Source organism: Apium graveolens, chromosome 10, assembly GCF_009905375.1.
Source record: "Apium graveolens cultivar Ventura chromosome 10, ASM990537v1, whole genome shotgun sequence".
NCBI lineage: Eukaryota > Viridiplantae > Streptophyta > Magnoliopsida > Apiales > Apiaceae > Apium > Apium graveolens.
In genome coordinates this window covers 28,196,749-28,268,837 of record NC_133656.1, presented here as the reverse complement: position 1 = coordinate 28,268,837, position 72,089 = coordinate 28,196,749, and the positions used below count along the sequence as shown (strand labels likewise).

Genomic DNA, 72,089 nt, shown 5'->3' with positions numbered 1-72,089 from the left:
ATTAAGTAATCCATCAGCGGAAGAGTGCATGAGAACAGTTCAGCATCCCTCATGAGCATTGTGCAGGGAGCAAAGGAATCCTTGAGAGACTACCTGAACCGTTTGACCAAGGAAGTTTTGAAGGACCCAGACCTTGATGACAAGGTAGCTAAGATAGCACTGCAGCAGGGATCTAGGGATGAATTCTTCAAGATGTCATTAGCCAAACGCCCCCCTGAAAGCATGTTACAGCTCCAAGATAGGGCCGGAAAGTATATCATAGTGGAGGAAAGTATGAGGAAGACGGTGGTAAATTACGTGCCCGCTGGTGGCAAGAAGCGAAAGACTGATCTAGAATATAATGCCAAGGACAAGTATCTTAGGACTGAGAAAAACGCTAATTTAAAGCCGAAGAAGAGAGGACCTCGACAAAAGTTCACCGAATATGCTAAACTGAATGCTCCTAGAAGTCAGATCTTAATGCAAATCGAAAGAGACATGGATGTTCGTTAGCCTAAGCCCTTGAAGGATGATCATACTAAGATAGGTAAGAGCAAATATTATAGATTTCACAAGGATGCTGGTCATGACACCGATGAGTGTAGACAATTGAAGGATGAAATTGAATTTCTCATTCGAAAAGGAAAGCTGAACAAGTATACTGGAGATGCAGGAGACATGAATAATAGTGGAAGAAGGAACTTCGATGATCGCAAAAGGGACCAAGATGATCAGGGGCGAAATCTCCAACCCAGGGGACTGGTGATAAATGCAATCTTTGGAGGACCACGACCCCGAGGGACAGTGATAAATACGATCTTTGGAGGATCGACTGCTGCTGGTTCATCTAAAAATTCAATGAAAGCATATACTAGAGAAGTTATGCATATTTTTGGAGAATCCCCGAAGAGGGCTATGACAGGATTAACAATGACATTCGATGATTTTGATCTAGAGGGTGTCAAGTTTCTTCATGACGATCCTCCGGTCATAACACCAATAATAGGGAACAGCCCGGTAAAGAGAGTTCTTGTAGATAATGGACCCTCGGTGGACATCTTACTTCATTTAGCTTTATAAGGACGCGTTACAATGATTCTCAGTTAACCCGAACTGATATGCCAATATATGGTTTCACCGGAGTCGAGTGCCCCGTGAAAGGGATAATTTAGTTACCTCTGACAATAGGTCAGGAACCGAAATAAGCAACGCAGATGTTGGACTTTGTAGTGGTAAAGGCTGGATCAACTTACAATGAAATCATGGGAATAATAGGAATACATGCTTTCAAGGAAGTCCCCACTTCTTACCATTCAGTGATAAAGTTTCCCACCCGGAACAGGATTAGAGAAGGGAGAGGAGATCAAAAGATGGCAAGGAGTTGTTATATAGCCTCACTTGGGGCTGATGGAGTTGGGGGAGGGTTTTTCCTATTGAAGATTTGGATATTCGCGAGAATGACGAGAAAAGAGGGAAGCCAGCAGAAGACTTGATTTCGATCCCTTTAACCCCCGAGGATCCTAAGAAAGTAACCTTCATAGGAGCATCACTAGAGGAACCCCTTAGAGGGAAGTTGGTGAGGTTTTTACAAGAAAATAGTGATATATTTGCATGATCAGCAGCTGATATTCCTGGCATAGACCCGAAACTGATCACTCACAAATTAAACATAGATTCAAATCGAAAGACTATGAAGAAAAAGAAAAGGAGTTTTTCCCCTGAGAGGCAGGAGGCAATCAAGCAAGAAGTAGAGGATCTCTTAGAGGCTGGTTTTGTTAAAGAGATAGAATTTCCAGAATGGTTAGCAAACCCTGTGATGGCAAAAAGGCTAATGGAAAATGAAGAATGTGCGTGGATTTCACTAATCTGAATGATGCATGCCCAAAGGATTGTTTCCCGCTTCCAAGGATAGATACATTGATAGATGTGACCGCTGGTCATGAGATGCTAAGTTTTATGGATGGATTCAGTGGATACAATCAGATCAAGATGCATAAGGATGACATCCCAAAGGTATCATTCATCACTGACTTTGGTGTTTTTTGTTATCTTGTTATGGCGTTTGGTCTCAAGAATGCAGGAGCTACCTATCAAAGGTTGGTGAACAAAACTTTTAATGATCTTATTGGGAAGATAATGGAATTATATGTAGATGACATGTTAGTCAAGAGTCTTGTGAAGAATGGCCATATAACCCATTTGAGGGAAGCCTTTGAAGTCTTGAGATACCACAAAATGAAGGTAAATCCTGCAAAATGTGCTTTCGGGGTGGGATCAAGAAAGTTCTTGGGATTGATGGTCTCCAAGAGAGGAATCGAGTCAAATCCTGATAAGATAAAGGGCATTTTGGACATGGAACCTCCAAAGACTATCAAAGATGTTCAAAAGCTCACCAGAAGAGTTGTTTCCTTAGGACGATTTATCTCCAAATCTGGAGACAAGTGCCTGCCTTTCTTCAAATCCCTGAGGGCTGAGGAAAGCCAAGAAACGTTCGAAGGGTTGAAGAAATACATGGTCCAAGCCCCATTGTTGGCCAAACCAGAACTGAACGAGACTTTGTACTTATATTTGGCCATTTCAGAAAATGCATTGAGCGCCGTGTTGGTTAAGGAGGAACTTAGAGTCTAGAAACCCATATACTATGTTAGTAAGATTTTGCATGGAGCTGATTTGAATTATTCAATTATTGAAAAGTTTCTTTAAGCCATGGTGATGGCCTCAAGAAAGTTGTGTCCTTACTTCCAAGCTCATAAGATTGAGGTGCTAACGAATCAGCCTTTGAGAAACATTATCCACAGCCCTAAAGCTAGTGAGAAATTAATAAATGGGTCATTGAGCTGGGAGAATTCGACATAAAGTATAATCCACGAACAACGATAAAAGACCAGGCCTTGGCTGACTTCGTGGTTGAATGTAGCATCCCTAATTAAGAAGTCGGGGGGCAGGGAGAATGGAGAAGGACAGAACAAGGACAAAAAATCATGGGTTCTCTATTTTGATGGGGCATCAAAAACAAATTTGACTGGTGTAGGGTTAGTTTTTCAAAGCCCCGATGGATTCATGATTGAATATGCTATGAAGTTAGATTTTCCAACCACCAATAATGAAGCTGCGTATGAATCTATGATAGCCGGTCTTGGCCTAGCAGGGACGTTGAGAGTCAAAAACTTGAAAGTTTGTAGGGACTCAAAGCTGGTGGTATCCCATAGGACTTGAAGGGTCATAAATAGATCATATTAAGGCTCATGTGCAAACCGGATGGATTCCTAGTGATGTAGTGGAGGCAAAAAAGTTGTCTGTACGAGCTCTAACATACTCTTAAATTGATGGGATTCTTTATAAGAGATCTTTTATAGTTCCTTATTTAAGATGTCTCAGGCCAGATGAGGCTCAACTTGCTTTGGAAGAAGTACATGAGGGTATATCTGGCCAACACTTGGGGGGTAGGCATTAGCTCATAAGATTACCCGCTTAGGCTTTTATTGGCTAGAAATGATGGATGATGCCAAGGGATATGTGAAGAGATGTGACCGTTGTCAGAAACACGCCCCTGTGGTAAGGAAACCACCTGAATTGCTCACTTCCATAAACTCCCCAATCCCAATTGCTATGCGGGGAATGGATATTCTCGGATCTTTCCCCATGGCCACCGCTCAAAAGAAGTTCTTGATCGTAGCAAATGATTATTTTACCAAGTGGGTTGAAGCCAAGCCCCTGGAAATGATTACGACTAAGAAAGTAGCTCAGTTCCTTTGGGAGAATATTATGTGCAGGTACGGGATTCCCCGAATCTTGGTGACTGACAATGGAACACAATTCAATAATGAAGAGTTCGGGAAGTATTGTAAAGAGAACGAAATTGACTTGAGATTTAATTATGTTGCTCACCCTCAAGCTAATGAGCAAGCAGAGGTTGCAAATCAGATCATTCTGGATGTATTAAAGAAGAGGATTGAAAAGTCCAGAAATAATTGGGTGGATGAAATACTACCAATACTTTGGGCTTACAGAACTACATTTAGATTCACAAAGGGAGCAACGCCCTTCATGTTAGCATATGAAGCAGAAGCAGTTGTACCAGTGGAAATATCACATTCATCCCCAAGGATCCAAGTTTTCAACACTGAGGAAAATGAGGAGGGGAAAAGGTTAGCCCTGCATTTAATAGATGAAGTACGAGATGCGGCACACACAAAGATTCTGGAATATCAGAAAAAGCCTTTTTTATTATAACCTGAGGGTGAAAGAAAGATTCTTTAAGCAAGGAGATTTGGTCCCAAGGAAGTTGGAAGCTCTGGAGTAGGGCAGAAAGAATGCTCGCCCCAAATTGGGAAGGGCCGTACAAGGTTAAGAGCGTTCAAGAAAGTGGGTCTTACAAATTGGAGACCATGAAAAGAGAAGAAGTACCTCGGACTTGGCATGCTCAAAACCTGAAGATTTACTACATATAGTTTCGTACTTATTAAGGTGGTAACAAGGTTCAAAAGCACCATGAAGCTTTGCTTGCTTAGGGTTGTATATCTTAGTTTTAATAAGATTTACATTCTAGTTTGTGACTATTAAGGGTTGAACCCATTTTATATAAAGGTTTTGGAAAACCAAACTATATAGTTTTAAGTTGAAATTATTTCAAACTTTGAAGAGCCAAGTTATGCTAATGCTTTGTTTACTTAGAAAAATTCGTGCTTTGATGAACAGAGTAATAAATAACAAAAGAAAGAGAAACTCAGGAATTCTTCTCTGATAGGAATGCCATGAGTAGCATTTGCAAGTCTATCATATCCTTCTATTTTCAGTCTTGTTTTTATTATTCAATGCATGACTCTTAGAACTATGTGGTTCAGATCATTTTTAATCTTATTCAATGCATGACTTTTAGAACTGCGTGGTTCAGATATCTAATCAATCAAAAAGCATATGAAGCAAAGGAAATAACATAAATAAAACCCCGAAGGGTAACAAAGTCAGAGTTCGATAATTTAATACAAAGAAGGCCATGATGAGCTAATAAGAAAAGGAAACTAGTCTAAATCCTTAAACAAATTATCATCATTTCCCCCATCAGTAGTAGTAAGGGGAGGGACAACGGGCTCATCTTCTGTAGGAGTGACATCCTGGGAAGGACAAGTTGTGGCATCAACAGAGGTAGTAAGAATGGGAGAAGGAGGAAGATCCTCAAAAGGAGACCCTTGCCCAGGAATAGGAGGCACATGGTACGCCTCAAGAGTCACCCCTGGCACGTTCTTCCCAATCTCTCCAACAATCTGCTCCCAGCAAGTGGCAAATGTCACATGGAAGTTAGCATCATACTCAGCATTTAGGACCTTCTGAAAGTCCTCTGATGCTTTGTAATCATCTATCACCTCAGCTCGACCCCTCTAAGCCTCTAACTCTAGCCTGCGAACCTTCTCCTTCTCATCAACCAACTCCTTCTCCACCTCCCTGAAACGAGTAAAGTTGGCCTCTGAAGCCTTGAAATACATGTCCCTATCCCTCTCGGCGATAGTCAGGTTAGCCCTCACTTCCTTCAGGTTATGAAGAGCAGCCTGAAGGTAAGTGTTCATCTGCAAATGCATATTGTAGCACAATAAGCTGAATATATAATGCAAGGGGAAGGAAAGAAACACTAAAAGAAGGAAGTAGAAATATACTGTAGCCACTTCTTAGGAACCAAGGCGCTCAATCTGGAGATCATCAGAAAACTCCACTATCTCAGCCCGGTCTCGTGGTTTCACCATGCTCTCAGACCATATAGCGGTCGCCTCAGAGCTCCCCACGATTGTATCCCTCCTTTACAGGCCCTAGGTCACGATGAAGGGAATTGTATCCTCATCAAGGATAAGAGGCCCCTCAGATATGAAAATAGGGACAGTATCCTTGACCGTGACCGAAGGACCGTCACCAATCCTTACCCGCTTATCATGGTGAGTCTCAACTGCAAAACCCCGAGAAGCATGGGAGTCCCTTTTTTTAAAGATCACGTCCAAAGCTACCTTAGCTACAAAAATACAAAATCTTAAGGAAAATGATAAAGCATGGAAATAAACAATGAAGAAAAATAGTGGAAAGAAATACCCTTCGGGACCCAGGTCGCTTAAACCTAAATTTTGCAAATTGCCCTCTGAAAAGATGAGAGCATAGTGATGCAGGTTATCAGCTGTAATGGCCATGTTGGCCGCATCTTCGTCTATCCCCAATTTTAAATCTCTTAAAGTACCGTATACACTTTTAGAGAAATTGAACCTGAAAAAATGGTCACAACCCTCCTCGGCATCCAAATACACATAAAACTACTCGCCCTTCCAAGTTGGATACGAGTCGGGGTTCGTGCGAGAAACAAAGAATGAACGGGCTAGGGATCTATGGACTATTATGACCCATCCTTGGTCCTCAAGAGCATATACAAATTTTAAAAACATACAGAATATACAGACATTGGGCTCAAAATAGTGTTTACGAGATTGGGCCATATAATAGTGAATAAAATGCCAGGAGTTGGGCGTGAGTTGGGTTGGACAGACACGGGCCTCTGCTAAAAAGTAAAAAACAAAGGGATGAGGAGAAAGCCAGAAATTAACATAAAAAGTTTCTTTATACTAACGAATAGCCCCGGGTTTTGGGTAACAAGCCCTATCATTTGGGTCGGGGGCTTCGGCTCTATAAGAAGCAGAAATACAAAATAAACGAGCTACAGTACCTACTTTTTCAGAATCATATTTTGAAGGGTAGTTATATGCATCTAAATGAAGCATGGACTAAAGATTTTTTACCTCGGCTGGCCCTAGAAGGACGGGGAGCAGCCTGAGTAACCTGAGAGTAGGAGGAGTCGGAATCCGCCATTGAAGTTCTTGCGAAGAGTGCTTGAAAACCCAGAAATCCCTTGAAGGTAGGGAGAGAGATGAAGATTCAAACGGAATCTTCAAAGAAAACCCAGAAGACGGTGAAGACTAAAGAGGCAAAAGAAGCCAGAAATTGTAACGCCCTCCAAACCCGGGTCAGAAGTTTGGGGCTCACAACACACACACCATATATAAACCTGTATCTAAAATATTATATGCATTGACCCTTCTTTACACAACCACGGATCACAACAGGTTAAAGCATGAAAACAAGCTAACAGTTTTACTTTTCAATCACTTTCCTTCTTTGTCTATGCCTTGCTTCCATTCATCAATTACTTTCCTTCTCTTTCTACGCTTCAATTCTATTTACGGATCACTGACTTTCTTTTTCTATGCCTCACTTACTCTGCTAGGCATCATAAGTATCTATCAATACTTAATCTCATATCATTCTAATCGACACATAGATGTCATAAGCTTTTATCTACCCTTCGTTTCACCCAAATCCAATTTATGGATTGAAAGTTATGACTAAAACAGTCAAACCATAACCACATAGGCATATAACACATCAATCAGATAGCACGCAACACATAGCACGCATGATATTCGATCAAAATAATTTTTCAAAGAAGATTCGGGGTCAAAATATTTTTTCAAGTATTTATTACGAATTTTTGTTTTTATTTCAAAATTAAAATGGGCCTCTGAATCATTTTATATTAAATAACAGTGTTCGAATACTCGAATTTGACTTTAAAATAATTCTATAATAATTATCGAGCCTTGAAAATAATTTAAAATAGTATATAAAGCTCGAAACTATTTTTCGGAATTTTTCAAATCAAAAATAAATATTTAAATCTAATTATTAAATCTATGAAAATCGATTAATATTTAATTAAATTAATTAATCAATTAATATTAAATTAATCGATTAATTAAATACTTAAAAACTAATTAAAAATAATTAATAAAATAAATTAGATTTATTTTTGAATTATAAATGAATTTCAAAATTAAAATAATGATTTTTGGAATTTTTGGAAATTAAAAACAATTTCTGAAATTAATTTTATAACAGAAATCCAATTTTCGAAAACTTCTGAAACAGAGGTCTGAAGTTTACAAATTTTAGAAACTTTCAGGGGCTAAATTGTAAGAACAACATTTCAGAAAGGTTTTTAAAGCAAAATGAATCAAAACCAAGTCAAACCCCGGGTCAAAATTGACCCGAACGGGTCACCCAAACACTGAAGAACACGCCGGCTGAATTGCAGAATCCGGTGACCGGAAAATTAATCCGACGAGGCTTAATTTTGACAAAAACGGGGTTGTTGAACTTGCTTCGTATGGGGTTTCCATTCCAAAATCAACCAGAAATATCGTTGAATCGTTTAAACCAGTAAATCATACCCTGAACTCTGATTCCGGTGAAAATCGAACCAGGCTCGGCGAATATCCGGCGAGCTCCGTTCACAACCTTCCCGGAATCGTTTGTAATTTTTATATATATGTTTCGATTGCAAATTGAGCGAGGAATATAACCCAATTAACGGAATCAACTAATAACCCCTAATTAAGAAATACTCAAAAATCAATCAAGAACATTCATATGAATATAACCCTAATTTTATAATCCGAGAATCAAACCCAATTTTCTATATGTTATTGAACTCTATTTTTGACATATAATATACCAAATTGACCAGGAAGAAAAGATCTACAGGATTATGCCATCGAATCACATTAACAACATCAAGAACAAATTTTCATAATTTAATCCATAAATATTTCGAATTAAAATAAATAAATAAGAAATTAACCTTGATTTGTGCAGCAAAAGTGATGGTTGATTCAGAAAGGTCTTTTCGAGAGCTTCGAATGATATATTTCACGCCCGAATTGGAGTTCGATAACGCCTTCGTTCGTGCATTTGATTCTCAAGAACGTAACATTTTTAGGGGTTTTCCTCTGTAAATTCGATATTTTTACTGATCGATTATGATTATACAAATAAAATAAAATAATATAAGGGCTATATATTTTTATAGAATATTGGTTCGTTTGGATCGTTTTAGATCGATAAATTAGTTACTTAGCCGCTAAGTAACTGCAAAAACGATCTGATTTGATACTCGTTTTGGATAATTATCCAAACTGGGTTTCTAATAAAATACTTTATATGAAAATAATGTAAAGTATCCTATCTTTCGAGAATACGAGTTTTGTTGATTCACCGAAATGATTATTATATCAAAATCTTGCGCCAGGCTGCCCACAGGTCAAACCATAATCCGGATTGAAAAAGTCAAAACACAGAAAATGTCCGGAATTACCAAATTACGTTAGGAAGGAGTTTTCGAAAGAGTTTTGGGTTGTAAAAATGTAAAAATGGTTGAAGATGGACGATTCCCGGCTTTATAAAATAATTTCGCAATTATTCAGAAAATAATTAATCAATTAATATAAAATCATATAACACTCTAAAAATTACCTGAAAAATATCACACTTATCTATATTTTATTCAGGACATAATAAAATTAACATACTTATACTTTACCACATATAAGCATCCACATATCCACACCAATCATCAAATAATTCACCAAAATTCATATAATAATCATTTATCGATAAAATAATTACACGCGATATCCCGGATATTACATCCTTCCCCCCTTAAAAGGATTCTGTCCTCATAATCTCTTTTGTAAACAGATGAGGGTACTTTTCTCGCATATCACCTTTTAATTCAGGTTCACTCTTCAACCTTTGGGTTTTTCCACCATATTCTTACCAAATTTACAACTTTAATTCTCAATACCTTTTCTCTCTTTTCTAGATTCTCTATTGGATTCTCTACATATGGTAAATCTGCCTGAAGTTTTATCGGCTCATATTCAATTACATGCCTAGAATCTGGATTATATCTCATAAACATCGATACGTGAAAAACATTATAATTGTGCTCCAAGTGGGGGGTAACGCCAATTCGTATGCTACCTTGCCGACATCTTATTATATTAGTTGCTCATATAACTCAATTCAAGCCTCCATTTTATATACAATAAAACTATATTAGTCTTCATGAGTCTACACAGATAAACACCTATGAACCTGTTATATGCATGGCGGTGAAGCCAACTCACTTACACTTATCCTGTCGACTTTAATGTTCCAAAAAGGCCAGCATAACGTATATTAATTTTCAGTTCTTTTTAATTCTAGTAATTCGTGCTCATGAACATTTCCAATAGTTACTGATTATTGAATCTCATTCCCACATGTTTCTCTGTTCAATTAACCTAGTTCGTAATCGCTTCTAATCGCATTCGAGGATCTTTAATCGTCCTTTTAATCTTCTCGTCCATCCGCGAATGATATATTGAAACCAGGGCATATTCAATTTCTAACGATCTTAAAATTAATTAAGAGTTAACGAGAAAATCTTGACTGGATATGATTGACGCACAAACTCATCACCATATCTTATTTCCCTTGAATCATAATCGAGTAAATTTGTTGAGCGAAAATCTCTTACTACTTTGAAGAAAATGCACTAGCCTAAAGGCATCACCGGCATATTCTAACCCATATTATCATTTATTTTGGTTCTAGGAAGTTCTCATACAAAAATGACTGCAATGATTTCCTTGACGTGTAGTCACATAAAACTTTTATTCTTTCTTTGTGCCCCATCGAAACATCTTCTTTGACATCTATGTCTCATATCATATTCTCGAAGTAGCTTGAATCCCTTGAGTTATCGTATTCAAATTCCTATCTTTTAGTTCCGCCTTACATAATAGCCTGTTCATCTAGGAGTGGTATATACTATTCTGGTTCGACATAATTCATCGGATTCTGAATACTCCTGTCAAATCTCACATCAAACAATATTGATCACTTATCATTAATTCCTGGATCTGATGCGAAACCACCATTTCTTCAAGTAGCAACTAACCCACTTATTGGACAAACTGTTTATTAATAAAAGAAAATGATGAGGTTTGGACATCCTATCAATAATGATGTAATTAACACTTTCCTCACCTTTAGTTCTCAGATAATTTCACTACGACGTCTCCTGGCGAAATGTATCCATCTAGCCTTTAATGTCCCGCCTTAATTATTGGGTAGGTATAACATTTATTTACATGTTTTCCCCAGTGTTTCTTCATGTCTGGTCACTAGATATTTTTTTAGCCCTTGGTACTTGATCATACTCCTGGGATACATTCCCTATCTCATATACAAATGTATCCTAAATTTTTTTACCTTACTTCAGTCTTTCATATTACCCATATCTTACCTATTTCCTGCCATCTTAAAAAGTTTCTTTATCACCCTTTTGATTCCACTTCCTTTCCTATTTCCATTCTTCGTTCTCATAGCTCATTCAAAACCGAACTCTTGACATTAATACTCATTTAATGTCATATCAAATTATATATCAATACGAACTTTGATGCTCACAACATCTCATACTGAATTAAACATTAATCATCTATATTAATACCACTTTTGATATTTAACAACAACCTAAGTATCAGCATCACTCAGAAACTGAATTAAAACTGTATCTTATATTTTATCTCAAACAGAAATACTGGATAAAGCACTTATTGTATAATTATCAAAATAATTTAGGAACAAGACATCCTTTAATAAAACTTTATTGTAGATGATAAAATCTCTTTGATTGTCTAATAAAATCCATATCGGTGTGATTATTAATCTCTTCTTTATTCCAGATCCCTTCTTCCTTTCCTTCATTCCTTCTGTTTGCTCTATCTTCAATCTTTAGTTCTTGAAAACATTTTTCTCACTTGTGTATACAAATAACTTTTTATTGCTCTTGTCCATAAAAAAGGGCACATTCATCCAAGTAAAGCTTCACACATTTGCAGCAATTTCTGAATTCTATTGGTGTCCTTACCTTCTCCAAATTCCTCAATGCTTTGATTTCAGATTTGAATGTCACATCAAAATTTGACTTAATCTAATTGGAATGGATTTTCATCAAACTGACCATTAATTGGTAAAATTAACCAATTAACTCACTTAATTGATCAATTGCACCAAGTGATGACTAGCTAAATGAAGTCAAAGACCAATTATATATAGTCGGATTGGCTGTAACAACCTTTCTCAAGAGCCGAGATCACAATTATTTGGAGTATCAACATGAATATCAATAACACACAGAAGTATACTCTCTATTTTAAGAGTAGAGTATTTTCCGGAAATTTTGGCAACATCTCCTTTATATTATTGACAACCAGTCGGGCTCAAACCGACACCAACAATCAATCAAACAACCAACAATCAACCTTCAAATATATTAATCCACTGCCACTTTCTAAAATCACCATTTCCCCACCTCATATAATATTAATCAGTGCAACCCATGTCTCTAGTTCAACTTAAGATTATAGCGAACAATTCTTATTATACCATCTATTTCCTCATATCTTCTGATTATAACAGATTATCACTACTGAGTTCAATTATAAATTATTCTAGAATTATTCTAGTTCGTGTTTCAATTCAAGCTCTCTAATTAACAATTCATCCATCCTTGGAAACATACACTTATTATTATCTGTTAATTTGTTCAACTTTTGATAACCAGCACGTGGTCTTAACCAACACTATTATAATCTTGTGAAAGAATTCAATTGGTTTTAAAGCATTAATTCTTAAAAATTGTTGAAGTCAAACCACCATACCTTCATCTCCCCTTATGTCTTTCCATATCGAACCTTCTTTGCTGACCCAGTTATAAGCATCAAATTTGCCATAACTCACTTACTCGAATGGAAAAGCCCAACCATTCTTTGATGAACACATTTAATATTTATTCTTAACTAGCATTTCTTCGATCTTGAACCTTCATGGCAAATATCTCCCACATGATTGAGGTATGCTTCATCTTCACAACGTATTAATCGATTACCTGGTTATTATTAATAATTTTTCCATTCGCTTCCGTTGTCCAATCATTCATTTTCTTTATCCGATATACGCAACTTTACTTTTTTATTTCTCTAGTTAATTTACCACATATGGCTCGCTAACTACTCAAATGCACGCCAAAACCTCATACTTGGAACGTATCATGTATACAGATTTCCTCCTCTGATTTGATGTCCTCTTAACAACCACGTTATTGGCATAATGGTTCTTCTCTGCACGTAAGTGTCCACCATTTATTGGCTTGCAATTATCCACATAACTCCCTCTGTTATACGAGTTTATTTCACTTCCTTTTAAAACATTCAAAGAATAAACCTTACACAAAAAGGGAAATTGTGTATATGATTCTGATTGGAAATCTTTTGTAAGGAATAAGAGTACAAGGAAACAATCGGAAGGATCCATAAATCAACAAATCATGATTGAAGAAGAAAAAATGAATAATGATTTAGATATGAATGAGACAACCATAGTTGTACTCAAGATGGCCAGTCTTTCATACTATATGGCATACAACATATGATTTTGTGGCATCCCACCAGACTCTCTGTCATTTCGACAAAGCATCACACCATAATACTATTTGTCTCAATCAGGAAGCCATATTTTGAAGGAGGAATGATTTGAAAGAGATTCAATAATTTTCTTGTCACCTTATAGAGCTGATCATGAAAGAAGTTCATACTTTACTCGAGATTCATAAGAATATATATAGGATTATAGAAATTAATGATATCATTGGTTACCATCCACATTTCATCTATTTACAGCTTCAACGCTTTTCCGATCAATAGATCCCATTCCGAGTTATATATTAACTTTAGAAAGTTCTCTAAAATGATTTCTTAAATTGATCATTAGAATAAATTCCTATTTATTAGGTCATGCATCTTTAGCGTCGCGCTTCCATGTTCAATATTTTTATGATTCGATCCTATTTTGACTTTTACGAGATTTACAATCATAACTTCAAATTTCACTTACGCAATTGATCATTCAATATATCAACTCCTTTGCTAATAATATTCTTCCTTTAAAAAGTCTGGAGATTTCCTTAATCTTCTTTGCTCGTACTCGGCTTCTTGTAAATCGACGTACTCTTTGAACTCTAATCGTCTCAGAAATTGAATGAATAGTTTCTCCATACATCGGTTCTGTCATTTAAACTTATCAGACAAGATTTGCACTCTTCTGTTAGGAACAATCAAATCTTCTCCATAATAACGGGTCTATTTGACCTTCTAAATTAACCATACTAATTCAAGAACAAATATTCTTCTAGGTAATCCAAATCTAATAACAATCGAGAAACTCAAGTAGTAATTGGACAACCAAGTTTTAAAACTTGTTTGGTTTAAAGGACTTTTTAGGAAAATTTTGTTAAGAAATTCTCTTTTGAAAACTAGTTTAAAATTTTGAAAATCATACACCTGGTCGTCATTACTATATGAGTTGGTTGTCGTCCTTCTCAACTATCACAAGGAAATTTTATTAGGAAAATAATCATATAAGAGCCTATTCATTTATATATATCTTATACCCCTTATTGGGTCTATTTGCCTTCATTTCTTGACAAAAACTCCAGTTACCGTTGCATATTGTCTTATTCGTAACTTCACTTCTAACTTTTCATACTGGTAGCACTCCCATTATCATCATCTACTTCCAAGAAACGCTCGATTTTCGATCTTCTCAAACTCTTTTAAAACCCACTAGCCCACTCCACAAGTTAGTCATGGGTGGCAAACTTACTAGTAGTTCCATATAACCTGGTAGCGGCTATCTTCCGAAACACACGTATCCTCACTCTAGGTCCTTTCTCACATTTCTTAATACCTCGTGTACTCGCTATATGTTGTAGCTCTCGAATCCATCTCCATAGGTGTTGTTACTTCATAAGACGAGTTTTAAATGGATTTTGTAGAACAAGGTGTAGAGTAGACAGAAAAGATGCACTCACCGTTGAATATCCGGTAAAACCAGAATTAGCATGTGGGGGATTCTCGAATAGGTAGTCTCACATTAGGGATGGGATAATAACGTGATAAGGTACAATCACTGCAACAGGATGTGACATGGATAACACCGGTGGACGAGCAGTGCATGAATCAGATGATGGTCCATCGACTGAATGCTCCGAATGATCAGACAATACCGGAATAAAAGAATCTGTCATCGGTGCTATATGAAAATCGCGTCGCCAGATAAGAATCTCGAATCTCATCATGAATCATACCAAAACCTATTGTACAGTCGCACTCAACCTCTCGACATTCTATCTTTTTATTTCCTAATCCTAATCCCAACCCTCTATCCATTCCCGACAATCTATGCTTGTTTTAGTGACTTATAACCTGTGATTCTGATGCCAAAACTGTAATACCCTCCTAACCCGGGTCAGAAATTTGGGTCTCACAACACACACACACACCATATATAAACCTATATATAAAATATTATATGCATTGACCCTTCTTTACACAACCACGGATCGCAACACGTTAAAGTATGACAACAAGCCACAACTTTAACTTTTATTACATCGTACCGAATCCCAACTAGTTCGACTTACAACTCATAATAATATCGTTCTTACAATCTTGCATAAATCATCTACAGTATAAAGTTCCTGCTAGCTCGATCCAACTTAACCTGGAATCCTAGCTTGCACCCTAGAATGGGAATCCTCGTTACCAACAATTTCCTTTTCAACTGTTAAAAACATAAAAAGGTTTGCAAGAGTGAGCTAACTAGCTCAACAAATCATAATATCAATAACTGACGTTAAAAAATAACCAATTGAAATGATTCAGAAGAATCAAGTTTATGAATAAGCAATGATTAGAATTGGATATTCACTTTTCATTTTAAAAACCAAGGTTAGGCTGCTGATCAGTCACGCACTAACCCCGAGCAAGGCTCCCGACTTTGCTCTATATACTGGATCCAAGGCATGCATTGGCCTATTATGACCACGAATCTTGTCCTACCACGAATATGGTCCACATTTATAAAACCATCCAATTCTAAAACAATTCAGTATGATAACCAATGTAATTCAATAAGCTGAATCATAAATAACATTTATCTTGAAGTATAGGGTGATTCACAATACTATGGAGCTATAACAAGGAATTCAAAAAGATTGGCTTTCAATCAAGGAAAGAATCAGAAATTAGAAGACCAAGGGTTTAAGGGTTACAAGGATTAGTCTTTTGTAGAACAAGGAATAAGGGTTGGTATGTCAAGCAATTCAATATCAGAAATCAGTATGTGGTAAATATGTATTTGTGGAATAGTATCGTATGTGGATGACTTGTATCTAAGAATTCAACAATCAATGGTTTATAAAGAATAAGGCTTATGGCTCAAGATCAATAAGAATCAGGGCTCAAGGTTGAATAGTTTAAAGCGCTTGCAATATATAACAAGATTTATTTTGAATACTAGCAACATGTTATGAGAAAGTTCGAAAATATTTACAATATATCTTGAAGAAGGTTTGGAAGTACTTGCCTTATCATAGATGATTTCCAACTTTACTTGTACTCATCTAACAGTTTTACTTTTCAATCACTTTCCTTCTTTGTCTATGCCTTGCTTCCATTCATCAATTACTTTCCTTCTCTTTCTACGCTTCAATTCTATTTACGGATCACTGACTTTCTTTTTCTATGCCTCGCTTACTCTGCTAGGCATCACAAGTATCTATCAATACTAAATCTCATGTCATTCTAAACGACACATAGATGTCATAAGCTTTTATCTACCCTTCGTTTCACCCAAATCCGATTTACGGATTGAAAGTTATGACTAAAACAATAAAACCATAACCACATAGGCATATAACACATCAATCAGATACCACGTAGGACATAACACGCATGATATTCGATTAAAATAATTTTTGAAAGAAGATTCGGGATCAAAATGATTTTCCAGGTATTTATTACGTATTTTTGTACATTTTTCGGAATTAAAATGGGCCTCTGAATCATTTTATGTTAAATAACAGGGTTCGAATACTCGAATCTGACTTTAAAATAATTCTATAATAATTATCGAGCCTTGAAAATAATTTAAAATAATATTTTAAAGTTCGAAATTATTTTTCGTTATTTTTTAAATAAAAAATAAATAGTTAAATCTAAATATTAAATCAATTAATAATTAATTAAATTAATTAATCAATTAATATTAAATTAATCGATTAATTAAAGTATATAAAAACTAATTAAAATTAATTAATAAAATAAATTATATTTATTTTTGAATTAAAAATGAATTTCAGAATTAAAATAGTGGTTTTTGGAATTTTTGGAAATTAAAAACAATTTCTGAAATCAATTTTATAACAGAAATCGAATTTTCGAAAACTTTTGAAACAGAGGTCTGTAATTTGCAAAGTTTAAAAACTTTTAGATGCTAAACTGTAAGAACAACATTTCAGAAAGGTTTTTGAAGCAAAATGAATCAAAACCAGGTTAAACCCTGGGTCAAAATTGACCCGAACGGGTCACCCAAACACTGAAGAATACGCCGGCTGAATTGCAGAATCCAATGACCGGAAAATAATCCGGCGAGGCTTAATTTTGACAAAAACGGGGTTGTTGAACTTGCTTCTTATGGGGTTTCCGTTCCAAAATCAACCAGGAACATCGTTTAATCGTTTAAACCAGCAAATCATACCCTAAACTCTGATTCCGATGAAAATCATACTAGGCCCGCCGAATATCCCGCGAGCTTCGTTCATAGCCTTCCCGGAATCGTTTGTAACTTATATATATATGTTTCGATTACAAATAGAGCGAGGAATATAACCCAATTAACGGAATCAACTAATAACCCCTAATTAAGAAATACCTAAAAATCAATCAAGAGCATTCATATGAATATAACCCTAATTTTATAATCCGAGAATTAAACCCAATTTTCTATATGTTATTGAACTCTATTTTTGACATATAATATACCAAATTGACCAGGAAGAAAAGATCTACATGATTATGCCATCAAATCACATCAACAACATCAAGAACACATTTTCATAATTTAATCCATAAATAATTTGAATTAAAGTAAATAAATAAGAAATTAACCTTGATTTCTACACTAAAAGTGATGGTTAATTGAGAAAGGTCTTTTCGAGAGCTTCGATATGATATATTGCACGCCCGAATCAGAGTTCGATAACGCCTTCGTTCGTGCGTTTGATTATCAAGAACGTAACGTTTTTAGGATTTTCCGTCTGTAAATTTAATATTTTTACTGATCAATTATGATTATACGAATAAAATGAAATAATAAAAGGGCTATATATATTTATGGAATATTGGTTCGTTTTGGATCATTTTGGATCGATAAATTAGTTACTTAGCCATTAAGTAACTGCAAAAACGATCCGATGATACTCGTATTGGATAATTATCCAAACCGGGCTTCTAATAAAACACTTTATATGAAAATAATGTAAAATTATCCCGTCTTTCGAGAATACGGGTTTTGTTGATTTACAGAAATAATTATCTTATTGAAAATCTTGCGTCGGGCCGCGCACAAGTCAAACTGTAATCCGGATTGAAAAAGTCAAAATACGGAAAATGTCCGGAATTACCAGATTAGGTCAGGAAGGAGTTTTCGGAAGAGTTTCGGGTTGTAAAAAATGTAAAAAGGGTTGAAGTTGGACGATTCCCGGCTTTATAAAATAATTTAGCAATTATTCAGAAAATAATTAATAAATTTATAAATTAATATAAAATTACATAACACTCAAAAAATTACCAGAAAAATATCACAATTATCTATATTTTATTCTAGACATAATAAAATTAGCATACTTATACTTTACCACATATAAGCATTCACATATCCACACCAATCATGAAATAATTTACCAAAAATCACATAATAATCATTTATCGATAAAATAATTACAGGCGATATCCCGGATATTATGGAAATCGCCTTGTCGTGGCAAAGAATGAGAGAAAGTATTGCAGAGAGAAAGAAAATATAGAGCAATTTTTTTGTGAAAGTGAAGTGTGAGAAATGAACTCACACTACACTCCTTATAAGCCCTCCATTAGGGAACTCAACTGTCATTTGGCCAAAAGGAGATGGGCTTGTCAAATCATAAAGGGCGGGAAGCCCATACAATTTAAAATTTATAGTATTCTACCAAATTCGAGAATACTCTAGAATGTTCCTTTCCAAAAAAGAATGAAGATCAAAATATTTACCCTGAATTTTGTGACAAATCACAAGGGAAAATAAGAAGGGACCTAACCACGCTCAGGAAACACGATTCCTAGGCGTTGTTCGAGTCATGCTTCCTAGGCGTGGGTGACCCACACCTAGGATCTATTGAAGAATGAAGGAGGTCAAAAAAATTAGTCTTAACTAATGTATGATATTAGTAATAAATTACAAAAAAAAGGAAAAAAAAGTGGTATACTTGACTAGGTTGGGCTCATTAATACTCGAGTAATTATGTCTGAGGGGACTTTGTGCCTAGTAACCTAAAGCCTTACGGTTTGGGATTGCTGACCGAATACTCGCTACATGGATATTACACTACTACAGATTTTAACTTGCATAGCGTTTGTTTTTGAGTTTGCATAGCTCTTTTAAGTGCTACGTAAGCCAGTGCTATGCAAGTTCAATTTACTTACATAGCACTTTCTCAAGCGCTTTCCAAGTGCATTACTTAAATAACTCTTTTAAAAGTGTTATGCAAGTAAGCGTTATCCAAGTGCATTAGCTACTTAGATAGCACTTATACAAACGCTATTTAAGTCTTTTAACTTGAAAATAACATCGCTTACAAAACCCATTTGGAATCGCTATACAATCTTTTGCATTTTTAAAAATTATAATACAATTATTTTTCAGCCATTTTTAACCTATAAAATTCCTTAAAAATCAAAATTTATAGAGATAATAAAATTTGACAATTCCAATTCAAATGCTAATAAAACTTAGACTATCACAGCTTAGAATGCTTCTATATATTTATTTAAGTTCCAAATATCAACAACTTACATGAACCTTATAGCAATCATATAAGATCAGTACTTACAAATGAAAACTTTCTAAACTACCCATACATAATAAACCAAAACCATAGCATTAAGAATTTACACTTGGCCCAATATTACTCTGGAAGCTTTGGTGCTTATTTTTAAGTAGCTCAAGGTGTCCTCTTCCATAACAACTTCATCAGAATCAATGCCTCTCAATTTCCTTTTATTTGCTCTTTTCTACACCTGCAAGTTGCAAAACTCAGCTAGGATAAAAAAATCACAATGATCACATATATAAGAAGAATGAAATCAAGAGATATAATAGACACTTTAGATACAAAACAGTGAAAATCAAACCTTCATCAAATGAAGAAATCTTCCAAAACAAGAAGGGTAATTCCAAACAAATCTAGAAAGAAAAATTGAATAGAACTTTAACTTCTAACAATATAACAAAATATTTAACTTACCTGAACACTGTAGACCAGCTATAGATATCCTGACAGAACAACACTATATATACATATCAAGATACGTTGGTTTCACAAAGGAGAACAATAAATCCAGTAGCCTACATTGTAAAAAAAAATCATACTTCAAGCTAGCTCTGAGAATCCTCTGGCGGCTCATATATAGCTTTGCATCTGTTCAATGTGAGCACTTATTTAAAAGTAATTAAATGCAACTATATCTACTAATGCCCACAATGAACTCATTAACTAATTTACCTAAAATAAGCAATATATTCACCAAAATAGTGATAAATTCTCTCAAAACTACTTGTGTTGTTCTGTTCCTAACATTTTTATTTACATAATTATTTTTATAGGCCAGCCATTGTATGTTTCTCACCTCATGGACTTACCAAAATAAGTCACAGATTATGAACTTAATGCAACCAAAATTTGCTCTGCTTCTTGCACGCTCAGAACTCATTCAAAAAAAATTAGTTCCAACTAAACAAAAATATTCGGTTAGAGAAAAGCAAGAGAAAATTGAAGTAATTAAAAAATTAAGAAAACCTTTAACAGCCTATTGTAGAAACACACTTTCCTCCTTTTCCTGGCCTCTTTCCCTTCCCTGACTTCTTAAAACTGCACATATTAAAATACAAATACACAGTGACACGCCAAATTAGATATCTTCGTAAAACTAATGCTTTATTTTACTTTAAAACCAATGCTTTAATTTAGTATTATATACAAAATTAAATTTTCTATCATGTCCCATATCTGAAAATTATTTAATTTTTTGTTACACATGCAATGCATCTTGCCTACATACACAGAGACATTAATGAGCAACACCAATATATATAAACATAAGTGTGTGCCTTTGCACTATTATCTTACCTGGTCCAGGTTTATTTACATAAATAGATTACAATATTAGCTTCCAAGTCTATTAACCTTTTAATCATTTGTGTGGACTACTTATAATAAACGATTATATATTGATCAGCATCCTTACGAGGAGGGAGAACACTAAAACTACTATAATTCAGGTTGGTTTAGGTAGAATGAAATTGAATACAACTGATTGCTATATTTAGCTCGCAAATTGTGTGATCATATATAGGATTTCCTTAGAAAACAGTTATTTTAAAAAGCGATGAAATAAGATAAACAAATGAAACATATCAAGATCTATATTATATTGTACTTAAAAGTCTGATATATTGTGCGTACCTACACGGTAGCATAAAGTGTAGCTTCTACTGTTTTACATAAGAAAGTATCCATAAACTTGTTTATTCCTTTAATTTTTGCAATCAAAATGTTATTACTCTATAATTCGTATTTGGATTTCATTAGGTGAAGAGTTGAGTTCTAAAATGGCTTCATTACAGAATCAAAAGCACAAATATTGTATGTATATCTTATTTTTAAAAAATTTAAATACTCTACTCTCAGAATAAAAACTTACAATCAACCTTCATTTACAAGGAGTTGCATATGAAAAATAAGTAAATTACCTTAATTTGTCTTCAGCGAATTAGACCCATCAAGTGAAGAAGGCACAATCAAAAACTCTGAAATTTAAAACTAAAGAACCCAGTTAAAAAACCCTAAAATTTCAAAACCCACAAATCGAATACTCACACATCGATTTGAAGTTAGAAATGTTCACAGATTGTAGATGAAACATTAGAATTGAAGAAAGCAAAGTTCAATTTTCTCAATGATGACCTAGAAGAATCTGCCAAGAGATAAAATTTCTGGCGATTTGTATGAAGGCTTGATGCAGTTTACCACGTACTGAAATAAAAACAAAAAAGCCATCGGCCCTCTTGAACACTACTGATTTATTATTATTACAAATATAAAAATATTTCCAAAGAAACGTTTACTAGGATAGCGCTTTGAGAAGTGTCATTAGGCTTTTAAAATCAAATAAAAAAATTGAAATTACTTATAATATGCTATCTTACATAGCTCTTGTTATAGTGCTATCTAACTTAACACTTAAAGAACGCTTGGGGAATAAACGCTGTGGTAGACTCTCTTTTTTATTTTATATTCATTTTCAGAATTATTAATAATACCTTGCATAGCTTTTTTGAAACAAATGTTATGTAAGTACCTCTCTTGCATAGCACATAGAAAGAGATGTTATGCAAGTGGTGTCTCCTAAGCTTAAATTTGTAGTAGTGTTAGTGCATAAATTTTTAGGGATCTCGACCATTGCACAGTTAAATAAGCCACGTAAATATTTATGCATGTACAACATGGTTTGCAAAGCCTTTTGGCGGTCGTAACTCACTTACACTGAGGAGCCACCCAACCTTTAGCCTGAGCTTGTGAAGTCTTATGGCGGTCGTAACTCACTTGCACTGAGGAGCCACCTAACCTTAGACCGAGCATTTCAAAAAATCATATATAGTTATATAGTAGTATTGTATTAATAAAGGAGACATAGAAATCCTTTGTTAACCCTGAATGATGGCTAGTGCTAAGTAACGAAGTGTTTAAGATCTATTCTAGTTCTCAGCTTGGGAGCTATTAACTCGCATGAATTGTCATGTTGAAACTTGTATGTCTTTGTTCTTGGTTTAGTAGAGAGCATGTTATTAAGCTAAGCACACACATACACATATGTACTTGTGTTCGCTATGTGGTGATATTGTTGTGTGAGCTTGATGTGTCTAAACTTGTTGCATATTCTGAAGGTAATATCTGACTTGGCATAAACTATTATATTTGAGATCCATTGTATTTTCGATCATTTAGGTGCATTCATGTAGTTACATATTGCATGGGTTAGATGGATTTTATGGGTACATTCACTATAGGCCATCACGAGACCTTACTCGCCCACTAGGGCTACCTTGGGGTTTAAAGGGCTTGTTGCATATGCCAAATGCAACCGTGATCACCTTACGAAAGTGGTATTAGTTAGCAATATATTATATTAGTTTGCACGAGGACGTGCAAAATATTAAGTGTGGGGATATTTGAAAGAGTATATATTTATAAATATTTTATAGGATTTTATTCTCATATTTATGATATTATATCATTAATTATATATTATTAATTAGAGTTTATTATTTTATGACAAGAAATAAAGAATTACCAACTTTATATGGAATTGGCCTTATTTGGACTTAAATAATAAAGATATTCGGATTTATTGGGATGCACGCGCATTCATCACTGTTTGGGCCGTAACTTGAGTTCTAGACATTGGAATTGGGAGATCTTACAGCCCATGCGAAGCTAAAAGAATTATCTACAGTTCAGAAGTGGTCCAATATCAAGAATCTAACTGGAGTAGCCGATACTCAGGTTTGAAAGACAGCCTGCGAATTTTACATCAGAATCCTATTTATTTTGGGAAAAGCAATAAAACTCTTTATATATATTAGGTTTTATATATTGTATACATAACAATTACATATTGTATTAGAGAATATAATAGAGATATCCATTATTCTTAAGAGAGAAGGGAGAGAGGAAGCTAGAGAGCGAGATTGGGAGAAGGAGCGAAGGGATTCGTCCAGATTTCAAAGGAACTTTTCAAGTTGTATTCTCTGTATTCAAATTCTTAACTCATGATTTATTGTTTTAATATATATTTGTTTTCTTCATATATCATGAGTATATAATCCCTTAATCCAAGAGTTGGGTAGTATTCTTTGGCCTATTGTATTTATTTAGTTGTATTATGATTTTCTTGTGATTGTTAATCTGTCATTGGGGGCTTAACACAATTGAGGGAGTCGCGAACTTTTGATTGTATTTATAGGAATTATAACGAATCGGGAGCGGAGTTATAATTCTAGTACATGATATGATAGACACAATTTAAGTATTGGATCGGGAGATTAATATGCAAATTGTGAAACATGTAATCCTTGGTTTTTAATAGTCTATAATTGTACTTTGTAGGACCATGAGAGAGGCTTTCAAGGGATAATTGTAGGCACAATAATCTACCTTGGGAGAGGATTTTATAAACATTAAAAGGATTGTTTTTAACAAAACAAGAGACACAAACTAGACATTCATGATAGCCATTGAAGAACTCTTATTCTTGGATTGTTTCTCTCATATATCTTACACAACTTTTATTTATTTATTCGACTAAATTAGTGGATAGTTAAAACACCCATAAAATTATTCTCCACACTTCTGAACTGTAAGAGATAAAAGACTTGAAATTGGTGTTGATATTAGTTCTTCCCTGAGAATGAACTTCTAAAAATACACATTAACAACTTCCAACATCTATATAAAGGGTCTTACCCCATCAATTAGAACTACATTTTTTGGCTTGATTCTATAAACTCACAGAGATATGTAGGCATCTTATGAAGGCATATTTAAGCTACGAAACACAAGAGCAGCCATTAAAGGTGTTGTGGAATAAAAATCTGAGTACTTTAGTATTTAATGCTAGGGTTGGTGAGTTTCAAGTTTTAATGGCCGGTCTTGTGTTCGGGACTATCGATCCTTGCAAGATGCCTACGTATCTCTGTGTTGTAGAGAATCAAGCCAAAAAATGTAGTTCTAGATTGAGGGGTAGAGCCCTTTATATAGAGGTGAGTCTAGGGTTAGACTTCTGTTGGGAAACTTGGTGGACAAGTCTCCAACTTAGATGGTGATTAGGAGTCATCTTGAGGAAGGAGATCCAGAACTTTCTATGTAGGACAAGTCTCCAACTTGTGTTCATGGACTTGGACGACCCCTGCTATTGGGCCTTGGTTGTTTGGGCCGTCATTGGCATGTTACGAAGCCTTGGACCAGACAGGTCTGCTATGAAGCTTGGACAAGATAGGTCTTTATTGGACTTTTCGGACAATAAACCCAAGTGTAATTAAGGCGATATTTAATGTGTCTTTAGGATATATTTTCTATCCATATCATTTGCCCCCAACTTCCGTGAATACTGCTCGAGTTTTCGTGGAAGTTATAATGGTCTAATCGCGACCCGTGGTACTTTTGGCCCTTCTCGTGTATCGGCCCTTCATGGGTATCGGTCCTTCGTGGGTATTGGCCCTTAATGGGTATCGGCCCTTCATGGGTATCGCCGCATTATCGTAAAGTGTGGAGTGACCTACACGTTTACAACGGCTTATTAGTGTTAGTATACACAATTAAGGCCCCCGTAGAGGCTATCTAGGTGGTTTTCAACACTAAATGGTCCTAATCGGGACTATAAAGTGAGCGTTTATTACCCCTTAACCTTCGTCAAGGTTCATATTAGGGTTAAGCTGTTAATTGGCCCTAATCGGGGCTAATCGACCCTAATCGGGGCTAATTTCCACGTACAAGTCGCTAATTAGGCTTAAAAGAGCCTAATTTTAAGCTATAATGCAGTAATTAGCCCTAATTTAGGCTAATTTGCCCTAATCGGGGCTAATTAAGACTAATCAATATGCATAAGACACTAATTATCCCTAATTCACACTAATTATAAGAGTGAATGGGTTAAATGGCCCTAATCTGGGCTAATCCCATAATACAAATCACCAATTATCCCTGGTTTGGGCTAATTACGCTTAATATACACTAATCGGCCCTAATCTGGGCTTAATTTCACTAATCGGCCCTAATCTGGGCTTAATCTCAAAATCTTGAAAATTTAAAAAATTTCAAAATTTTTCTGATTTTTTCCGAATTGTTTCCAAAATTTTCGAAGTGGGGGCTCGGGGTCGAGCAGAACCTCCTGGGGCAGGAGGCTCTGCTCGGCCTTAAGCCCTCAAATTGGGCTTCTCGGCCACTTTGGAGGAGAACCTCTTGGTCGGCCACCTCCTAGTCGGCCTGGAGGTGGTTGGCCAGGGGACCCTGACCCTAACTTCTTTGTTTTTGAACTTCTCACTAAGAGTTCTAGGTTTCTAAATACCTTATCATGCTCTTGTGGTCCTTTATTTTCCATGGAATTAATTTCAAAGGTGCCTTTACGTTCCTCAGGGTTCTGGTATAGCTGTTTCAGCGAACGTTCTGTACTCATTCTGATGGACGTTCTGTACTCGTTCTTGCTGAGCGCTCTGTGTTCTACTGAAATTTCCCTTTGTAGGACGTCTTGTACTCCATTAAATTTGTCTAAGCTTCTCTTATAGGATGTTATACACCTCAACCAACTCGTTCTCATAGACATTCAAGTCTTCACGAAGCTTGGTTCTGCTGAGAATTATCGTTTTCGAGAAATTTCTCATAGTCCTCCCTAGAGGATCTCCGAGATATCTTTTGAAGGCCTTATGGCTCTCCTACAGGAGTTCCTGATAGGATGAAAGGCCTTAATTTGTTGGCTGGTAGGCCAAGGCCACTACGGAGGTAAGTTTTGGCCGTCATGACTCTGATATAGAGGCTCCTGGTAGGTCAAAAGGCCTCCAATTGTTTCCTGGTCAGCCGGGGCTTCCCCGCACACAAATTGCGGCTGTCATGGCTCTGATACAGAGGCTCCTGGTAGACCAAAAGGCCTCCAATTGTTGCCTGGTCGGCCGGGGCTTCCCCGCACACAAATTGTGGCCGTCATGGCTCTGATACAGAGGCTCCTGTTAGGCCAAAAGGACTCCAATTGTTGCCTGGTCGGCCGGGGCTTCCCCGCACACAAATTTTGGTCATCATGGCTCTGATACAAAGGCTCCTGGTAGGCCAAAAGGCCTTCAATTGTTTCCTGGTCGGCCGGGGCTTCCCAGCACACAAATTTTGGCCGTCATGGCTCTGATACAGAGGCTCCTGGTAGGCCAAAAGTCCTCCAATTGTTGCCTGGTCGGTCGGGGCATCCCCGCACACAAATCGTGGCCTTCATGGCTCTGATACAGAGGCTCCTGGTAGGCCAAAAGGCCTCCAATTGTTGCTGGTTGGCCGTAACTTTCCAGCACACAAATTTTGGTCGTCATGGTCTAATATAGAGGCTCCTGGTAGGCCAAAAGGTCTTCAATTCTTCCCTAGTCGGCCGGGGCTTCCCCGCACACAAATTTTGGCCGTCATGGCTCTGATACAGAGGCTCCTGGTAGACTAAAAGGCCTCCAATTGTTTCCTGGTTAGCCGGAGCTTCCCCACATGCAAGTTGTGGCCGTCATGGCTCTGATACACAGGAGAACGTTTCCTTCTCGTACTCGTGAGTTCAACTGAAAGCTAATCTCATCTTAATCTCCACTAATTTTACTAATCATGATGATTAATATAATCATCCTTTAGTTAAGACTAATGACCTATATTCGGAAGACTGATACGATAAGCGATGTCCTGCAACGCTTTTCTCGTTTATTATGTCGCCTTTTATTGCCTTTCGATCATTTTTTCTCACCACTTCTGGTGTTCTTTCAACGAGGTACCTACTAGTGCAAACCAGGCTGACTTACGACCTGATGTAGCAGGTGACCTTTTTCCTATAAAAGAAGATGAGAAGTGCTCATTTTCATTCACACCTTCATTTCTCAACTTCTCAAATTCTCAAATTCTCTCAGGCTCTTAACTCTCTTCAAGTTCTGAAGTATATCAGGTCGACAAGGCCCTGTCAAGTCCTTTTTCTCTGAAAAAAAAGCTATGCATAAGAGGGCTACTATACACTCAGTCCAAGGTATTGCTCTTGTCTCCCCCTTCTCAAATAATCGTTGCTCAAATAGTTTGAAGAGTATGTTGGATGAGAGAGCGGACGAGTATCCTAGTACCGTCTATTTTGATGCATTCCATCACCGAAGTGTGCTTCATGAGAAGGACGTCGAGGTGATTAAGTCAACTTACTCCTGGCCTGATTGTTTGAGGGTTCGTAGAGTTAAGCCAAGTGAGAGGGCTTGTAACCTTTTCCACCAAAGGCTGTTCGTGTTCAAGGCGGCCTTTAACTCCGGGCTAAGGTTCCCTCTACACCCCTTCATCCCGAGGCTTCTAGCGGAACTCAAGATCCATCTGTGCCAGCTCTACCCTAACGGGTGATCTTTGATCATCCTATTCATAGTGAGATGCCATGACTTAGGCATCCCTTTGAGTATAACAATGTTCTATAGTATCTTCATGATGAAGGCGTCTCCTATGACTAGGCTTGGTTGGGTAGTGATTCAACACCGAGCCCACGTTCTTTAAATGGTGAACACCAGTTCCCTCAATAACTCAAACCACAACTGGAACAAGAAGTTTGGGGTCGTTAAGTGGAAGGATGGAGATTGGGGTATATACTTCAGACGTGATTTTAGTAGCCCAGTCGATAGCTCCCACTTCATTCTCAACCTTTCTGATGCTGAGCTTCACGCCCGAGATCTTATTAACGATGACGGGAGAACCCCTTTTTGGGAATTCATGACGGAAGTCAAGCTTGTCGAGGCTGGCCTTAGCTGCCTCTCTATAGAGGGTATTTATCCTTGTTTACCCTTACTTTGTTTAAGTTTATTCTTACATCTATTTCTTTTCTTCTTATTTCAGTTGCTAAGGCTCTTGAGGCCAAAGCCAAGCCGAGCGATGTTGTTACGGGCAGGATGGCCAGAGACGCCATCCAGAAGTCCAACCATATCCCTAAGGTCCATGCTTTTCTTGAGGCATCAGGATCTGGCCTTAGGAGGGCCAAGGATTTTAACGGGAGTGTTAGGACCCCTTTCGAACCCGGATGGGGTATTTCTTCCAACGACTCTATTTTTGGCAACCCGGCTCTTGCTCTCGAGTGGTCGAGGAACTGCATTACTCCTCCCAACCTCTTGTCCGTGTCCTCTGGTGAGAAACTCCTCGAGGAGAAGATGTTGGGAGCTCATGACCTCTATCAGGTATGTTTCTAGTTGTGCAAATTTCCGCTTACGTTCTCTTTTCCTTAGTACTTGGAAAATATTATAGGAATCTTTCCTTGGGGGCTCGGCCCTTCTTAATTGAACTTATATTTTCTTTGTCAGGCCAATGCCTATTTCGCAGCTTCTTCTACTCAGGCTGTGAAAATGAGAGGCGATTACCATGCACTGCAGGCTTCCATGAAGCAGATGCCTATCTTTTCAGGGGAGTGGGAGTCTAGGGCCCATGAGGTGGAGGGCAAGCTTGCCATCATAGAGAAGAAATATGCTAGCTCGGAAGAGAAGAGGAAGTAGGAATGGAAGGACCTCGAGGCTGCTTATCACAGATCCACTAGGTTCACTACAATGATGGAGGAGCACGATGACAAGATGCGACCTGTTAACCTGGCGATAGGTTGGAATAGGGGAGATAAAGACGCTCAAGGCATGTGGCCGGATGTGGTAGATCCAAGCCTTCTGTCTTGCCCCTGGAAGCTGCCTGTTATGGACCTATCTGAGCACCCTTCCGGATCTGTGCCCTCGACTCCCTGCTTGAGGCCCCAGTCGAGCTCCAGTCACTCGGGTTACGGTTCCGGCTCTAAAGGCAAAGCTCCTTCGGGTAGCCCCAAGTCTAGGGCAACCCTTCGAGGGAATATGAGGGAGCCGATTCTAGGGAGTAGTGGTTCTTCTTCTGAGAAAGGCTCGGATGGCAAGGGGGACGATTCTTCTGACTGGTGAATGATGTGGCCTTGCATGGTCTTGATTGCCCTATGTGGCTTTTATTTTCAGAACTTATTTATTTGAACTTTTATTGGTTTGTAACCTATCGGTCCTTCGGGACTTTAACTTATGATCCTTCGGGATCTTATATCCATGCACTATGTTTAATTTCATTTTATACTTGTCTTTTATTTTTGGCATTTGGTCCTTCGGGACTTGCATTCTTTGGATACTCGTACTTAAATAAATTGGTAGACAAGATGATAGAAATAAACTTGCATAAATAGATAATATCTCTAAGAAATAGGTTCAACCCTTACATAAGATGGTTTCGTCGAACTTATTTGTAAAACTAATGCTAAGTACCAGGAACATGTAGTGAAAATCCTAAACATAATAAACCTTCAGGTTCGAAGCATGCCAAGTACGAGGCACTTCATCACTATTCAGGGTCTCTAACTTGTAGGATCCTCATCCCAGTGTCTTCCTGACCTTATAAGGCCCTTCCCAGTTGGGGGCTAGCTTTCCTCTCTCCCCTACTCCTGATGCATCAATTTTCCTCAGAACCAAATCTCCCTATTGAAAGAACCTTTCTTTAACCCATCTATTGTAATAGAGGGAGGCTCTTCATTTATGCTCTGCATTGCGGGCATTGGCTTCATCCCTGACCTCATCAATGAGATCAAGAGCGAGCCTTATGCCTTCTTCATTTGTCTCTGGTTCGTAAGCTTCAATCCTAGGGGCTCCATGAGTGATCTCAAGGGGCACCACCGCCTCAGCTCCATAAGCCAGCATGAATGGGGTCGCTTCAGTTGTCACTTTCCAGGTGGTTCGATATAGTATAGGCAGTAGCTCATCCACCCAAATATTTCTCGAGCGCTCAACCCTCTTCTTAATTCCATCAAGGATGATTCTGTTAGCAACTTCTGCTTGCCCGTTAGTCCGAGGATGTGTAACGGAGGTGAAGCGAAGTTCTATGATGTTATCGTCGCAGTACTCCCTAAACTCTGCATTATCAAATTGTTTCCCATTATCCGTGACAAGGATGCGTGGGATTCCATATCGGCATATCACATTCTCCAAGAAGAATTGGGTAATTTGCTTGGTGGTTATCTTGGCTAATGCCTTAGCCTCAATCCACTTTTTAAAGTAGTTTATGGCTACAACAATGAACTTCCTCTGTCCTGATGCTATAGGAAATGGTCCATGTATGTCTATTCCCCACATTGCAAAAGAGATGGGTGTGTTGATCGATGTAAGCCTCTCTAGGGTCTGTCGTACTATCGGAGCGTGCCTCTGGCATCTGTCGCATCTCTTCAGATAAGCCTTTTTAATGGGCTAGCATAGTTGGCCAGTAGAACCCCAATCGAGTTATCTTGTGAGTGAGGGCCCTGCCCCCTGGGTGTTGTACACAAATCCCTTCATGGGCTTCTTTAAGTGCCCCCTCTGCTTCAAGAGGTCTTAAGAACTTCAAGTACGGAATAACAAAGGACCTTTTATAAAGAAGGCCTTCAATCAAAGAGTACCTTAACACTCTAACCGACAACTTGCGTGCTTCTTGGGCATCGTCGGGGAGCCACCTTGTTTCTAAGTGGGTCTTGATCGGGTCTATCCAACAGCTTGCCACACCAACCGGTGCTATCAGATTTATGACATAAATAGTATGGGTCTTCAAGACCTGGAATTAAATACTTCTAGGATAGTTCTCGATTTCAGACGAGGCGAACTGAGACAAGGCATCCGCCGTAGTGTTCTCCTCACATGGAACATGTTCTGCGTACCATTTATTGAACTGAGTCAGTATTCCCTTCATGACTCTCAGGTACTGGGCCATAGTATCATATTTGGCTCAAACTCCCCATTAACTTGAGCAACCACAAGTCTCGAGTCTCTGCAGACCTTCAGGTTTTTGGCCATCACGGCTCTAGCCAAGCCTAAGCCAGCTATCAATGCTTCATATTCTGCTTCGTTGTTCGTAGTCGGAAAGTCCAACTTCAAAGCATATTCAATCATAAACCCATCAGGGCTTTGCAAGACTAGGCCTGCACCACTAGTTTTTGTTTTGGACGCTCCGTCAAAATGGAGAACCCAATACTCTTATAAGGTTATTTCTTCATCTTTCTCCTTCTCTCCTTCCTCTGGGGTTACTATCTCTTGCCCCCGACTTCTTGGTCGTTAATGGTGTATTCGACCATGAAGTCTGCTAATACTTGAGCCTTGATGGTCGTTCGAGGCTTGTACTTGATATCAAACTCTCCTAACTCAATCGCCCACTTGATGAACCTTCCACTGGCCTTCGGGCTATGAAGAATGTTCCTCAAGGGTTGGTCTGTCAGGACTTCGATCTTGTGAGCCTGGAACTACGGTCTTAACTTTCTTGAGACTGTGATGAGAGCAAGCACAGACTTCTCCGTGGTGGAGTAATTCAACTCTGCTCCATGGAGCACCTTGCTTACATAGTATATAGGCTTCTGAAGCTTCTACTCTTCCTTCACGAGGACTGCACTCACGGCTTGTTCAGATACCGTGAGGTACAAGTAAAGAATGTTCTTCGGACTTGGTTTATCCTACAACGGGGCTTTAGTCATATAATTCTTTAGATGTTCAAAGGCCTCTTGGCTCTCTGTTGTCTATTCAAAGTCCTTCACCTTCTTAAGGGTTTTGAGAAAGGGCAGGCATTTATCTCCAGACTTGGAGATGAACCTCCCTAGAGCTGCAATTCTTCTTGTCAGCTTCTGAACGTCCTTGATGGAGCGTGGTGGCTCCATGTCTAGGATGGATTTGATCTTATCGGGGTTGGCCTGTATCCCCCTCTTAGAGACCATGTGACCCAAAAATTTTCCAAACTCAACACCAAAAGCACACTTGGCTGGGTTTGACATCATCCTGTGGTGCCTCAGCACTTCAAATGCCTCTCTGAGGTGACTAATATGATTGACCTTGCTTAGGCTTTTGACTAACATTTCATCAACATAGACCTTCATGGTTTTCCCAATTAGATGGGCAAATATCTTGTTTACCAGTCTTTGGTAAGTAGCTCCTACATTCTTAAGTCTAAAAGCCATAACAAGATAACAGAATACACCAAAGTTAGTTATTAAAGATACCTTGGAGGTGTCATCCTTATGCATTCTGATCTGATTGTAACCACTAAAGCCATCCATGAAGCTTAGCATCTCATGTCCAGCAGTGGCATCGATCAGGGTATCAATCCTTGGTAGGGGTAACAGTCCTTGGGACAAACATCATTCAAGTTAGTGAAGTCAATGCACATCCTCCACTTTCCATTGGCCTTCTTGACCATTACAGGGTTAGCCAAACATTCAGGGAATTGCACTTCCTCAATAAATCCAGCTTTTAAAAGCTTCTCGACCTCCTGCTTAATGGCTTCGAGCCTATCAGGGGCATAAGTTCTCTTCTTTTGCCTTACAGCCTTCCTAATTGGATCAATGTTCAACCTATGAGTTATAAGGTTTGAGTCAATCCCAGGCATATGAGCTTTTGTCCAAAAAAATACATCATTGTTTTCCTGGAGGAAAGTTGTAATTCGACCCTTCAAGGGCTTGTCCAGAGATGCCCCCATGTACGTGACCTTCTCTGGGTCTAAGGGTTCTAAATAAATTGGGACCAAGTCCTCGGCTGGCTTCCCTCACAGTTCATCATTTTCTCGGGCATCCATGTCTTCTATGGGGAGGACTAGCCCCCCTGTTCCATCGGGCCTAAGCGCTGTAACATAGCAACTGCGGGCCATCTTCTGATCTCCCCTTGCTTCTCCAGCGCCATTTCTAGTTGGGAACTTCAGTACCATGTGGTAGGTTGAGGGCACAGCCTTAAAAGCATGAATCCCTGTTCTACCCATGATAGCATTATAAGTAGAGGCTTCCTTGACAACCTGAAAGTTCAACATCTGTGTGGCCTCCCTGGGCTCTTCCCCGATAGTTACGGGAAGTTGTATTGCTCCTTCAACTTTGCATTCTACATGGTTAACCCGTAGATGGGTGCGTTAGATGGAGTTAGATGAGAATCATTGTAGCCCATTCTTATGAATGTGTCATGGAATAGAATGTTCACGGAAGCTCCATTGTCCACTAGGACCCTCATAACAGGACAATTTCTAATTATCGGAGTGATAACCGGAGGATCGTCTTGAGGAAATTTCAAACCTTCAAGGTCTGGGTCACCAAATTCAAGCATCACCTCTGAATTAGAACGCTTAGATGGTTCTCCAACTAAGCTCATTACTTCTCTTGCATAAGCTTTTCGGGAGTTCTTTGTTGTACCAGCTGTTGTAGGTCCTCCCGAGATCATATTAATTACTGGCCCTCGAGGCTGTGGGTTGCGATCTCTGTCGTTACCTCTTCGATCATCATCTCTTCGATCATTATCTCTCTTCCGGCCTCCGGCCTCTTCACCCTTGGTGAAACATCCAAACTTTCCCCTTCGGATCAGATACTCAATTTCATCCTTGAGTTGTCTACAATAGTAGTGTCATGACCAACATCTTTGTGAAATCTGCAGTATCGACTCTTGTCTCTTTTTCGTGGTCTCCCCTTAGTGGCTTCGGCCATTTGAAGACCTTATCTTTTTCAATTTCCATAAGGATATGGCTCCTTGGAGCATTCAACCTTGCATATTCAACGAACCTTGGTTGCTGATTCTTCTTAGAGGAGGAGGAGTCAGAGTTTTTGCCAGTTTGTGGATACTTGTCCTTGGCATCGTACTCCTGATCCGTCTTCCGCTTCTTGTTCCCAGTAGACTCATTATTCACAACTATCTTCTTCATACTCTCCTCCACCTTAATTTATTTCCCGGCTCTATCCTGGAGCTATAGCATGCTTTCGGGAGGGCGCTTAGCCAAGGACATCTTGAAGAACTCGTCTCTAGTCCCTTGCTGCAGGGCTATCATAGCTACCTTATCATCAAGATCAGGGACTTTCAAAGACTCCTTCGTAAATCGATTCAGATACTCTCTCATGGACTCCTTTGCTCCTTGCACTATACCCATGAGAGATGCTGAGCTCTTCTCGTGCACTCTGCCACTTATGAACTGTTTAATAAAAGCTTGAATTAAGTCTGTAAAGGAGCCAATAGAGTTTGGGGGCAGACGGCTGTACCACCTTTGAGCCATGCCCGATAGGGTTTGAGGGAAGGCCCGACACTTAATAGCGTCGTTCACGAGCTATAACAACAGGGCGTTAGAGAACGTCCCAACATGATTAGCGGGGTCTCCAGTACCATCGTATGCTTTCATGGTGGGAATCTTGAACTTCCTTGAGATACAAGCATTTATTATCTCATCAGTGGATGGTGAGTTTGGATCATCAGGATCTCTTAGGGGCATAAGATCACTTGGATCAGCCCTTGGGGCAACTACCCTTCTTGGTATTGGACCATCCAGTTCTATGATTGGAGGAGGATTTCTCCGCCTTGGAACGAGTGGGGGTCTTGGGGCTAGATGTGTCTCCGGGTTTCGCTTCAGCCTTCGTATCTCTTCTTCATGAGCCCTGATCATCTCTTGAATTTCTTGGGGATTCATCCCTTGAGTTCTCCTGGAGCGTTGTTCAGGGTCAGCCATTGGCTCTTTGCCAGCACGCCTCCTTCTTGGAGCAACATCGTCTTCCGACGACTCAGAGTCTCTTTCAGTCTAAGGCCCAGAGAATTCTTGATCTTCCGGAATAGGAGCCAAGCCACGTATGTATTGGGGCGTCCGCCCTTATGCTTCACTCCTACCAGAGTGTCCACTCCCTCCAACTTCGGGGTATAGAGGCATCCCGTAAGGGGGGTTAGTCGTCACAATTGTCGAGTACTCATACCCAAGTGGTTGAGAGTCAACAGGTGCATGCAGCTGCTGAAGTTGGAGGTTCATCTCTTGAGGAGCCGAGGGATTCGTCCCTTATGGCTGAGCCTCAGTTGCCCCTACTAGGGTTCCTCCTTGGGTGGAGGCATAAGTTGAGTGTGGTGGTACTTCCACTGTTGATGCGATTATTCACGATGGGACATGAGTGTCTGTCCCACTAGTGTTTCTGCTCCGTGTGTTCACCATGGTTGTTGTAAGTTTCCCACAGACGGCGCCAAATTTTGTGGAATAAAAACCTGTGTACTTTATTATTTAATGCTGGGGTTGGTGAGCTTTGAGCTTTAATGGGTGCTCTTATGTTCGGGACTATCGATCCTTGAAAGATGTCTACGTATCTTTGTGTTGTAGAGAATTAATCCAAAAAACATAGTTCTAGATTGAGGGGTAGAGCCCTTTATATAGAGGTGAGTCTAGGGTAAGACTTCTGTTAGGAGACTTGGTGGACAAGTCTCCAACTTAGATGGTGATTAGGAGTCCTCTTGAGGAAGGAGATCCAGAACCTTCTATGTAGGATTTTGAATCCGTTTAGAACACATGTCTCTGCTCTTCCAGCCGTATTGGGCCTAGTCCATGAACAGTTTGTGTTCGTGGACTTAAACGACCCATGTTGGTGGGCCTTGGTTGTTTGGGCCGTCATTGGCCTGTTATGAAGCCTTGGACCAGACAGGTCTGCTATGAAGCTTGGACCAGACAGGTCTGTCTTGGACTTTTCGGACAATAATCCCAAATGCAATTAAGGCGACATTTAATGTGTCTTTAGGATGTATTTTCTATCCATATCAAAAGGCCTTGAGCTCTTGAACCCTAGTAATAAATATCATAATAAAAATAATCTAGTTTTTATCCATAACACTAAACAACACCAAACCACCACAGTACAACCACAAAACAATATCACTCATCCACCAACATTATACCATGGATCTAAGTCAAATCAAGTCAAGAATCTTCAAGGGCAACAAGTACTACTATTAACTCCAATAATCAAAAATTCATTTAACAACAAAGATCGAAACATGCTTATACAACTACTACACTTACTCCATCATCAATTTATCATAATAACTCAAACTAATCCACTTAACACTAAGGGGTTGAAGATTTATACCTTCCTTGGAGCTTCTAAACAATGCGAGAGCCTTGAAATGCCCATGGGAGCCTTGATCTATGCTTAATCTACCTGGATCTAATAAATAAAATCAAGAAATCAAAATTTGCTCTTCAAAGTTACTATTCATAATATTCTTTTATGAATTATAGAAAAATCAAGGAATGGAATTTGAAGCTAAGATTTCTAGGGAGCGTGTAACTAACCAAGGAGAATCTAGAATAATTACCTTGTAAAATAAAAAGAAGTGGAGCTTGGATCTTTAAAGATGAAGAAAGAGGCCGAGAGCTTTAGAGATGAAAAGAGGAGTGAAATGCTTCTTGATTTGGTTGTCTTGGTTTTTGTGTGATAAAGGGTTGGTTAAGGCATGACCTTAGTAATTAGAAGGTTAAAATGCTTGGTCCAAATTTAATCTTGCAAAATATCTCTTTCAAATGCTTACATCATCATGCTTACTTCATTCCCTTGCCAGTTGTCATTATCTTGTGGTGTGATCATGTGACCTTGTTTCTAGTCCACTTGTTCAATCCCTTGGTTCTTGTAGAATTGATTCTTGGTCGCTTATTTGTTTTACGGTTCGCTTAACTCTTGTTCTCGTTGATCGTTTGAGGGATCATATCCGGGATCTTATCACTTATGTTTCCTTAAACCTTTCATAATATCTTATATTCCTTTAATAATCGTGTACTATAATCTTTAAATTGAATTCCTTTTAATTATGTTACCTTATACTTAATTCTTTCGGTATCTGGTGAATTTTTGGGAAAAATCAAAATGTCCGAATTCGAATCCTGACGACCTTTACATACACTCATTCACTTTATGAAATACTAATACGATCTCAGAATTTCCATAACAATACTCTTATATAGCGTGGTCTGATAATTTTCCTTAATCAGCACAATCAGCAAACAGTTAATATTCATCAGGGTTTCAAAAAGCCCAACAATTGGGATTATTACAGGTTCCCTCCTCCTTTCTTTGTGGAAAATAGGGTTTAGGCTAATATGGTTTATAATTGTATATTTATAAACAAAATTTTCAGCAAAAAAATTTCCATAAATTATTTACCCCATATTTTGATTAATCTTATTAATTCATCAGTTAATAATTAAAATCCCTTTTAATCATTAATTCCTTTTTAAAACTATTTAGAAAATAATTATCACCATAATTTAATTTCATAAATTAAATTCTTAACTAATAATATTAAGAAAGCATCTTAATTATTTTATAATAAATTAAATCACATTTAATTAATTATAAAAACTGCTAATCAATTATTTATTTCATAAATAAATAATGACAAACTATTATTAATTTAACTTCTCCACCAATAATTCATGCTCTTTATGGTGTGACCCTGTAGGTTCAATATTACAGCCAGTAGTAAAAATAAATAAAAATTAAACCATTTTATTATTATTTATATGAGTTCTTTAATTCATTAAATATAATTAATAAATTAATCATATTTATTCTACATCGCGAGGGATACTTCTCATAACATCACGACTATCCGGATAATATGAATTCATTGTTTAGTATCAAGAACATATTCAATGAATAGTTACCGTACAATAAATTCCTTTTGTCCTACAATGTCCCGATTAAAAACAAATCATAGCTCTCGTGTCAAGACTATCTAATTTAATCATATGTTTTCCTCTTCACCATGCCTAGTTCTGTTTAATGCAAATTAGAAACTTCTTTCTAATTCCATTGACTCTGGCCAGAGATTCCTGAACTAGCATAAATGGAATAACATATGACATTCTCTTCTTTCATTAGAAGGAGCGGATCCTTTACTAATAATTCACTATCTTCGTGTATAAACTTCTAGACCCAGAAGAGCCCTTGTAATAGCCCGAATTTTTGACATCGGTAAAAGACCTTTATGAATAGTAACCTTGCGGTTTAATAAAAACTTTTTCGACCACACCATATAAGAGTTTATAATTTAAGATTCCGAGTTGATATTATGATTATACGTAACAAATGAGTGTATGTAAGAGTCGTTAGTTTTCGGAGGAAAACCAACATTTTAAAACGACCTTATTTTATGAGCTATAAGTAATTCCACTACGACCAAGGATTTAAAATCCTATGAATAAACCCAAGCTCAAGTATGAGAAAAGATTAGAATTACGATTAAAAGATTTACACCGCGAATCGCTTACGAAGATTTACCACAAAAACGAATAAGTGACCAAGCGAATACGTAAGCGAATAAATAAATGAACCAAGGCCATGCAAATTAATTAGCAATAAATTATTCAAGCTAGCTAATTATATTAAGAATTAAGTGAAAGACAACATTCCTTAAAATAAGGATTCATGTTTTATAATTAAAATTCCTAGTCAAGTTTGGTGTGCAAGCTAAGACCCAGAGGCGTTACATAAATGGTATTAGAAGAATAAGTTATAGTACTCAAAGATGTGAGTGTTAGGAGTCTGTCTAGATGCGAGTTTACGTAAGAGCTCATATAGAGTTCATTACTGGACTATCAGATGTAGCCCCTATGGGTAGGTTAGGATAAGTTTATATTGAGGTATTAAAGTATGAGTAATAGAACCATTGGAGATTATCAGAATGATGTTAAGAAAAAATTGGAATCATATATGATTTGGAAAGGATGTGGATGTAGAACTCGGAGCTGAGTCTCCAGGGCATTTGGGGTACAAACGGTATTATCAACACCATATATTCATTTGGACAACACGAGCTTTGTTACTCGTAGTTCTTTATCGATTACCAATGAAGGGGCATTACATGTGTGAATCATGAAGTCGAATTATTAATATTCAGTTGAGGTTACTACCCAAACTAGTTGAAGGTATCATTTTACCAATGAGGATATGAATATAGTATGAATAACGAATTTAGCAGAGATAGTGTCCAATATACCCTTGAGGATTTTATTTCAATTAAGGAAGATTTGAACGTAATATACGAATGTTATCGTAAGACGAGTACATTATATGACATTATTAGTGCGCTTAACATGTAACGTTATGATGGTTTAGCTCAAAGATCAAGAGCGTCGAGAATTGATGGCATGTCTACAATTAAATGGCGTAAGATTACAACGAGTGATGGTTCGATCTTAGAACCATCTATAAGGATGTACCAGTGAGTCTAGAACGGAATTCTTCGGTAGAAATGATGTTAGAGACTACGTATATATACTCGTAGACCTTTAATATATTTCGTAACATATGTTCAATTACACACACATGCCACCGAACTTATGGACTACATTGAGATCCCTGAGAGATCTCTTTGATCTTTTCCCAAGGGGAAATGGCCACTTGTAATTAGTAATGGATTCGTGTAGCAGTCTTATATCTCCTTAACAGATGCTTTTGTAATAATCCTGAGTAAGGTCTTCGAGGTAAAACACCAATATACTTGCGGAAGTCAAGTTAGTAAGCGACTTTAAAATGATATTGAGGGAGACACTAGTTGAAACATGGAATTACAAAAATGAAGAGATGGGATCATTCTCAAACGGATAATGACGAGGGTTAGGATGATCCGTGAATTATATTTGTATCTACTCATCGTCACACTACTCCCTCTAAATTGTTTATCATTCGCATTGCCTTGATAAGTCATATCAGGCAATCCTTTTAGTTCTCCACTTTGAACTTTTGATATGACCAACAACTTAAATAGTCTTTCTCCACATCAGGACTTGTTCAATTCTTTATTTGAGTTTATGAACTTCTATTTAAAGTTTATGATTATCTTGTTCAGGCTCAGACTTGTTATACTTTATTTTAAATTATCCAAGGAATATCTTTAATTAACTTCTTGAGTTATTGTCGAATATTCAAATGAGAATATTACCATTTGGTTTCCTTCATACTTACACTCTTCACTCGAGCTGTATTTATCATCTATTTAAGGGCGTTGACCATCTAATATCCATAGACTCCTCGGGAATCCTTTTCTTCTATTTGGGATGGTATTGTATATTGAACTTTGAAATCATAGTAAGGGTATCAATTTGATATTGGTATTCCGAATTCAATTCGATTTGAGAATTCGATAAAGTATGTGAACGAGGGCACCTCTGACTGTACCGTTTTATTGGAAAAAAATATTTGATGAGGGCCTATCGATTTTTCCGATGCCAAGACCACTTGATTCAGAGTTCTAATTGCATTTCTCGACCCAAATTTTAAAAATCTTTATTTCGAAATCGTCATCTAGGTAGCCACAAATTCTTTAGTGGTTACGATGTTGAGACTTTCATCTCTTTTTTTTCGAACAAAGTGAAATATGCTTAGTGCCTATGCTCTCATTAACGACTAGTTAATTATCCTAACTAGTCAAAAATTTAATTATTACGATGAAAAATTAGCTAATCATTCTAGCTAGTTGCTATGCGCCAAACTAATTAAGCAGGCCATTTTCTTAGCCGCTTAATAATATTGCTTGATATGGACTACTTATTATTTGCTAGTTCCACTTGCATTCAAATTTTTATTATTACACAATGCATTTTATAAATTAATAAATTTTCAAAGAATGATTTAATTGAGACCTAACTAGGTCGCTCACTTGAACGTGGGTTCGTACCCAGTTTTTATGAAATATTTTGTTCACGGAATGTTCTATTCTTTCATTTATATAACGAATATCTATTTAAAACCATAAATTGACTGAAGACAATATACTTCCTTATTTGTTAATCATTGGATAAAATTCCTTCTTTCAAAATAGCATCATTTTGAAACCTTAATAGTTAACATTTCCTTGATAATTTTATTCGAGATTTCTTTCATTATTCCAAAACAAAAGTATTCTTTCAATGGGGAAATCTTACAAATGTCATTCAAATAATGTTATTATTCAGCAATCATTGCTTCAAGGGATATTCTCTATAACATCATAATATAAAATTCTAAGGACATGGAAGAATAATCCTTGTTGTATTCTTTCTTCCAATTCATATATCTTTTGAGTGTTGTGACTCTTTAATTCAAAGCTCATTATTTCTTGGGATATTCGATTTTGAAATCTTGTTAAGATTGTCTAAATTACATCATTATCGTGAAAATCATTCTTCCAAGGTTGATTGCCTTCCGAACAAAGAGAAGTATAATTGAAAACCGATTGTGGTAATATGAGATTGAAAACTCGGTGATATGATTGTGCAATTTGAAACATATTGATGGGTAACATTATGAAAAGGGGGAATAACATGTTTAAAACATATCGTACGAAATTTTTGTCAGAGTGAGTACTTAATGGATTCAGGTTTGTCGAATTATTTGGATAAACTGTATTCACCCCCTCCATAGTTGATTACGGACTTAACAATTGGTATCAGAGCTTGCTGTTGACATATAAATAGTTGAAGATCGTAAAATCAATCCTTAATGGAAGACAAAGAAGAACCACATAATCCACAACTACCACCCCCATCCACATCACAGATTAGCAGCAACATGAGAAGGTATGAAGCCATCAAGGTGCCAATCTTGAAGATACATGAATATCCAATCTGGAAAGTCAGGATGGCTATGTGCTTGGAAGTCACAGATCCTGAATATCTAAGCAGGATTTATGATGGTCCTCATAAACCAATGAATGTAGTTGTTTCTATTGCAGGACAACCAGAAAAGATGGTTGAAAAAGAAAGGAAGGACTACACTCCTGAAGATCTTTCTTTTATTATGAAGGATGCTAAAGTCAGACCCATCTTGCAGAGAAGTCTTGATAGTGTTATGTCCAATAGGGTTATTAGATCTAAGAAAAAAAAATAAATATGGGACGCTTTAGAAGTAAAGTATCAAGGCACAACTGCTATGAAGAAAATGAGGACAGTACTTACTCAAGAATATGAGCACTTTGACTCAAGAGATAATAAGTCCTTAACTGAGGTCTATGACAGATTTTAGAAGCTGTTGAATGACATATCTCTTGTCAACAAGGAATATGATTTAGAGGACTCAAACTTGAAGTTTCTAGTTGCTCTCCCTAAAAAATGGGACTTTAAGGTTACATCAATAAGGGATAACTATCAACTTGATGACACACCTCTAGATGAGATCTATGGAATATTGAAAACTCATAACTCCCCTCGATCGTGAATCCATGTATAATGTGAAATAAATCTAATTGATTCTGATTAGTGTTCTTAAAAAATCATACTATTTTGAAACTTTTTTGTCAATAAGACGTGAATAAAACATGTCATCTTGTACAAATTTCTAAACTTCTCAATCCTAGTTTCCGACGAGTACTACGAGGATGACGATGTTGACACTAATTACTCTATTTGGTTTTAATACACAGTCTACTAAATTTATAGGTATAACAAATCAACTGTGAACACAATCAATCATGTAAATGGGTAATTCCTATGAAAGATTCTATGAAAGATTCTACTATCATACAAAATAAAGATCAATCAATCCAATCAAATTATTTACTAAAATTTTCTTTCCGTATCTAGTTGTATGGATGACAACGTATTTATACATTTATAAACATGTGTATAACTATTTTATTATTATTATCTTAATTAATAATGAATGGTTATGATTAAGTCTCATATGTCTTTTAATAGGGTTAGTATATACATATATATATATGTATATATATGTATATATATCTATACTATACTATTATAAGCAGAACACCTTCTATTTGGTAGTCGGTTGTTTGGTACAGTTGTTTGGTATGATAAATAACAACCGTCAGATTTAAAGTCAGATAGATGAGAACCGTTGGATGTAATAATAAATTATTATTATTATATTAATATTTCAACTGCTCTCATGGATTCAGGGTTCGAACCCCGTCAACAGCTTATTATATTTAAACTTTTATATTTTTTATTTTAACAATTTCTACAGGTTCAGGGCTCGAGTTTTGTGAACAACATATTATATAATATTATTTATTTTCAGTTAAGTCTCAAATTATCACAAACATCCTCTATTTGGTAGTCGATTGTTCGGTACAGTTGTTTGGTACGAGAAATAACAACCGTCAGATAGATGGGAACCGTTGGATGCAATAATAAAATAATATTATTTTAATATTTAAACTACTCTCCTTGATCCAGAGTTCGAACCCCGTCAACAGCTTATTATATTTAAACTTTTATATTATTTATTTTAACAATTTCCATAGATTGAGGGCTCGAGTCCCGTGAACAACATATTATAATATATTATTTATTTTCAGTCAAGTCTCAAATTATCACAAAATATTTAATATTATAACATATTATGTTCTTCAATTTATTTTTCAACTATTGAAACTATATATCAAAATATAATAATTTTAAGATATATTTATATTATTAAAAATTATTCAAGTGTTAACAGCAATCCGTGCATCGCACGGGTGATAGACTAGTGTATATATATATATATATATTCACAACAGTTTGAGTACTCGGTACAATGTATATATTTTAAAAGTTAAGATATACATGTGTATGTTTAATATATTCTTTCTTGATACCACTTCATTATTATTTTATGATATTATAAACCTTCTATTCTTTGTGATATTTAAATTTTTTACACAATTTTATTGTGTAAGTTAAAAAATATAAATAATTTAAGAAGTTAATAATTTTAAACTTTTATATAATTTTATAGTGTACACATTAAAAATGTAGAAGTATAAAATGTGTAATATATTATGTACGTAAATATGCACTATCTTGTCATATTTTACGATAGAAGAGAAATGTGCCCTTTACTCGCACAACAAGTTTAATTTCAACATTTTTAGTTATTATACCTTTATTTTTCAATATGTCTAAACATTTTAATATTTTGAAAGTTTTAAATAAGTTGATTGTTCTTTTTAACATGAAGGTGATTGGTTGTTAACATCCTAATTTCTTTTTATATATATATATATATAACTGATCAAGATAATATAAGTTAATATTTTATTTAATTTGGCAATTACGGAATGACAACTTTTGCGTTGCGCATCGCGGGATAAACACCCTATATTACAAAAATAACAAAATATTGGAATAAAAATTATGTTCAACTTATTAATAAAAATAATTACAATTAAATAATTAAATGTTTTTGATAATTACAGAATGTTTTCCTCATTTTATAAATACTTTCATAATAATTGTTGTTGGGAGAAATTCCTAACAACACGAGTTCGGAGGTTGCTGGAATCACGGAGCAAATTATGTTGATTTGAGGCTATTTTCAAGAAGAACGCGAAGAACACGGGATGAAAATTGATGGATGTTATAGCTGATCTTGTTTGATGATTCTTAGAATGCCAGAGGAATATTGTTTATTCTCTCTTATTTCAAACTGTTGATCATCCGTAAACAAGAGGCCTACGTACCATTTTATAGGGGTTCAAGCTACACGTAGTTCTTGGAGGACAAGTTACCTAGACGGGCTAGGGTTTGACCCGGTCCATCAATGCCCAGGTTCATTGACCGTTGGATAGTTCGTAATAATCCCATATTATTCCATGGCCCAAGCCCAAATAGGCTCTAATAGGCTGTCATTGCATTAGGCGAAGATATCTCGTTGGTGAGGCATGAAAACACCTAGAGCCCCCACATGCGACCCCTTAGAGTCTGGTTAAGTGATGTGGACCCATAAATATATAAGTAGTGTTGACCTCGATGAGGTCCTTCCAAGCGTAATATAGTCCCGCTAGATTTCCATGATGTGCCCTAATAGGGTCATGTAGTCATAATGTGTTGTAATAATATTCCTTGTACAGTTGACATGTGATCATGGACTCTCACTTGTCTCTTCAAGTCTCTTAAAAATTTGAGGTGAGGACTCCCCTCCTGTTAATATGGGGACATGCTACCCCTCATAGTGATATGGTGGTAGGCCACCCCTTCTAGTAATATGGAGTCATGCATGATATGAGGAGAGGACTCCATCCTTAGTGATATGAGGAGAGGACTCCCCTCTTAGTGATATGAGGAGAGGACTCCCCTCTTAGTAGTATAAGGAGAGGACTCCCCTCTTGTTGAGAGGTGGACTTGATCCCTATCTTGTTGAGAGGTGAACATGACTCCCTTCCGGATTGAGAGGTGGACAAGACTCCAGTCTTGTTGAGAGGTGCACATGACCCCCTTACTGCTGGAGAGGCGGATAAGACTCACCTCCTAGTAAGAGGAGGTTGGGACTCACTTTCCTGTAAGAGGGTAGGACTCACCTCCTAGTAAGAGGTGGACATGCCCCCTTCCTGTTGGAGAGGCTGACATGACTCACCTCCTAGTAAGAGATGGACAGGCGTCACCTCCTAGTTAGAGGTGGACATGACTATCCTCCTTTATATATTCCCATGTGTCATCATGTGAAGTCTTGGTCAATATGCGATACATGGTCCCGATCCATATACAAATTAAGTGAGCTCTTCCATATTCATGAGCTTGTTTATTAAGCCCAATATTATTAATAATTCTTGTAATGGGCCTGTTTAGAGCCTATGTCCATATTTGGACATAACATCTACCCCTTGATTTTATGTTGTCATTATGAATGCAATGTGAAATCAAGAAAGTATTATTCATCCTTGAAGTAACGTATTGGAAAGGTCCAGTTACTACGTTGAATGTGCATCTAAACAGGAAGCCTTTCCGAGTGACCGCTAGGAGCCGAAGAGGTGAACCTTTATTGGGGGATCACCGCCAAATTATTGCTCAAACTGATTACCAAAGTAGGGCAAGGACTCTAGCCTTCTTTCATCTTCTTCTAATGTAGTAGCTCATACATAGGCCAATTTAAGGCTATTATGCGTGATTGACGTGAATTCTTGGTCTACTGATATTATGGATAATAACGTTGTGATCATAGAGCTCAACTTTGGGTCGGATCTTTTTCACATAAGCTCTACGCCGCAAACAGATTCTATATTGATTATTTCCAACTCCGGACTAGAGAATGAGGTTTACATCAAGGACTTGAGGAGGGATGTCCACAAGGCAACCAAAAAGTTGAATGATTTAGAGAGGTCTTGTGATTTTTAGGAGCACAATTTTGATCTCTTTCATACCGGTCTCATACCGTAAGATATTGGCTCTAAACTTGCTTAATATATGATGGTTGGTTGGCCTCGCATTATTGAAGATTGGCTATTAGAGAATAGAGCTTTATATCTTCGCCTTCTTGTAAAATATATGTTGCAAATAGGATCCTTATAAAATTATTTTATAGCTCTTATCGACCTCACATAGCGGACACTGTCCCTACCTTCATGACTCATGCAAGAAGGTGTTGCATCATAAGTGTTAGCCTCGAGAGACTCGAATTGCCTCGTGCTGATCATTATTTATTTTTAAAATTTTTCCAAGAGCTTTAAGATAACTGATTGAGTCTTCAAATAATTCTCCTTGCTGACAGATTGTCTTTAGCACATGTATTGAGATCGATTCATAATGTATGGACTTACGGACTGGCCCATCATCGATCGTCAGCGAGGTCAAGAAGTCTCATATTGCAAGATTCCAAATTTGCGGCCTCGTGTCACTAGATGTTGGCCTTGCCCTACAATCTTTAATAACATGCTGGAGGAGGTGTTTCGGTAGTACCACCACCCCTCGATTCCTTGTTATAATTAGAGATGCAACGAGGAATCAAAATATTGTAGTGCCCTTTTTGTGCTATTTGAGTTAACACCATATGTCCAACATTATCACGGCTCAATTGATCTCTTCAATGCTATCCCGGGGACATGAGGCCTCATCAACGCTACCACGGGGTGATTTCCACTAATGTCTTCATGTAATTTATTTATAAGTAAGTTCCTTCTAGTCTACTCACACACCTCAGTAGCGGTGTGTTGAAGCCTCCCTTGTAGAACGTTATCATAAATAACATAAAAGGTCATTTGTTACTTGATATTTCATGTTTCTATCCTATTATGGTAGATTCCCCATTTTGACATAGTCCCGGAGAGGGTCATCAATGTAGGCCCTTAGGTCGCCATCTCCATGGTGAGTTCATCAGACACGCTAGCCCTGACTTGAAATTTTATGAGAAAAATTTTCAAGTAGTATGGCCTCTCTCTGAGAGCCCAAATTTGCCAATGCATCTGCCTCTTGATTCTAATCCCTTGGGATGGGCTCCACCCTACCTTCATTGAAGAATTTGATGAGCCTTTCACAACAAATATGAGAAGTCACTAACAAGAAGTCATTGTAGACATTGAGATGAACCACCTTCATCTCCAGAGCTAGCTTTAGGTTGTTAATAAGAGCCTCATCAATATATAGGGCCCACAAGGGGCACATTTGACACGTTCTCCGGGGGTTCCACTCCTCTTAGGGTCGCCATGAGTTCCCTAGAGTCATCCTTAGAATGAGGCAGGAACTCAAGCATGAAGTTGGTCAATGCTTGACCCTTCAAAGTGCCTTCAAGCTAATATATCACATCAAAGTTCCCTAAATCCACAATTTACTTGAGGGGGGGGACCTAGGTATGCCTTGATTTTTGGGAAGCCTCTTCACACTCATGTCGCATCAATGCTACCCTGAGCATAAGAGTGTATCAACAGTCAATTCAAGTCTTCATAATAGTTCAAGTGTGGTGGGTTCCCCGAATCTTCTTCTAAATCCTGCCATTGATGAGGGACGGAGCTTCTTCCAGGAAAGTAAGGCTAGTGCACCTGTTAGAGTGGTGAGCTCGAATCCCTTGAATAGGTGAGCCCGAATCCCTTAAGTAGGTGAGCTTGAATCCTTTGGAGAGGTGAGCCTAAATCCTTTAGGGTGAGAAGAGCATGATTTTTTTTAGAGAGGTGAGCCTTATTTCTGCTGGTGAGAAGAGCTCGAATTACTGAAAAAGATCAGGAGAGCCTGAATTCTGCAAGAGCAAGCTGAAGTGCATAACTCATCAGTGCTACCCAGTTAAAAAAGACAGATAAGCGCTCTTAAACTTTATAGCATATAAAAATAACAACTCTCTTGGTCTAGAGTAGAGATAATTTCTACTGTATGTGGAGGGGGCGCTAGTTCTCCCTTTTATTTAGGGCGGCCTCTTTTCATCTGTTATCACCTGAGTTAGCATTCAATAGACTTATGAAGAAAATCATGATCGTAGGAGAAGCCTATTGGGGCCTCGCACCGCTGTACTCTATACTTTTCAACCTTACATGAGCATGCTGGCCTCGTTCTGTAATTAGTTCAGATGCTAGAACACAAGTAAAAACCGCCTAAACAAGAAATGCTATAAATTTAGAGAAAAAACCACATAATGTAGATAGGCCTCTCTAAGAATGGTTATCACCCAATAAAAACCGTGATAGTCGCCAAAGCAGGGGCCCCATTAAAAGGCTACCAAACCATGAAGAAGATCGGACCTGGCACAAATAAAGGGCCTTCTGGAGTGAGACAAACAAACCATAAAGACCTTGTTGGTCATTCAAGTAGGGGGGCCTCGCTGAGAGAGATCGTTACTCCATAAAGAAGAAGAGGCGTCATGTTAAGTGCATCGTATGAAGAGGCATCCAACGAGGGGGCATCTCACATAGAGGCATCTCATGCAGAGCGACCCGCTAAGGAACTCACGCAGAGGCATCCCACGAGGGGGCATCTCATGTAGAGGCATCTCATGTAGAGCGACCCGCTAAGGTGCTCGCGCAGAGACATCCCATAAGGGGGCATCTCATAAAGAGGCATTTCATGCAGAGAGGCCCACTAAGGCACTCACACAGAGGCATCCCACGAGGGGGAATCTCACGTAGAGGCATCTCATGCAGAGAGGCCCGCTAAGGCGCTCATGCAGAGGCATCCCACAATGGGGCATCTCATATAGAGGCATCTCCGTAGAGGGATCCCATGCAGAGCGACCAGCTAAGGTGTACACGCTGAGACATCCCAAGAGGGGGCATCTCATGTAGAGAGGCCCGTTAAGGCACTCACGTAGAGATATCTCACAAAGGGGCATCTCATGGAGAGACATGCCAAGAAGGTACATGCGATAGACGGCCGTCCTTGATGAAAGATCATATTGATGGTTGTCCCAAGGTCGACAACCTAATTAGATAAACGACCACCCCTTAATGAGCAACTTACTTCAGATGAGGTTGAATTATGATGGACAACACTCAAGTACTAGGGACCTCTTTCCTAAGAGGTTCAGGGTCGCACGCCCCTTCTTCTCAGGCCAGTGGTCTCCCGGTTGTCCTTATCTTCGCCTCTTGGATCGTTGCTAGCTCCGTTTTATGAAATCGAGACATCTTTCTCCCGTAGATGTCATATCCCCTCCTTCTAGCGCCAAATGTTGTTGGGAGAAATTCGTAACAACACGAGTTCGGAGGTTGCTGGAATCACAGAGCAAATTATGTTGATTTGAGGTTATTTTCATGAAGAACGCGAAGAATACGGGATAAAAATTGATGGATGTTATAGCTGATCTTGTTCGATGATTCTTAGAATGTTAGAAGAATAGTGTTTATTCTCTCTTATTTCAAACTGTTGATCATCCGTAAACGAGAGGCCTACGTACCCTTTTATAGGGGTTCAAGCTACACGTAGTTCTTGGAGGATAAGTTACCTAGATGGGCTAGGGTTTGGCCCGATCCATCAAAGCCCAGGTTCTTTGACCTTTGGATAGTTCGTAATAAGCCCATATTATTCCATGGCCCAAGCCCAATTAGGCTCTAATAGGCTGTCATTGCATAGGCGAAGATATCTCGTTGGTGAGGCACGGGAACACCTAGAGCCCTCACATGCGACCCCTTATAGTCTGGTCAAGTGATGTGTACCCAGAAATATATAAGTAGTGTTGACCTCGATGAGGTCCTTCCAAGCGTAATATAGTCCCGCTAGATTTTCATGATGTGCCCCAATAGGGTCATGAGTCATAAAGTGTTGTAATAATATTTCTTGTACAGTTGATATGTGATCGTGGACTCTCACTTGTCTTTTCAAGTCTCTTAAAAATATGAGGTGAGGACTCCCCTCCTGTTAATATGGGGACATGCTACCCCTGATAGGCCACCCCTTCTAGTAATATGGAGTCATGCATGATATGAGGAGATGACTCCCTCCTTAGTGATATGAGGAGACGACTCCCCTCTTAGTGATATAAGGAGAGGACTCCCCTCTTAGTGATATGAGGAGAGAACTCCCCTCTTAGTAGTATCAGGAGAGGACTCCCCTCTTGTTGAGAGGTGGATTTAATCCCTATCCTGTTGAGAGATGGACATGACTCCCTTCCCGATTGAGAGGTGGACATGACTCCAGTCTTTTTGAGAGGTGCATATGACCTCCTTACTGCTAGAGAGGCGGATAAGACTCGCCTCCTAATAAGAGGAGGGTATGACTCATTTCCTTGTAAGAGGAGGGCAGGACTCACCTCCTGGTAAGAGGTGGACATGCCCCCTTCCTGTTGGAGAGGCATATATGACTCACCTCCTAGCAAGAGATGGGCATGCGTCACCTCCTAGTTAGAGGTAGACATGACTATCTTCCTTTATATATTCCCACGTGTCATCATGTGAAGTCTTGGTCAACATGCGGTACATGGTCCCGATCCATATACAAATTAGCAGAACTTTTCCATATTGTTGAGCTTGTTTATTAAGCCCAATATTGTTAATAATTCTTGTAATGGGTCTGTTTAGAGCCCATGTCCATATTTGGGCATAACAATAATATTGGAAGGTTAGAAATTATTATTATTAAGTTAAACAATTCAAACTAATTTATATAGAGTAATCGTCTTAAAAAAATTAATACACTCATGTAATATGTTTAAGAAACATATCGAAAGAGCCCTCGGAATTTTTATACATTTAATAAAATATGCAACATGTATTTTAATATGTTTTTACTAACTGAATTAATCAGCCATATTCGAGAATTTTAAATCTCCGTTGCTGTGTGGCGCGGGTACAGCTCATCTTAAAATCTGTTTATTATGTCAAAATACATAAAAAACTATCATTTTTTTATTAGAAATAATTTATTTTTAAACTATATTATTTGATGTAAAATACAAAATTCTTCATTTATTCTATTTATCATTATTATTAAATAATTCTTTGAACTGCCGTATAATCTAGGAAAAAAACAATAATAATAAGAGGATAAATACGGGGAGTAGTGAAGTCCGGTGAGAAACCTAGGGAAGATTGTTTCATTAAAAAAACTCCTAAAACCCTAAGCTCCGCAGCAGCCAAGAAAGTTTTGAAACAATGTCAAACAGAAATACGCTGGTTGTTGAATCTGAAGATGATTCTCATTCTGAGTCTGATTCGATTTTTATAGTTGAAACTGTTTCTGATTCTGATTATTCAAAATCTGATTCTGTTTTTGTAGTTGAAAATATTGTTTCTGAATCTGATTTAGAAGTTAAAGCGGTTAATTCTAAGCGCCGTATCGAGAACAAGTTTTGCATGAATAAGAAGATTAAGGTCTCTAATGCACAGAGAGTTCGAAAAGGGAATGAAAAGCATGGTCAGAAAGAAGAGAAGAAGAGTGTTATGTACTGGAAAGACGAAGATGAGAATGTGTTATTGCGTGCAATTAATGATTACGTGAAAAAGTCCGGTAATGATGTTTATTCTAACATGGATGCTTTTCATGACCTTGTAAAGAATTCGTTTTCGGACAATGTTTCAAAAGATCAGGTGTATTACAAGATTAAGAGGTTGAAGAGGAAGTTTCGTACCAACATTGAAATATTGAATGATGGTGGGGAACCTGCATTTTCGCGACATGAATAAATGTTGTTTGCGCTTTCAAAAAATATTTGGGGCAACAATGTTGACAAGGTAAAGAGTAGAAAGTTGAAATATGATACAAGCATGAAGGAAGTTAAGGATGAAGTTACGGAGCACGAGAAGAAAGACTGTTGGTCATTGTATCCACTGTTGTGTGCCTCTATCGAAGAAGAGGTATCTTGTTATTTTACTAAGAATATATTGGATATAAAACAATTCGTCAAGGCCACGATTAGAGGAATCGGGAAAGACAAGGCAATCGAACTAGAAGATGGATGGAATGCTATTCACGTGATGTCTGTTCAGCTTTATGCCAAGAGGAAAGATTTAATCAATAAGCAAGCTCAAGCTATGTTGGATTCACTTGAGTTTGTTTAATATTTATGGATGAGGTAGTGGTGTGTCTTAGTATTTATGATGCATTTTGTATGGAGTTTGTCATGATGAGGGCATTTCTTTTATTTTGTTACTATCGTGCTATTTGGCAAGTGCTCAAAATGTTTATGGTTGTGCGGGAATATCTTAAATAGGCATCATTGTAGTACAAGACTGTCAATGCCAGTAAAATGTTAATGAAAGGGCATTAGATGTAACTGAAATTCTGATTATCTGTACTTGGTTGATAATGAAACAACTTGCTAAATCAATGAACTTCTGTCTAAAAGTGATGCTTAAACATCCCGTGTGCATCTTGTTAGTTTGGAAATGATGGAGTAAACTAGATATTATCTTTCATGGAATTGTTCTGACTGTTTATACTTGCTTTTGGTAGATTGGGCTCAGATGGAAAACAGGAAAGGAAGTAATATGTGGAAAAGGTACATTATTATTTAGTACTATCCAAGAATGCTACTTCGCATGTTTCAAAGTATCGGATGATGTCTAGCATCTCCTTTATATTGAATGGTATATCGTTAAAATGTCAGAGCTTACTAAGATATAGGGCTCTAGCAATATTGCCCGCGCTCCTTTAATGGAATTTGAGGATTTAAGCCTTGTTAGAAGAAAATCGGGTGTGGGTACTAGCATAGTGATAGTCTCTAAATAGAAAAGAAAATGTGTATTATCACCGTTGCCGTTGTTCTCTGTGTGCTTAAACGTAATTCAAGAGTGTGAGTGGGGTAGTGAGTGCAAGTTTTATTTGAGACGGTACTGGACATTTCAAGTGCTTTTGAGCTTTGCACCTTCCATTTTTGTATTGAAATGCAGAAATTCCCGGTATCGTTAGATAATGATTTGGTAGTCTGGATGTCTCTCATAATTGTGGATGGCGCATTGCTCTTCTCACCTTGCAATTTTGTGACAGTAGAACACATGCGAAAATTGAATGTTCCCTTTATGACAATTATAGTTTAGTTCTCCAACTACAGTGGTTCCAATCAAACTTTTTAATTGTTGATGATTTATATGGTATATGTACACGCGAGTATCATAATTCCTGATGGGGGACACTCAGGGAACTGAAGACGTATCTACGGCTTGCTACTAGCTGGTATTGGGTGGGAATGAGAAAAGACACAGCTACACATGTCCAGAATTGTACCGTGTGCCAGCAACAAAAACTATCACAACAGTCCCCAGCCGGGCTTCTTCAACCACTACAAATCCCATCAATGGTATGGGAAGATATCTCCATTGATTTTATTGAAGGGTTACCTCTATCACAAGGTGTTAATACAATTTTTGCAGTGCTTGATCGTTTTTCAAAATATGCTCATTTTATTTGTTTACGACATCCTTTTGATGCCTTCACTGTGGCTTCAACTTTCATTCGCGAAGTGGTCAAACTGCATGGGTTCCCAGCTTCCATTATCTCCGATCATGACCGCATCTTCTTCAGTACCTTTTGGAAGGAGATTTTTAAGTTTCGTGGGACAAACTTGAAGAAAAACACATCCTACCATCCTCAAACGGATGGCCAGACGGAGATTGTGAACAAAACACTCGAAACTTATCTCCGTTGTTTTGTTAACAACAAACCGAAGTCGTGGGCAAAATGGTTATCATGGGATGAATTCTCAATAATACTGCACCACACTGCTCCACTAAACTCGGAAGAAATGTTACAGGAGCGTGATGCTTTGTTAGATGAGCTGCAATTCAACCTAATTAATGTTGGAAACGTGTATGGGCTTCTATTTATTTTGTTAACTCAAACACAGTGTATAAATATATTACTGGTGATGATACAAATAGAATACAACAGACTTCTTATTTCAACAAGGAATAATAAAGCTACAACTTATGTATTTCTTACAACAAGACTTCTGCCTTATCTCTCTCTATTCTATTTTAGCTTCAGCTTTTTTTCACTCGGTGTACTTTTTTTTACAAGTCTGTTGGAAAGTTCTATTTATAGACATGCAGAGGATTATATCATTGCTTACCTAATTTAACTTGCTGATCTAAACCATTACATAAGCTATATTTAATACTAGCCTACTATATTGTCTGATGACCAGCCTTATTTCCAGCAACTAGGTGTTGTATTTTCTCCATAAACTTTGACCTGCATGAAGCCTGCATATGTGTTCAGTGTGTTTTCTTATGTTTACATTTGAACTGTGTATTGTATTTTGCATAGCCCACCTTTTTTCTTGGCCTTCATAAAAACACAGCTGCATGGTGATCATATCTATTACACACGTATTTGACTTGCAAGATTAAACTCCATATAGCTGGCTGGCGGTTGCTTTCTTCTTCATTTCCCCATGTACGTACAACTACCTTTGTCAATATTTGTGATACTTTATAATTATTTGCATACTCCAGCTAATACACCAGCTGAAATTTTATTTCTTCTAGCTACTATTTATTTTTATAAGCTGTTGCAGCCTTTGTTGACCGTAGAGTTTGAATTCTAACACTCCCCCTCAAACTCGATCTTGCATCCCGAGTTTATTTTTCATTTTCTGAAATATTTCCGGCTTCAATGGCTTCGTAAAAATATCCGCTAAATTTTCTTCGATTCTGTAGTGTGCTAGTTCCACAATTTTCTCGTTCACCTGTTCTCGAATAAAATGATATTTTATATTGATGTGCTTACTCCAACTGTGCGACACAGGATTTTTCGCGAGAGAAATAGCGGATTTATTATCCACATAAATTTTAACCGGTTCTTCCTTGACAATATTTAACTCGCCCAAAATATAGTCTAACCACATAGCTTGACAGGCGCACGCTGCTGCTGCAATATACTCCGCCTCACATGTTGAGAGAGCAACCGTCTGTTGCTTCTTTGATGACCATGAAAATATCGCGGAACCGATATGAAAAGCATATCCCGAAGTGCTTTTCCCGTCATCCAAGTCACCACCATAATCACTATCTGAGTAGCCAACTAATTTTGAATCTTGAGAATACGTGTAAAATAAACCATGATCAAGTGTACCTTTTATGTACCTCAAAATCCTTTTAGCTGCCATGAAGTGATCTTACTTCGGTTTTTCCATGTACCTACTAACCAATCCAACTGCATACATTATATCTGGACGAGTAAAAGTTAGGTACCTCAGACTTCCAACCAAACTTTTGAATAATGTCAGATTTACCGACTCCCTTATTGAATCAACTCTGAGCTTTATGCTCGGTTCTGCTGGCGTGCTCACTGACTTGCATTCTTCCATTCTGAACTTCTTTAAAATCTGCTCCGCATATTTTTTCTGAGACATAAAAATCCCATCTCTGTTTTGCTTCACCTCGACTCCAAGAAAGTAAGACATTTGACCAATATCTGTCATCTCAAATTCGTTAGTCATAACCTTCTTAAAATCGTTGAACATACCAGGGTTATTTCCGGTAAAGATCATGTCGTCCACATACAAGCACACGATCATAATATCGCCCCCTGAATTTATCTTCATAAAGAGGGCATGCTCGTATGGACTTTTCACGAAACCATACCTCTGAAAATATTCATCAACTCGCGTGTTCCATGCTCGCGGAGCTTGCTTCAAACCATATAAAGCTTTCTTCAGCCTATAGACTTTGTTCTCCCGGCCTTTCTGAATATATCCCGGAGGCTGCTCAATATAGACTTCTTCTTCAAGATAACCATTCAGAAATGCTGACTTGACATCCATCTGAAATATCTTCCACTGGTTCTGAGCTGCAATTGCTGTCAGAAGTCGTATGGTATCAACTCTTACAACTGGAGCGAATACCTCGTCATAGGCAATGCCATATCTCTGCTTGTAGCCTTTAGCCACCAACCTCGCCTTGTATTTCTCCACTTCTCCATCTTGATTCGTCTTGGTTTTATAGACCCACTTGACACCAATTGCTTTGTGTCCTTCTGGAAGATCTGTGAGCTCCCATGTATCATTCTTCTTGATTGCGCCAATTTCTTCATCCATGGCTTTGTTCCATTTGCTTTCTTCAGAAGCTTCTTCAAATGTAACTAGATCACATTCAGCCATTAAGAAAAATAAAGAATAATCAAAGGATGTTTGTACCAGACTTGTTGCTTCATAAATATTATCCAGACTTCGCATCTTTCTCGGTGCTCCCCCTGAACTACTGCTTTCTCCCGTGGATGGTGTCGATCCAGGAGTTTGTTGATTTGGACTTGGTGTAGGAGTTTGATCATCGTCATCTTCAATGTTTTGGTTATCACCGTCATCATCATCACCATTGAAAAATAAACCAGCAACTTTTCTTTCATCCTCGCTCCATCTCCAGTAATCAGATTCATCAAACTCAACATCTCGAGAAATGATTAATTTCTTCGTTAGGGGATTGTAGAGTCTGTACGCCTTGCTTCTTTTGTCATATCCGGTAAAAATACACTTTTCGCCTTCGTCATCCAGCTTCTTTCTTTTTTGATCGGGAATATGGGCATAATCAATACACCCAAAAATTCTGAGATGCCCGACTGTTGGTTTGCTACCACTCCATGCTTCATTCGGAGTTTTATTTCTGACACTTTTTGTTGGACAGCCATTCAACAAATAAACTGCACATTGAACGGCTTCCGCCCAAAAAGTTCTTGGAAAGTGTTTTGCTTTCACCATACTCCTTGCCATATCAAGAATAGTGCGATTCTTCCTTTCTGCAACGCCATTTTGTTGAGGAGTGTAGGCCATTGTTAACTGATGATTGATTCTTTGTGCTCTACAAAAGCTTCTAAACAGATTAGAAGTATACTCGCCTCCTCTGTCTGATCTGAGTACCTTCAAATAATGACCACTTTGCTTTTCTGTCAGTGCTTTGAACTCCTTGAATTTATCAAGAGCCTTCGACTTTTCTTTGATGATATACACCCAACTTTTCCTGCTAAAATCATCAATAAAAGTTAGATAATACCTATTACCTCCAAGTGATGGAATATCAAATGGACCAGCTATATCTGTGTGAACAATCTCCAATGGCCTCCTGGCTCTCCATGATTTTCCAATGGGCAAACTTTCTCTGTGTTGCTTCCCCTTAACACACGCTTCACACAAATTTTCTGGTTCGTTGATTTCTGGCAAACCGTCCACAATCTTTGTCTTTGACAATAATTTTAAGCCAGAAAATCCAAGATGACCAAATCTTAAATTCCATAACTACGAGTCATTTTTAATGACTGATGTTAAGCACTTCTGCTCTTTTGTTTGCATATCAAGCGTAAACAAACGATTCTTTAACATCTCCACATTTGCAATTAATTCCCGAGCTTGATTTCTGATAATGAGGGAATTGTCCTGCATCTGTATATTATATCCTTTCTCCACAAGCTGGCCAAGACTGATAATATTATTTTTCAATGCAGTAATATAATAAACATCATTTATATATTTCTTTTCACCTTTCTTTGAGATGATCGTGACAGTACCTTTTCCTTTCACCGGAATTTTTGACGAGTCACCAAAAGTAACTTCTCCGCTGATGGTGTCGTCTATCTCCGTGAATAATTCCTTGTGACCAGTCATGTGATTACTGGCCCCTGAGTCAAGATACCAAACATTCTTCTCGCTTTCCTCGTCTCCTTTGTAAGTGAGGAACATAGCAGTGCCAACACTTTTGTCTTCTTTTGCTGCTGCAAACTGACTTCTTTCTTCCACCTTTGGTGCTCTACCCTCATAACTGAAATGACCATATTTATTACAGTTATAGCACTGATATTGAGACTTATCACCTCATTGTTGATATCCGCCTCGTCCTCGGCCTCTGAAATTTTGACCACGACCAGATGGATGATACCCTTCAGAATCCTGGCCTCTATTGAAGGACTGCCTTCCTCGTCCTCGTCCACCACGATAGCCACCTCTAAAGCCACCTCTTCCACGTGCAGAACTGCTACTTCCAGAACTGTCACCAATAGACACCTTAATTTGCAACGCCTTTTCCAAATGGCTTGCATCATCATACTGGTTCATCCACTGCTCATGAGCTTGAAGTGAACCTACGAGCTCATCAATAGAAATTGTGGACAAGTCCTTTGCTTCCTCGATAGAAGTAACAACGTAATCAAATTTCCTCGTCAACGAACAGAGTAATTTTTCCATCACCCGAACATCATCGAGACTTTCACCATTTCTTTTCATCTCGTTTGTCACGGCTTTCAAGCGCGTAACAAATTCACCAATATTTTCTGAATTCTTCATCTTTAAATTTTCAAATTCCCCGCGTAACACCTGGAGCCGCACCTTTTTGACTTTTTCGACTCCTTGGAATGATTTTTGCAGAATCTCCCATGCTTCTTTCGCCATTTTTGCATTTGAAATTTTTTCAAAGGTTGATTCGTCAACTCCTTGAATAATTGTATATAACGCCTTTTTATCTTTTTTATGGGTCTCTTTAAAAATCATCTTCTCCGCATTTGAAAGGGCCGCTTCAGTGGTAGCATCTACGGGCTCGTCATAACCACTTTCAACAATATTCCAATTATCGTATCAACCGAGTAACACCTTCATTTAGATACTCTAGTTCCCGTAATTTGTTGCCATCAATTTCGGGATTTGTGGTTGCACCATCGTCGCCATTTTTCACGAACGGAACCTTAGCTCTGATACCACTTGTTGGAAACGTGTATGGGCTTCTATTTATTTTGTTAACTCAAACACAATGTATAAATATATTGCTGGTGATGATACAAATAAAATGCAACAGACTTCTTATTTCAACAAGGAATAATAAAGCTACAGCTTCTGTATTTCTTACAACAAGACTTCTGCCTTATCTCTCTCTATTCTATTTTAGCTTCAGCTTTTTTTCACTTGGTGTACTTTTTTTTACAAGTCTGTTGGAAAGTTCTATTTATAGACATGCAGAGGATTATATCATTGCTTACCTAATTTAACTTGCTGATCTAAACCATTACATAAGCTATATTTAATACTAGCCTACTATATTGTCTGATGACCAGCCTTATTTCCAGCAACTAGGTGTTGTATTTTCTCCATAAACTTTGACCTGCATGAAGCCTGCATATGTGTTCATGTGTGTTTTCTTATGTTTACATTTGAACCGTGTCTTGTATTTTGCATAGCCCACTTTTTTTCTTGGCCTTCATAAGAACACAGCTGCATGGTGATCATATCTACTACACACGTATTTGACTTGCAAGATTAAACTCCATATAGCTGGCTGGCGGTTGCTTTCTTCTTCATATCCCCATCTATGTACAGCTACCTTTGTCAACATTTGTGATACTTTATAATTATTTGCATACTCCAACTAATACACCTGCTGAATTTTTATTTCTTCTAGCTACTATTTACTTTTATAAGCTGTTGCAGCCTTTGTTGACCGGAGAGTTTGAATTCTAACACTCCCCCTCAAACTCGATCTTGCATCCCGAGTTTATTTTTCATTTTCTGAAATATTTCCGGCTTCAATGGCTTCGTAAAAATATCCGCTAAATTTTCTTCGGTTCTGTAGTGTGCTAGTTCCACAATTTTCTCGTTCACCTGTTCTCGAATAAAATGATATTTTATATTGATGTGCTTACTCCGACTGTGCGACACAGGATTTTTCGCGAGAGAAATAGCGGATTTATTATCCACATAAATTTTAACCGGTTCTTCCTTGACAAGATTTAACTCGCCCAAAATATAGCCTAACCACATAGCTTGACAGGTGCACGCTGCTGCTGCAATATACTCCGCCTCACATGTTGAGAGAGCAACCGTCTGTTGCTTCTTTGATGACCATGAAAATATCGCGGAACCGATATGAAAAACATATCCCGAAGTGCTTTTCCCGTCATCCAAGTCACCACCATAATCACTGTCTGAGTAGCCAACTAATTTTGAATCTTGAGAATACGTGTAAAATAAACCATGATCAAGTGTACCTTTTATGTACCTCAAAATCCTTTTAGCTGCCATGAAGTGATCTTGCTTCGGTTTTTCCATGTACCTACTAACCAATCCAACTGCATACATTATATCTGGACGAGTAAAAGTTAGGTACCTCAGACTTCCAACCAAACTTTTGAACAATGTCAGATTTACCGACTCCCTTATTGAATCAACTCTGAGCTTTATGCTCGGTTCTGCTGGCGTGCTCACTGACTTGCATTCTTCCATTCTGAACTTCTTTAAAATCTGCTCCGCATATTTTTTCTGAGACATAAAAATCCCATCTCTGTTTTGCTTCACCTCGACTCCAAGAAAGTAAGACATTTGACCAATATCTGTCATCTCAAATTCGTTAGTCATAACCTTCTTAAAATCGTTGAACATACCAGGGTTATTTCCGGTAAAGATCATGTCGTCCACATACAAGCACACGATCATAATATCGCCCCCTGAATTTGTCTTCGTATAGAGGGCATGCTCGTATGGACTTTTCCCGAAACCATGTCTCTGAAAATATTCATCAACTTGCGTGTTCCATGCTCGCGGAGCTTGCTTCAAACCATATAAAGCTTTCTTCAGCCTATAGACTTTGTTCTCCCGGCCTTTCTGAATATATCCCGGAGGCTGCTCAATATAGACTTCTTCTTCAAGATAACCATTCAGAAATGTTGACTTGACATCCATCTGAAATATCTTCCACTGGTTCTGAGCTGCAATTGCTGTCAGAAGTCGTATGGTATCAACTCTTGCAACTGGAGCGAATACCTCGTCATAGGCAATGCCATATCTCTGCTTGTAGCCTTTAGCCACCAACCTCGCCTTGTATTTCTCCACTTCTCCATCTTGATTCGTCTTGGTTTTATAGACCCACTTGACACCAATTGCTTTGTGTCCTTCTGGAAGATCTGTGAGCTCCCATATATCATTCTTCTTGATTGCGCCAATTTCTTCATCCATGGCTTTGTTCCATTTGCTTTCTTCAGAAACTTCTTCAAATGTAACTAGATCACATTCATCCATTAAGCAAAATAAGGAATAATCAAAGGATGTTTGTACCGGACTTGTTGCTTCATAAATATTATCCAGACTCCGCATCTTTCTCGGTGCTCCCCCTGAACTACTGCTTTCTCCCGTGGATGGTTTCGATCCAGGAGTTTGTTGATTTGGACTTGGTGGAGGAGTTTGATCATCGTCATCTTCAATGTTTTGGTTATCACCGTCATCGTCATCACCATTAAAAAATAAACCAGCAACTTTTCTTTCATCCTCGCTCCATCTCCATTAATCAGATTCATCAAACTCAACATCTCGAGAAATGATTAATTTCTTCGTTAGGGGATTGTAGAGTCTGTACGCCTTGCTTCTTTTGTCATATCCGGTAAAAATACACTTTTCGCCTTTGTCATCCAGCTTCTTTCTTTTTTGATCGGGAATATGGGCATAAACAATACATCCAAAAATTCTGAGATGCCCAACTGTTGGTTTGCTACCACTCCATGCTTCATTCAGAGTTTTGTTTCTGACACTTTTTGTTGGACAACCATTCAACAAATAAACTGCACATTGAATGGCTTCAGCCCAAAAAGTTCTTGGCAAGTGTTTTGCTTTCACCATACTCCTTGCCGTATCAAGAATAATGCGATTCTTTCTTTCTGCAACGCCATTTTGTTGAGGAGTATAGGCCATTGTTAACTGATGATTGATTCCTTGTGCTCTACAAAAGCTTCTAAACAGATTAGAAGTATACTCGCCTCCTCTGTCTGATCTGAGTACCTTCAAATAATGACCACTTTGCTTTTCTGCCAGTGCTTTGAACTCCTTGAATTTATCAAGAGCCTTCGACTTTTCTTTGATGATATACACCCAACTTTTCCTGATAAAATCATCAATAAAAGTTAGGTAATACCTATTACCTCCAAGTGATGGAATATCAAATGGACCAGCTATATCTGTGTGAACAATCTCCAATGGCCTCCTGGCTCTCCATGATTTTCCAATGGGAAAACTTTCTCTGTGTTGCTTCCCCTTGACACACGCTTCACACAAATTTTCTGGTTCGTTGATTTCTAGCAAACCGTCCACCATCTTTGTCTTTGACAATAATTTTAAGCCAGAAAATCCAAGATGACCAAATCTTAAATTCCATAACCACGAGTCATTTTTAATGACTGATGTTAAGCACTTCTACACTTTTGTTTGCATATCAAGCGTAAACAAACGATTCTTTGACATCTCCACATTTGCAATTAATTCCCGAGCTTGATTTCTGATAATGAGGGAATTGTCCTGTATCTGTATATTATATCCTTTCTCCACAAGCTGGCCAAGACTGATAATATTATTTTTCAATGCAGTAATATAATAAACATCATTTATATATTTATTTTCACCTTTCTTTGACATGATCGTGACGGTACCTTTTCCTTTCACCAGAATTTTTGACAAGTCACCAAAAGTAACTTCTCCGCTGATGGTGTCGTCTATCTCCGTGAATAATTCCTTGTGACCAGTCATGTGATTACTGGCCCCTGAGTCAAGATACCAAACATTCTTCTTGCTTTCCTCGTCTCCTTTGTAAGTGAGGAACATAGCAGTGCCAACACCTTTGTCTTCTTTTGCTGCTGCAAAATGACTTCTTTCTTCCACCTTTGGTGCTCTACCCTCATAACTGAAATGACCATATTTATTACAGTTATAGAACTGATATTGAGACTTATCACCTCATTGTTGATATCCGCCTCGTCCTCGGCCTCTGAAATTTTGACCACGACCAGATGGATGATACCCTTCAGAATCCTGGCCTCTATTGAAGGACTGCCTTCCTCGTCCTCGTCCACCACGGTAGCCACCTATAAAGCCACCTCTTCCACGTGCAGAACTGCTACTGCCAGAACTGTCACCAATAGACACCTTACTTTGCAACGCCTTTTCCAAATGGCTTGCATCATCATACTGGTTCATCCGCTGCTCATGAGCTTGAAGTGAACCTACGAGCTCATCAATAGAAATTGTGGACAAGTCCTTTGATTCCTCGATAGAAGTAACAACGTAATCAAATTTCCTCGTCAACAAACGGAGTAATTTTTCCATCACCCGAACATCATCGAGACTTTCACCATTTCTTTTCATCTCGTTTGTCACGGCTTTCAAGCGCGTAACAAATTCACCAATATTTTCTGAATTCTTCATCTTTAAATTTTCAAATTCCCCGCGTAACACTTGGAGCCGCACCTTTTTGACTTTTTCGACTCCTTGGAATGATTTTTGCAGAATCTCCCATGCTTCTTTCACCATTTTTGCATCTGAAATTTTTTCAAAGGTTGACTTGTCAACTCCTTGAATAATTGTATATAACGCTTTTTTATCTTTTTTCCGGGTCTCTTTAAAAATCATCTTCTCCGCATTTGAAAGGGTCGCTTCAGTGGTAGCATCTACGGGCTCGTCATAACCACTTTCAACAATATCCCAATTATCGTATCAACCGAGTAACACCTTTATTTAGATACTCCAGTTCCCGTAATTTGTTGCCGTCAATTTCGGGATTTGTGGTTGCACCATCGTCGCCATTTTTCACGAACGGAACCTTAGCTCTGATACCACTTGTTGGAAACGTGTATGGGCTTCTATTTATTTTGTTAACTCAAACACAGTGTATAAATATATTGCTGGTGGTGATACAAATAGAATGCAACAGGCTTCTTATTTCAACAAGGAATAATAAAGCTACAGCTTCTATATTTCTTACAACAAGACTTCTGCCTTATCTCTCTCTATTCTATTTTAGCTTCAGATTTTTTTCACTTGGTGTACTTTTTTTTACAAGTCTGTTGGAAAGTTCTATTTATAGACATGCAGAGGATTATATCATTGCTTACCTAATTTAACTTGCTGATCTAAACCATTACATAAGCTATATTTAATACTAGCCTACTATATTGCCTGATGACCAGCCTTATTTCCAGCAACTAGGTGTTGTATTTTCTCCAGAAACTTTTACCTGCATGAAGCCTGCATATGTGTTCAGTGTGTTTTCTTATGTTTACATTTGAACCGTGTCTTGTATTTTGCATAGCCCACTTTTTTTCTTGGCCTTCATAAGAACACAGCTGCATGGTGATCATATCTACTACACACGTATTTGACTTGGAAGATTAAACTCCATATAGCTGGCTGGCGATTGCTTTCTTCTTCATTTCCCCATGTATGTACAGCTACCTTTGTCAACATTTGTGATACTTTATAATTATTTGCATACTCCAGCTAATACACCTGCTGAATTTTTATTTCTTCTAGCTACTATTTATTTTTATAAGCTGTTGCAGCCTTTGTTGACCGGAGAGTTTGAATTCTAACAATTAAAGCAAAACAAATAATGAAGAATACTGCGGACTCTAATCGTCGAGATGTCGAATTTGTCATGGATGATTTTATGTATTTAAAACTCCATCCTTATCGATAAAAGTCATTAGCAAGCAGGCCATATGAGAAGCTAGCCCCATGGTTTTATGGGCCATTTTGAGTTTTGCAGAAAATTGGCAGAGTGGCCTATAGATTGGAGTTGCTAGCTTCGGATAAAATACACCATGTATTTTACGTATCCCAGCTAAAGAAATTCATTGAGCAATCTGCCACTCCAGCTTTGCTACCACCACAGTTATCAGCTGATATGGAATTACTGGTCGAGCCGGAAGAACTGTTAGATGTCAAGAAAGTTAAAGAGGGAGGAACGATAACGTTGGAGGCTTTGATCAAGTGGAAAGGATTACCGATTGTGGAAGCTACTTGGGAAGATGTTTCTACTATCAATCACCAGTTCCCTGACTTCCACCTTGAGGACAAGGTGACATTTTGGGGGCGAGGTAATGTAATGCATCAGGGTAATTCAGGAAATTTATTAACGTACTCAAGAAAAAGAGGAAAGAGCAAAATAGTCATAACATTTGTTGGCAAGTAAGTAAAGTCAGCAGCATGGTCAAAGGGCAAAAAGGGAAACAACAAAAGAGTAAAGAGGGGGATGGATAAAAGGGAGAAAATATCTTTTAGGGTTGCATCTACAGAATTGAGTTGTAATTGAAATTTTAAACAATGGAGAGCCCTGGCCTCTAGAATGTCAGTTTATCATTTTCCATTAATTGAATACTTTATGATTCAACACAGTAATTAGTGATTGTGATTATTTGTTCAAGTTTTCTATTACAGGCACCTCTAGTTCTTCTGCAGTGCCTCGAGTGGTCTTACTCTTATATTGGATTTAGGATATTCTCCTCATCTTTTTAACGTGACACTAAATAGGCTGTTTGACTTATATTCTCTTTGTTCATTTTCTAAATTAATTTAAGTCATGTTTCCTGGACTCTACTCAATATATCCAACATTTATATATGTTATATTGTTGAACTCAACTATATTTTAAAAATTTTGTACTTTCTTAGCCCAAAGTGAAGTGGAATGTGGAGGGCCCATCTATGTATGAGACACCGGCTGAAATATACACTTATAGTAACATTTGATTCAAGTTAATAAATGTCTTTTTTGGTGTTCTCTACATAAATACAATGTAAGAGCATCAACCATTGAATCCCTCATTTGATTGACAACTTAGTTAAATTTGGTTTTTTGAAAATTAACTATGAAGGATAATAAATCTTAACAATTCTAATCATTTTTGCTAATTTAGGCACCCTTGAAGAGTACCAGCTGTTAGGCACAAAACATGCGCTAAATAATTCACGCAAGTATACGCGTTCGCAAGTAATATAGAATGATTTCTAGTTCGTTCCCACAGAGACTCTGATTAATTATATCTAATTAACACTTACACACCACTGTATGATTATTCTTCAATGTCAAGACAATAACAATTAAGGTTGGTTAACTAATAATTAATACGAGAATTAAACACTTGAATTAACAGTATTAAACACACATGAGATCCTAACTTCATTACTTCTTCATTCAATTGTTATTGTTATTACCCTTAGCATGTAATGGTGATGATATTAATCGAACAACATGAAACTAATAAACGCCAACTTTCGTTGTACGAATATCATTCTATCAAGCATCCACAATTAAGATAGAAGTTGAATAGACATCAATTATGTTGAGACCCTATATGTCTACAGAATTTGACAACATAACGATTTAAGCGCAAGTTATTTATAATGATTATACAGTGCAAGTAAAATGGTTAGAGTTACCCATTAATCATGCATATAATACATGAACCTATGCTAGCATGGCAAGTTCTAAATCTCAAGATTCATTGTTGCTTCACAAGAGATTAACAGGCTATCTTACATGTTCGCGACACACATAAGACGAAAAGCACAACCTATGCTAGATATCATATAATCACCATATACCAAAGTATTAAACAATTAACTAAAGAAATCCATAGTAAATCTGCTAGGATCCCATGATCACGATTTGCCCATAATAGAACTCATCGTCACCATGGGTTCATATGAAAACATGATAATAACACAACAATATAAAGATTAAAAATACTTAATAAATAATAAAGTACGTTACAAGAGTATTAAGGTTCAAAGCATAAAGAAACTAGCATCCACTGTTACAATGAATTAAAAGAATCACAAGATAAACGTATGCTTCCTCTTCTTCTTTGTTGCGTGCTAAAACGGTCTTCTCGATCTTCTTGCCTTCGCTCTCGATAAAGAAAACGTCTTCCAATAAGGTTTATCTAATAACCCAAAAGAACCAGCGTCAACAGACGCTCAATCGTACTCGAATTACAAAATCCAGATTCTAATTTTCCGCACACAGGAGGCCGCCTGCATCCTCCACGCGGGCGCCTTCTAGCAGGCGGTCGTCTGCTCCCATCAGGAGGGCGCCTGCAACCTTTCTGGAAAAATCCTTGGTTTGCTTCTATTTTTGCTGATTTCTTCGCTCATCATCCCTAGAATGATCCCAAGCACTTCCTTAAGCTTATTTTGATGAAATCTACTTATCTAAGCAAGTTATACCTTGAAATGCAAAAACACTCGAAAACACGTCAAATACACAAAATACTCGAGTTCAAGACACCAATTCAAGCCATTATGAGACGCTCTAAGTGGTATAAAATGTCACTTATCACAGCCCCAAACTTAAATCGATGCTTGTCCTCAAGCGTCACAGACTCAAACTCAAAATAAAACATGCATAAATGCAAACTATATGAATGCAAAGATCCCCATCGCGATGACAAAACCAACCAACACATGACATATCAACAAATGCAATTAGGCGACTAAAGATCTATTAAATCCCGTAAGCTAATATACAACTAGAACGTGGTGTGTGCGAATGCTTAATAGATATGCTTCGAAACTAGATCAATCACCATAACTTAATTATCCTCAAGGCAATCACAAGCTTATACGAAGTATATATTTTAGACACAAAATGACTGATAACACTTCAAGATTATTGGAGTTTATTACTGAATCATGCTTTTATTCAACACATAAATAAATGCTTATTTGATCGTGCAATGAGTGAGGTCCACAAAAGACTTATGCAATGGTACCCATTTAGCGAGCGTTAGGTTAGCGGATCCCAGACTATAAAAGGCTTAGGTCACTAGGCACAAAGTCCCCTAAGAACTTAATAACTCGAATAACAAAGAGCCCACTCGTGATCAATTGTGCATTAAACCATATTTTTTTCTTTCTTTTTTTCTTTCTTTTTTTTTTCAATTTCTGAGCAAGTGCATTTCGTTCCATCTTGCTCAACCCTAGACTACTCGTATACAATACAAGCCGGCTACTAGCCATTTGATTCCTAGCCACAACTAGCAATTGATTCCAATTTTTTTCCAATATTTATCTTTTCATGTCTTTTATCATTAAGATCCTATCATGCATTCTAAGCATAAGCAATTGATTAACCTCAAAAACTATCAAACCATGATAACAATCTAGTCCTTAATCATACTCTAAGACTTAGTGAAATTACAAGTTTATCTAGCATGCATGTCAACCTAACAAGATTCAACATCACTCTAACGCTATCACTACACTCGCATCAATATCACATATTAATCGGTAAAGCAACACAAAGGGATCATGGTATATGCATGAGCTATATGATATGATAATTAAAGCTATAAAAAAATAAAAAATAAAAACTCTATATAAAAACAAAATATGGCAAAAATATGCAACTATATGAACTAAATTAACATAAAAATGCAACTACATGCAACTATATGATAGAATTAAAAGTGTATGGGATGTGTATGGAGAGGTTGTATGTATATATATAGCATGATTAGGGGTTGAATTTGATTATGAGTGGGGATTGTGGCTAATATTGGGGAAGAAATCGTGGGTTAATGGGGTAATGGGTGCTGAGGTTTTTGTTTTTTGTTTTTGTGTTTTTTTTTATATAGGTTGAAAATGATTTTTCAAAATTCAGGGACGCAGGCGGTCGCCTGGCACCAGCAGGCGGGCGCCTGCTAGCACGCAGCCGCCTGATCCTAGCAGGCGGGCGCCTGCAAGGCTTCTAGAAAAATATTTTTCTGCCAACATTTTTCTGATTGTTTTGGGTTTTTGGATAAAGTACTAAATTCTAAGGTGTCCTATGGTCTCATATCTTGGGTTGCCTCCCAAGAAGCACTTCTTTTATGTCATTAACTTGACGTAGAGTAATGTGATCAAGTTGTCAATAAAACGGCACTAACCACTTCACGGTTTGCCGTATCCCCATAATAGTGCTTCAATCTCTAACCATTTACTTTGAATGCTTGGCCCGGATCATTCTCAAAAATCTCCACCACTCCATGTGGAAACACAGTTTTGACGATAAATGGTCCAGACCACCTAGATTTCAACTTTCCAGGAAAAAGTCGGAGACGAGAGTTGAATAGAAGAACTTGTTGCCCCGGCATGATTGACTTAGGCGATAGCTTCCTGTCATGCCACCTTTTTACCTTTTCCTTGTACATTTTGTTATTTTCGTACGCTTGAAGTCAAAATTCATCAAGTTCATTTAACTGAAACATTCGCTTCTTCCCAGCTGCATCTAGATCAAGATTTAACTTCTTCAATGCCCAATAAGCATTATGCTCAAGCTCCGCAGGTAAATGACATCCCTTACCATAGACAAGTTGAAACGGGGACATCCCAAGTGGAGTCTTGTATGTTGTTCTATAAGCCCAAACAGCTTCACCGAGCATCAAAGATCAATCTTTCCTTGACGGAAAAATGACTTTCTCTAGAATGCGCTTGATCTCTCTATTAGACATTTCAGCTTGACCATTAGTTTGCGGATGATAGGCAGTAGCAATGCGATGATTCATATTGTAGCGTTGCATCATATAAGTGAACTTACGATTGCAGAAATGCGACCCTTCATCACTTATGATAACTCGTGGTGTTCCAAACCTTGTGAATATATGCTTATGAAGAAAACTCAACACTACCTTTGCATCATTAGTCGGCAGAGCCTTGACTTCTACCCATTTCGAGACATAATCGACTTTCAGCAAGATGTACTGATCATTGCAGGATGAGATAAATGGTCCCATGAAATCAATTCCCCAAACATCGAAGACCTCAACTTCAAGCATCACATTTAAAGGCATCTCATCCTTTCTGGTAAGATTCCCAACTATTTGGCAATGATCACACCTTGAAACGAACTGATATGCATCCTTAAACAACGTAGGCCAGAAAAAACCTTCTTGAAGAATACGAGTTGCTGTCTTTTCACTACCATAATGTCCACCATAAAATATGGAATGACAGTCTTGTAATATCCCCTCCGTCTCAAAGTATGGGATACATCTCCTGATGATCTGGTCAGCTCCTTGTCTAAACAAATATGGTTCATCCCACATGTACCACTTCACCTCATGCAGAAACTTCTTCTTTTGAGCCGCATTCATATTAGGAGGCATTATATTGCTAACAAGATAATTCACAATGTCTGCGAACCATGGTTCTTCCTCTTGAATTGCGAACAACTGCTCATCCGGAAAAGATTCGTTGATCAATGTCTTATCATATGAAGTAGAATCGGGATTCTCCAATCTAGAGATATGGTCAGCTATTTGATTTTTAGTACCTTTTCGATCCTTGATCTCTAACTCGAATTCTTGTAGCAAGAGAACCCAACGAATAAGTCTTGGTTTCGAATCCTTCTTTGAGACCCGATAGCGGATGGCAGCGTGATTAGTGAACACTATCACCTTTATCCCAAGTAGATAAGATCGAAATTGTTTGAAACCAAAAACTATAGCCAAGAGCTCCTTCTCAGTAGTGGTGTAGTTTAGTTGGGCTCCATTTAGCGTCTTACTAGCATAATAGACCACGTGAAAGGTATTATTCTTTCGCTGCCCAAGAACTGCTCCCACTGTATAATGACCAGCATCACACATCATCTCAAAAGGTTTTCTCCAATCAGGTGCCGTAATAACTGGTGCGGTGATTAAACTCTTTTTGAGAGTCTCGAATGCTGCCAAGCATTCATCATCAAATTTGAAAGGCACATCTTTCTCGAGCAAGTTGCACAACGGCTTAGATATCTTAGAGAAGTCCTTGATGAAACGCCGATAAAAACCCACATGACCAAGAAAGCTACAGATTCCTTTAACAAAAATAGGTGGCGGAAGATTTTCAATAACGCCCACCTTGGCTTTATCCACCTCAAGACTTTTACTAGAGACCTTATGCCCAAGAATGATGCCTTGTTGTACCATGAAGTGATATTTTTCCCAATTGAGCACCAGATTGGTTTCCACACACCTTTTGAGCACCAAACGGAGATTATTCAAGCATTCATCATAAGAATGTCCAAAGATGGAGAAGTCATCCATGAACACTTCGACATTATTTCTAATCATATTAGAGACTATGGCCATCATGCATCTCTGAAAAGTGGCAGGTGCACCACATAAGCCAAAAGAAACTCTGCGAAAAGAAAACGTGCCAAATGGACAAGTGAAAGTAGTCTTCTCTTAATCTTCAGGTGCAATGCAAATCTGATTGTGTCCCGAATAGCCGTCCAGAAGACAATAATACTCATGACCAGCCAACCTGTCAAGCATCTGATCAATAAATGGAAGAGGGAAGTGATCCTTCCTCGTGGCTTTATTCAGCTTTCTGTAGTCCATGCATACCCTCCATCCTGTGACTGTTCGAGTGGGGATGAGCTCGTTCTTCTCATTTGCTACCACAGTAATACCTCATTTCTTAGGTACGCATTGCACGGGGCTCAACCAGGAACTGTCAGAAGTAGAATATATAATTCCTGCATCCAGCCACTTTAGAATTTCTTTCTTCACCACTTCTGTAACACCCCCAAATCCGGGGTCGGGGATCCGGGTTATCACGAGTTCCATTTCCCTTAATAACACTCAATCTTAGTAAACAATAAACTACTGCG

The 72,089-nt window shown here is 37.8% G+C and overlaps 2 protein-coding genes, 1 long non-coding RNA gene and 1 pseudogene across 5 annotated transcripts; 1 reads left to right on the top strand and 3 right to left on the bottom strand.

Annotated features, from left to right (window-relative positions):
• Positions 1 to 19,794: 19,794 nt before the first annotated feature.
• Positions 19,795 to 22,290, bottom strand: LOC141693657 (uncharacterized). 3 transcript variants are annotated; one of them, XR_012563175.1, is made up of 3 exons: positions 22,016 to 22,290; positions 21,802 to 21,858; positions 19,795 to 20,920 (listed from the first exon to the last, which is right to left on the bottom strand). It is a non-coding gene; the product is annotated as an uncharacterized LOC141693657 (long non-coding RNA). The 3 variants fall into 3 exon arrangements; XR_012563176.1 differs by having other exon boundaries at positions 19,795 to 20,069; positions 20,184 to 20,920; positions 21,802 to 22,279; XR_012563174.1 differs by having other exon boundaries at positions 21,802 to 22,290.
• An 8,082-nt stretch (positions 22,291 to 30,372) lies between these two features.
• On the bottom strand, positions 30,373 to 31,579 carry LOC141690468 (uncharacterized). The gene is made up of 2 exons (XM_074495264.1): positions 31,438 to 31,579; positions 30,373 to 30,752 (listed from the first exon to the last, which is right to left on the bottom strand). Exons 1-2 carry the CDS (start codon positions 31,577 to 31,579, stop codon positions 30,373 to 30,375), a joined length of 522 nt encoding a protein of 173 aa, XP_074351365.1.
• Positions 31,580 to 51,874: 20,295 nt separating this feature from the next.
• Positions 51,875 to 53,915, top strand: LOC141693327 (STOREKEEPER protein-like; annotated as a pseudogene).
• An 8,964-nt stretch (positions 53,916 to 62,879) lies between these two features.
• LOC141690467 (uncharacterized) lies at positions 62,880 to 63,989 on the bottom strand. The gene is made up of 3 exons (XM_074495263.1): positions 63,481 to 63,989; positions 63,126 to 63,363; positions 62,880 to 63,014 (listed from the first exon to the last, which is right to left on the bottom strand). The coding sequence occupies exons 1-3, from the start codon at positions 63,987 to 63,989 to the stop codon at positions 62,880 to 62,882; spliced, it is 882 nt and encodes a 293-aa protein (XP_074351364.1).
• Positions 63,990 to 72,089: the final 8,100 nt, after the last annotated feature.

What these genes read in the sequence shown, in the direction of transcription:
- LOC141690468 (XM_074495264.1), bottom strand. Translation starts at nt 31,579, where the DNA reads ATGGCCCAGTACCTGAGAGTCATGAAGGGAATACTGACTCAGTTCAAT. An exon ending in AATCGAGAACTATCCTAGAA is followed by an intron (nt 30,753 to 31,437) that starts GTATTTAATTCC and finishes TTGATAATGCAG; the next exon opens with AGTTTAGGGAGTACTGCGAC.
- LOC141690467 (XM_074495263.1), bottom strand. Translation starts at nt 63,989, where the DNA reads ATGGTGAAAGAAGCATGGGAGATTCTGCAAAAATCATTCCAAGGAGTC. An exon ending in AGAGGCCAGGATTCTGAAGG is followed by an intron (nt 63,364 to 63,480) that starts GTATCATCCATC and finishes TGGTCATTTCAG; the next exon opens with TTATGAGGGTAGAGCACCAA. An exon ending in GTGACTTGTCAAAAATTCTG is followed by an intron (nt 63,015 to 63,125) that starts GTGAAAGGAAAA and finishes AGTCTTGGCCAG; the next exon opens with CTTGTGGAGAAAGGATATAA.